Raw genomic sequence first — 72089 nt, 5'->3', positions numbered from 1 at the left:
CTGTGTAGTCTACTGGATCTTCTTCTTCTTCTTCTTTTTTTTTTTTTTCAAAGATTTTATTTATTTATTTGACAGAAATCACAAGTAGACGGAGAGGCAGGCAGAGAGAGAGAGAGGGAACAGGCTCCCTGCTGAGCAGAGAGCCCAATGTGGGACTCGATCCCAGGACCCTGAGATCCCAGGACCCTGAGATCATAACCTGAGCCGAAGGCAGCGGCTTAACCCACTGAGCCACCCAGGCGCCCCATGCATCTTCTTCTTGAAATACTTCTTAGACTTCACTATTTTGGCTTTCTTTTCACCTTCCTTCTTTTTTCTCTTATCACACAAAATTGAGATGTATGTTGGGGTGCCTGGGTGGCTTAGTGGGTTAAAGCCTCTGCCTTGGGCTCAGGTCATGATCCCAGGGTCCTGGGATCAACCCACCATCACATTGGGCTCCTCTGCTCAGCAGGTTGCCTGCTTCCCCCCTTTCTCTCTGTCTGCCTCTCTGCCTACTTGTGATCTCTGTCAAATAAACAAACAAATGAAGAAACCAACAAACAAAAATCTTTAAAAAAATTGGGATGTATGTTTTGCCCTAAGCTTGCTTGCTTTTTTTTTTTTTTTTTAAGATTTTATTTATTATTTGGGAGACAGAGAGTACGAGTGGGGGTTGGGGGAAGCAGGCTTCCCGCTGAGCAGGGAGCTCAATGCCGAGCTCAATCCCAGGATCCTGGGATCATGACCTGAGCTGAAAGCAGCCATGTAACCTCCTGAGCCACCCAGGTGCCCTGCCCCAAACTTTCTAATTTAGTAAATTTATTTATTTCTATAGCTTTAATTACTGTTTTATGAATGCAAGATAGCATCATATAATGTAGTGGTTTAAATTTTGTTTAAAGCAACTCTACTATTCATTTTCAAAATTAAATCTTAGATGGTATTTCAGGTTTTGCAGCAGAAAATTTGAGCAGTTGGAGGATTGGGAAGGGACCCACAACTCAGTCAGCGAGGCCAGCTTCTTTTTGCCCCTGTGAAGCACTTCTAAATAATAGTGTTGGGATTTGAAGTCAGGAGATCTGCCTTGGTTTTCTTTTCTTTTCTTTTTTTTAAAAAAGATTTTATTTATTTACTTGACAGAGAGAGACACAGCAAGAGAGGAAAACAAGCACACAAGCAGGGGGGTGGGGTGGGAGAGGGAGAAGCAGGCTTCCCATCAAGCAGGGAGTCCGATGAGGGCTGATCCCAGGACCCTGAGATCATGACCTGAGCTGAAGGCAGACACTTAACGACTGAGCCACCCAGGTGCCCCTCTGCCTTGGTTTTCTCAGATATAAAGGTGTCAGGATTTTTGTGAGATTTTAAATAAAGTAATATATGCGGAAGCACTTTATAAATGTCATTGTGCAAATAATATAACTTTTAAATCTATGGTGTTTCTCCCTCTGGAATTCAAGATCAGCATATATATTTGCCTGTTAGATATTTCTAAATGATTACTCTACTAGCCACTGAAAATCAATATGTCTGGTAAAGGATTAACATCCAGAATATGTATATATATACACACATTTATACATATGTATGTATATACACACACACACACGCGTATATATGTATATATCTATACACACACACAATATACATATATATATTTTAAGACTTTATTTATTTGAGAGAGAAAATGAGAGACAGCATGAGACGGGGGAAGGTCAGAGGGAGAAGGAGACTCCATGCGGAGCAGGGAGTCCAGTGCGGGACTTGTCACCACATTGAGTCACCCAAGCATCCCAAATGTTCAGAATATATTAAGAACTCCTACAACTCAACGACAAAAACAATGGGCAAAGGAGTTGAATAAATATTTCTCCAAAGAAAGTAAGCAAATGATCCATAAGCACATGCAAAGATACTTAACATCACTAGTCATTAGGGAAATGCAAATGAGAACCATAAGGGACATCCCTTCATATCCATTAGGATAGCATATATAAAGAAAACCAAAACACAGAAAATAACAAGTGTTAGTGAGCATATAGAGAAATGGAAATCTTGTGCATCACTATTAGGAGTATAAAGGAGTGCAGCTGCTGTGGAAAGTGGTATGACTGTTTCTCAAAAAATTAAACATAAAATTATCATGTGATCCAACATTCCACTTCTGGGTATATACTAAAAGAACTGAATGCAAGAACTTGAATAGATGTTTGTACATTCATTTTTTTAAAAAAAGATTTTATTTATTTATTTGACAGAGAGAGATCACAAGTAGGCAGAGAGGCAGGCAGAGAGAGAGGAAGGGATGCAGGCCCCCTGCTGAGCAGAGAGCCGGATGCGGGACTCGATCCCAGGACCCTGAGATCACGACCTGAGCTGAAGGCAGCGGCTTAACCCACTGAGCCACCCAGGCGCTCCTGTACACTCATGTTTAACAGAAGCATTAGTCTCAGTAGCCAAAGGTGGAAGCAACCCAAGTGTCCATCAACAGATTAATGAATAAACAAAATGTGGTATAGACATAGCATGAATATTATGTAGCCTTAAAAAAGAAGAATCCTGATAGATACATCATGGGTGAACCTTGAAGACATTATGCTGCTTTTCAGATGTATAAACTTGGATGACAAGTTACTTAACCTCTTTGTGCTTCAGTTTCTTCATCTATAAAATGGAGATGCAATACTATCTCAGAAAATTTAGATCACAGTTAAATGTGCTAGTGTATTCAAAGTCAGCTTGGAATTTCTTACACATTTTAGGGGTATTGTGAATCTTAGTTTTCTATCTTTTCTCCTTTCCTGCTTCCTAATAGTCTATACCTCTATTTTTTGTTTTAAAGATTTTATTTGATAGAACAGAGAGACAGAGCATGAGCGGGGGTGAGGGAGAGAGGGGGAGGGAGAAACAGACTCTGTACCTCTGTTCTAAAAAGTGCCATTTCCGTATCTACTTAGTTGAAATTAAACATTCCTTCCACTTTAGTCCTATGCATTGATCAGCAATTGTTTGAGTTCCTGTTATATTCTAGGCTCTGGTGTAGCCATTGGAGACATGGCAGTGAATAAAACAAAGTTCCTGCTTTCATGGAGCATACATGTTAGTGAGGCGACAGACAACACTTTCCATTTTCAGTTTGTGTTTTAATTGTTACAAGGTGTTATCTTTCCTTCCAGTCTGCAGGTGTTTCCAGGTAAAGGACTGTATCCTGCAATATATTTAGCATCTAGCACCACGCCTAGTAGGTTTCAAAATGACCTTTTAAGAGGTCTTTGTGGAAATGAATTGCAAACATTATCTTGTTCATTTCTATGACTTCCTTTTTTTTCCCCTCAAGATTTTATCTATTCTTTTACTGAGAGAACGTGCATTTACATGCATTAGTCAGGGGAGGGGTAGAGGAAGAAGGAAAGGGAGAATCTCAAGCAGACTCCATACTGAGTGCAGAGCCCATTGTGGGGCTCAGTTGCACAACCCTGAGATCATGACCTGAATCAAATCAGGTTTGTTTCATTTCATTTCTTTTCTTTTCTTTCTTTCTTTCTTTCTTTTTTATTTATTTGACAGAGAGAGAGAACACAAGCAGGAGTAGTGGGAGAGAGAGAAGCAGGCTTCCTGCTAGCAGGGAGCCTGAGGTGGGCCTCGATCCTAGGACCCTGGGATCATGACCTGAGCTGAAGGCAAACACTTAATGACTGAACCATTCAGGAGCCCCAAGAGTGGGTCGCTTAACTGACTGAGCCACCCAGGCACCCCCTATGGCTTTCATAATAGTGATTTCCAGCACTGGCTGCTTTACACTTTATTCAAGTCACTTGAGGAGCTTTGGTAAAACACAGATTTTGTGCTTCCACCCTTGGAAATTCTAGTTAAGTAAGATTGGAATGGGATCCAGGAATTTCTATTTTTGATAAGCTGTCCAGGTTTAAATGTTTGGGAACCATTGCTCCATAGCATTTAGTACAGTGATTTACATAGAATGTGCTTAGTAGTGTTGTTTGAATTGATATATTGATTGACTTATACAGTAGCTTGTTTCAAATTATGTTTGAAATTTGTGGGTCAAATCAATTTAAACAGACTGGATTCAGGAAAGAGTTACATGAAAAGTCATTAAGCTCAGTAATACTACAATTTGCTGTTAGGAAAATCACCAGTATCTATCCTTTTGTTGTTTTATTTTTTTAAATTATTTTTTATTTTTTTAAAAGCTTTATTCATTTATTTGAGAGTGGGCACAGGGCAAAGGGAGAGGGAGAGAGAAAATCTCAAGCAGCCTCCCCAACTGAGTATGGAGCTCAGTACAGGGCTGGATCCCATGACTCTGAGATCTTGATCTAAGTCAAAATTAAGAGGACACTTAAGGGATTGAGCCACCTAGGCACCCCCTTTGTTGTTTTTAAATGCTAGTTCTCAACGTATTTACCCAAAATAATTCTCTACATTTTAATAGATATGTAAGTTTCTGAAAAGCATTAACAAATATAAAAGGATTTGAACAGTTGTCTTTCTCCGATTAACTTATTTCGTTAAGTATAAGTCAATTGGAGAAAGACAACTATCATATGATCTCCCTGATATGAGGAAGTGGAGATGCAACACAGGGGGTTAAGGGGGTAGGAGAAGAATAAATGAAACAATATGGGATTGGGAGGGAGACAAACCATAATTGACTCTTAATCTCACAAAACAAACTGAGGGTTGCTGGGGGGGAGGGGGGTGGGAAGAAGGGGGGTGGGGTTATGGACATTGGGGAGGGTATGTACTATGGTGAGTGCTGTGAAGTGTGTAAACCTGGCGATTCACAGACTTATACCCCTGGGGATAAAAATACATTATGTTTATAAAAAATTAAAAGAAAAAAAAGGATTTGAACAGAACTGTTAAGTTATCTCTGTGAAGAGGAAGGGGAATGAGTGGTGACCAAGAGGAAACTTAGTTAATCTATATTGCTTGAATCATTTTATGATGACAACCTATTTGTATATTTCTTATATAATATAATTAAAATAAGTAATAGATAATATGATTTTTTCAGTTGCTTTTTTTTTGTTAACCATTTTTAGACTTTTAAGTTTAATGATTTAGAGAAATGTTATCTTACTTTTATAAACGTCATTTAGGTCAGGGGGTTCTTAACTGGGCATCTATAAATAGCTTTCAGAGATCCATAAATTTTTAAAATTCTTTTTAGATTTTACAAATGGTTATGAAAAATCCCCCTGCTTTTTAAAGTTTATTTATTTGGGACACCTGGGTGACTCAGTCAATTAAGTGTCTGTCTGCCTTCGGCTCAAGTCATATTCCCAGGGTCCTGGGATTGAGTCCCACATTGGGATCCTTGCTCAGAGGGGAGCCTGCTTCTTCCTTTGCCTGTTGCTCCTCCTGCTTGTGCCCCCTGCACCCTTGTCTCTCTGATAAATAAAATCTTAAAAAAAAAAAAAAAAGGTTGGGGCACTTGGGTGGCTCAGTTGGTTGGACGACTGCCTTCAGCTCAGGTCATGATCCTGGAGTCCCAGGATTGAGTCCCACATCGGGCTTCCAGCTCCATGGGGAGTCTGCTTCTCCCTCTGACTTTCTCCTCGCTCATGTTCTCTCTCACTGTCTCTCTCTCAAATAAATAAAATCTTAAAAAAAAAAGTTTATTTATTTTTTTAGAGAGAGTATGGGGATGGAAGGGCAGATGGAGAGGGAGAGAGAGAGACTATCAAGCAGACTCCCCATTGAGCATGGAGCCCAAATCAAGGCTGGCTCCCATGACCCTGAGATCACAACCTGAGCCAAAATCAAGTCAGATGCTTAACCGACTGAGCCACCCAGGTGCCCCTAGATATGAACATTTTTCGAAGAAGACAGTTCGTAACTTTCATTGTTCATAATATCCCTCAAGGGGATCCATGACTCAAGTAAGTTCAAGTGGTTCCAAAGTAAGGAACCACTAATTGTTTATGTAGAAGAATCTTCTTTATTTGATAAAAATTCTGTGATTAATTCTTCAGTTGCCTTTGAGTCCCAATGTATATAATATGGGTGAATGTGAGTTAATAACTTTTTTTTATTCTACCCATTTTCAGATTATGAATAGAATAGTTTATTTTCTTAAAAGATTAACATGGCTCTGCTGTTGCTACTTCTACTAGTTAAATATTTCAGTTTCCATATCTCTGACATTTCATCTTTTTCTACTCCTTTCTAATGCTGCTGTATTAAGTTACTTTTTTGTTTGTTCGTTTGTTTCAATAGGATGATGACTTGGCATTATTATACCACAGACAGCTGAAGTTTAATGATTTGCGCTTGCTGAAATGAAGTAATATCCTATGAGGTTACTGAACAGAGAGGCTATAGCTACTTTATGGAATTGGTTTTTTTAGATTATATTTCCTGGGAAGCAGACTCTGAGATGGAGATTGGCTTGCAGGAGGTTTACTGAGGAGCAACACTTGTAATGGAGTAAGGGATGCAAGATTTGGAGGGCAGAGAGACTGAGCTAATGGAATTGCCTCAGAGACTTTAGTCAATCCTTTGGGGAACTCTGGAGCTAGTATGATATTTAAGAGTTATTTGGAATTAGATGTGGGCTGACCTGAGGGGAGAGGGCATAACCTTCGGTGGGGCAGTTTCTGTGGTAAAGATGAGATGAAACTACAGTTTCCTTTCCAGCTTCGGGAAGTGCTTTCAGCAGATGGTTTCCAACTGTCACCTGGTTCAGATCTGCCTACAGCTACGGAGAGCTGCTTTACCTAAGATCACAGTTTTCTAGGGGCAGCTTGCAAATGCCAAACAAGGTTGGATAAAAAGGTCCAGTTAATTTAGTCTAAAATGAAGGGGTGCCTGGGTGGCTCAGTGGGTTAAAGCCTCTGCCTTCGGCTCAGGTCATGGTCTCGGGGTCCTGGGATCGAGCCCTGTGTCGGGGCTCTCTGTTCAGCAGGGAGCCTGCTTCCCTTCCTCTCTCTCTGCCTGCCTCTCTGCCTACTTGTGATCTCTGTCTGTCAAATGAATAAATAAAATCTTTAAAAATAAATAAATAAAATGGAGCTCCCTGAGAAGCAGTACTTGCTGTAAGAGCTGTACCTGATTGTCAGGCCTGCATTGTAGTTTGACTTCTTCTTAGTCCTGCTTCTGCTGCCTTTCCTTCATAGGTAATTGATTTCTGTTAAGTGTCTTGCATCGTAAACTCCATCTCAGTGCCTGCTTTCAGAGAACTTAATCCCTGATGTTTTGGTTGAGGGCAGTTTATTGAGCAGGATTTAGTTGTGAGCTGCTAGGATCCTGGAGTTGGAGGAACACTCCAGGCAGTTAGAGGAATGAATGTCTTGGTCTTGAAGGGAGTGTCTGGTCACTGCACTCCTTGTACCTCTTGTATTCGTTTCATATAGCAAATTCACACCATGTGGAAACAGCTTCTTGGCATTCTGTTTGGCTTCTTTTTCTGAGAACTCACAATAGTAAGGTTAGTGGCTTAATGAATTACAACTGCTGCCACTACAGCTTGTCCCTAGATCACACTGATACTTACTGTCTCCCTCTAATCTCCATTCTGGATTCTTGGCCAATATCTCCACTTGTCTAGACGGCATACCAGATGGGTGACTATCATAATTGAAGAGTCTGAGCCTCGTTACCATGCCTCTTTAAGGCCTTGACCACTGTACTTGTTCATTTACTGTCACAGTTGGACAGGGAAATACCAAGAGATACCCCGGTGACAATCCAGGTGCTAAATGTCATCTGTTCCTTTATGCTACTTTTCTTTGTGTTGGTGACTCTATTTTATTTCACAAGTACCATATGTTGCTAAGGTAGCATATTATGTGATTAAAATCAGGTCTGTTATTTTGGTTTTACAGATCAAATATTACGTTGAATTTACTTTATTAATGTTTCTTTGATATATTATCAGGGTGCTAATTGCAGAGGTTTATAGATTGTCACCTCTTGTGTTGTCCCTTGCACATATTACTAATATATTGTCAGAATAATGAGCAACAAAAGAACTCACACAACCAAAATCTTAAATTTTTATTTCTAGTATTTTAGCATAGTTTCATTTAGAACTTTATTTAGTAGTGAGTGGTTTTCTAGCACCTACTCCCCATTACGACTTAGAAGTTAGAATTGAAAAACTATGGAGGAGTTGGAGTATAATTTACTGCAGTTTTATAGCCTTATGATAAACATGACATTTTTAGTGAACCATCAATACAAGATCATGTTGCTAACTTGTGATAGGGAAGGCAACTAGTAAGTAACAAGTAGCATTGCTAACCTTTTTTAGGAAGCTTTAAGCCCCATGGGTGCCTGATGAGGGCTTGAAGACAAGAGTGTCAGCAGTGTCCTTGAGAAGATTCAGTATGTTGGAACTGGGGGCTCTCACAGCAGGCTTTCTGTCTTTTTTTTCCTTCACACTTTTAATAAGATACAATTCACATAACCACATGACTAACCATTTATTTTATTTTAAAGCTTTAAAAAATTATTTATTTATTTATTTTTAAAGATTTTATTTATTTGACAGACAGAGATCACAAGTAGGCAGAGAGGCAGGTAGAGAGAGAGGAAGGGAAGCCGGCTCCCCACTGAGCAGAGAGCCAGATGCGGGGCTCGATCCCAGAACCCTGGGATCATGACCTGAGCTGAAGGCAGAGGCTTTAACCACCCAGGTGCCCCAAGAGATTTTATTTATTTATTTGGCGGAGAAATAGAGACCACAAGCAGGCAGAGGGAAACGGAGAAGCAGACTCTCTGCTGAGCAGGGAGCCTGATGCAGGGCTTGATCCCAGGACACTGGGATCATGACCTGAACCAAAGGCAGATGCTTAATTGACTGAGCCACCCATATGCCCCAAGACTCACCTATTTTAAGTGTAAAATTAAATTAAATGGTTTTTAGTATATTTTGCGATGTGGGCTGCCATCGCCAATTTTAGAATATTTTTATCATCTCAGAAAAAACCCTGTACCCTTCAATATCACTTTCCAATCCCCACCCCATCTGCAGCCCTAAGCAAATACTACTTTCTATCCCTATGCCTGTTGTGGAGATATCATATAAATAGAATTATATAATGTATAGTTTTTTATGACTGGCTTCTTTAACTCAGCATAAGGTTTTCAAGGTTCATGGATCAGTATTTCATTTCTTTTTATGGCCAAATAATACTCCATCATATGGATATAGGTTATCTATTCACTAGTTGTTATACTTTTTAAAAAAAAAGATTTAATTTTTAAGTAATCTCCACATCCAGGTCAGGGCTCAAACTTACAACCCCGAGATCAAGAGTCACATGCTGCCCTGAGTCAGCCAAGTGCTCCAGTTGTTATATTTTTGAGTTTCCCTTTTTGTTATGAATAATGGTGCCATGTACATTCACGTATAAACTTTTGTGTGGACATGTTTTAATTTTTCTTGGGAATAGTATTGTTGGGTCATATGATAACTGTATGTTTAACTTTTTGAGGGACTGCCAAAGTGTTTTCCTAAGTGGACTACCATTTTACAATTCCACCAGCATTGTATGAGGGTTTTAGCTTCTCTTCATCTTTGCAACACTTGTTATTATCATATCTTTTTTTATTATCGCTATTCAAGTGGAGGTGGAGCAGTATTCCATTGTGGCTGGTTTAGATTTGCTTTTCATTTCCCTGATGACAAACGATACTCAGTATCCTTTCATGTGCTTAATGATCATTTGTATATCTTCTATGGGAAATGACTATTCAGATTCTTTGCCTATTTTTATTTTATTTTATTTTTTAAAGATTTTATTTATTTGAGAGTGAGAGAAAGAGAGAGAACATGAGTAGGGGGAGGAGAAGAGGAGGAGGGATAAGCAGCCTCCCTGCTGAGCAGGGAGCCTGACACTGGGGCTTGATCCCAGGATTCTGAGATCATAACCTGGGCCAAAGTCAGATGCTTAACCAACTGAGCCACTCTGGCACCTTGCCCAGTTTTACATTGGATTATTTGTCTTTTTATTGTTGAGTTGTAAGAGTTTATTACTTATTTTATAGATACTAGTCCCTTTTCAGATACGCAAACGTACTTTCCTGGTTTTTTTTTCCCTTTTTTTTTTTTTAAGATTTATGCCTGAGAGAGGGAGAGAGAGAGAGAGGATGGGGGGAAAGAAGAGGGAGGGAGATCTTCAAGGAGACTCCTTGCTGAGTGCAGAGCCCCACGCCCATCTCAGTCTCACGACCCTGAGATCACGACCTGAGCTGAAACCAAGAGTCTGATGCTTAACCAACTGTACCACCCAAGTGCCCCTCCCTATTTTTTGAGTTATCTTTTCAGTTTATACTTTTTGAACCACAAAAATTTTTAATTTTGATGATATATAGTTTACCTTTTTTTTTTTCTTTTGTTGCTTATTTTTTGATAACATGTCTAAGAAACTGTTGCTTAACACAACGGTTTACTCCTATGTTTTCCTTGAAGAGTTTTACAGTTTTAGCTCCACTTTGAGTTGATTTTTATATATGGTGTTGGAAAGGTTTTGAACTTCATTCTTTTTGTGTGTGGCTATCCAGTTGTCCCAGCTTCATTTGTATAAAAGACTGTTCTTTCTCTACTGAATAGCTTTAGCTCTCCTGTTGAAAATTAGTTGACTGTAGGATGGGTTTATTTCTGGACTCTTAGTTCTATTCCATTAATCTGTGTGCCTGTTTTTATGCCAGTACTACACTGTCTTGATTACTGTTGTTCCATAGTAAGTTTTCAAATTGAGAAGTTTGAGTTTCCTACTTTGTTCTTTTTCTTTTTGCAGTTTTACTGAGATAATTGACATACACTACAATGCAAATTTAAGGTGTACAATGTGCTGATTTGTTACACATGTATATTGCAAAGCATTTACCACAGTAGAGTTAGTTAACACATACTTCACCTCATCCAATTAACATTTTGTTATTGTGATGGTGAGAACATTAAGGCTGTACTATCATAACAACTTTCAAATATACTGTACAATATTGTTTAACTATGATCATCATGATGTACATTAGATTCCTGGAACTTATTCATCTTATAACTGAAGGTTTGTAGCCTTTGAGTGATTTCCCCATGTCCCCACCTGAGCCCTTGGGAAGTACCATTCTGTTCTCTATTTCTACGGTTTGATATTTTTATTTTTTATTTATCTTACTTAAAGATTTATTTTTAAGTAATCTCTACACCCAATGTGGGGCTCAAACACACAACTCTGAGACCAAAAGCTGCATGCATGCTCTACTGACTGAGCCAGTAAGACACCCCTCTATGAGTTTGCTGTTTTTAGATTCCATATAAAAGTGAGATCACACAGGTGTGCCTGGATGGCTCAGTCAGAAGAGTATGTGACTCTTGATCTCAGGGTCATAAGTTTGAGCCCCACATTGGGTGTAGAGGTTACTTTAAAAAAAGAAATAAACTATGGTGAGTGCTGTGAAGTGTGTAAACCTGGTGATTCACAGACCTGTACCCCTGGGATAAAAATATATGTTTATAAAAAATAAAAAATTAAAAAAAAAGAATTTTGGTAAAAGTAATCTAAAATTTGATTATGTTTCAATAAAATAAAAATATCCTTAAAAAAAGAAATAAACTTAAAAAAAATAGTGAGATCATACAGTATTTGTCTTTTTCTGTCTGACTTATTTTACCTAAAATAATGCCCTCATGGCCCATGTTGTCACACATGGTAGGATTTCCTTTATTTATGACTGAACGATACTCTTTTGTATATATGTATACAGACCACATTTTCTTTATCCATTCATACCTTGATGGACACTTAGGTTGTTTCCACATCTTGGCTACTGTAAAATGCTGCAGTGAACATGGGAGGGCAGACATTTCTTTCAGATAGTGATTTCATTCCTTTGAGTTCCAGAAGTAGGATTGCTGGGTCAGATGGTAGGTAGTTCAGTTTCTAATTTTTTGGTAAATCTTCATACTGTTCTCCTAGAAGCTGTACCAATTTACATTCTTACCAGTGGTGCACCAGAGTTTCCTTTTTCCATATCCTTGATAACATTTGTTATCTCTCTCTTTCTCTCTTTTAAGTAATAGCCATTCTTTTATTTATTTATTTACTTATTTATAAAGATTTTATTTATTTGACAGAGAGAGAACACATGTAGGCAGAGAAGTAGGCAGAGGGAGAGGGAGAAGCAGTCTCTCCACAGAGCTGGGAAGCCTGATGAGGGGCTTGGTCCCCAAATCCTGAGACGATGACCTGAGCTGAAGGCAGCCACTTAACTGACTGAGCCACCCAGACACTCCTTGATAATAGCGATTCTAACAGATGTGAGATGATATCTCATGGTGATTTTGATTTACATTTCCCTGATGAAGTTGAGCTCCTTTTCATGTACTTGCTGGTCATTTGTATGTCTTCATTGGAAAAATGTCTGTTCATTTCCTCTCTCCATTTTTTAAAAACTGGATTGTTTGTTTTTCTGCTATTCAGTTGTATGAGTTCCTTATATATTTTGGATATTAATAGCTTATCTGATATATAGTTTGCAAATATTTTGTGCTATTCTATAGGTTGTCTTTTCATTTTGTTGATTTTATTTTGCTGTGCAAAGCATTTTAGTTTACTTATTTTTGCTTTTGTGTTTGTATTTTTGGTATCCAAAAGATCATGCCAAGAACTATGTCAAAGAGCTTTTTCCATAAATAAATAAATATAATTTTTCTTTTTTAAAGTAGGCTCTATGCCCAGTGTGGAGCCCATTGTGGGGCTTGAACTCACGACCCAAGCTGAGATCAAGAGTCAGATGCTTAACTGACTGAACCACCCAGGTGACCCTCCCTGTATTTTCCTCTAGGAGTTTTATGGTTTTGGGTCTAATGTGTAATTTCTTTAATTCATTTTGAGTTCTTTAATTCATTTTTGTAAGTGGTATAAGTTAGGCGTCCAGATTTTCTTTTGCATGTGTATATCCAGTTTTCCTAACACCATTATTAAAGAGACTGTCCTTTCCCCATTGAATATGTTTGGCTCCCTTGTCAAATATTAGTTGACCATATATGCGTGGGTTTATTTCTGGCTTATCGATTCAGTTCCATTGGTCTATTTTTATGTAATACCGTACTGTTTTGGTTACTGTTGTTCTTGTTTTTCAAGATTGTTTCGATGTTCTGGTTCCCTTAAGTTTTCTTATGAATATTAGGATTAACTTGCCAATTTTTGCAAAAAAAAAAAAAAACCAGTCAGCTGGGATTTTGCTAGGGATTGCGTTGAATCTGTAGATATATTTGTGTAAGTGTTATTGTCATTTGTATTAGTTGTTTGTTGCTGCTTAACAAATACCACAAACTTAGTGGCTTAAGGCAACACAGTTTTAATATTTTATAGTTCTGGAGGTTAGAAATATGAAATTTGTCTTGTTGGGCAAAAATCAAGTGTCCATTGATAGATAAATGGATAAAAAATGTAGTAAATATATACAATAGAATATTATTCATCCATAAAAAATGCAATCTTTCCTTTTGCAACATGGACGGACTGAGAGGATGTTATGTTACATGAAATAAGTCAAAGAAAAATACCAAATGGGGGTGCCTGGGTGGCTCAATGGGTTAAAGCCTCCGCCTTCAGCTCAGGTCATGATCCCAGGGTCCTGGGATCGAGCCCCATGTAGGGCTGTCTGCTCAGCAGGAGGCCTGCTTCTTCCTCTCTCTCTGCCTGCCTCTCTGCCTACTTGTGATCTCTGTCTGTCAAATAAATAAATACATAAATCTTAAAAAAAAAGAAAAATACTAAATGATTTCACTTATATTTGGAATCTAAAAAACAAAGCAAACGACATACCAAACAGATTCTTAAATACAGAGAACAAATTGGTAGTTGCCAGAGGGGAGGTTTATTGGGGGGGGTGGGTAGGCAAAATAGATAAAGGGATTAAGAGTTACAAACTTCCAGTTATAAAATAAATAAATCATGGAGATGAAAATTATAGCATAGGGAACATAGTAATACTGTAATAATATTATACGGTGACAGACGGTGACTATACTTAATGTAGTGAACTTTGAGTAATGTATAGAATTGTTGAATCAATATGTTGTGTACCTGAAACTAATATAACATTGTATGTTAATTATACTTCAATTAGAAGAAAAAAGATGTTAGCAGAGTTGTGTCCCAACTGGAGGCTCTAGGGGGAAATCACTTTCCATGGCTTTTTCCAGCTTCTAAAAGCCACCTACATTCCTTGGCTCATGGCTCTTTCCTCCATTTTCATAGCATATCACTGCAACCTCTGCTTCCATTGTCACACTTGGCCTCTGACTTTAAGCCTCTTGCCTCCCTATTATAAGGACTCTGTGATTACATTGGGCCCACTCAGATAATCTGCACATAAAAAAAAAAAAACCCAAAGGGAGGGAGGGGGGAAGAGAGAGAGAGAGAGAGAGAGAGAGAGAGAGAGCAAGTGTCTGCACACACAAGAGCAAGGAGAGGGAGAGAAGCAGGCTCTCCGCTGAGCAAGGAGCCTGATGCAGGGCTTGATCCCGGGACACTGGGATCATGATCTTAGCTGAAGGCCGACACTTAACCAACTGAGCCACCCAGACACCTGGATAATCTGCACATTTTAAGAACCTTAGTTTAATCATATCTGCATAGTCCCTTTTACCAGATTCTGGGGATTAGGACGTGGACATGGATATATTTGAGTGGAGGGCATTATTCTGTCTACCATACTATTTTAACAGTGTCTGGTCTCTGATTCATGAACATTGGATCTTTTCCCATTTACTTGGGTCCTCTAACTTCTTTCAAAAATGTTTTATACTCAGAACAATACAAGTCCCATACTTTCTTGGTTGAATTTATTCCTCAGTGTTTTATTCTTTTTAATGCTATTATAAATGGAATTATTTTTTAAAAATATTTTTTATTTATTTGAGAAAGAGAGCACATGGGCTGGGGTAGGGGGAGGCAGAGGGAGAAGGACAAGCGGGCTCCCCACTGGGCAGGGAAGTCCCATGCGGGGCTCAATCCCAGGATCCCAGGATCATGACTTGAGCCAAAGGCAGACGCTTAACTGACTGAACTACCTAGGTGCCCCAGTGGAATTGTTTTCTTGATTTCATTTCTAGGTTATTCATTGCTAGTGTGTTTAAATGTAATTGATTTTTATATAAATAGATCTTGTACCAATCTTGTTGAACTCATTTATTAGTTCTGTCAGTAGAGATCATTTTTTTTTCTTTCCAATCTGGAACGTGTGGTCCTTATTTTTGCAGGTCACAAAACTCAGTGTTGTTAGTTCCATAGAATGCATTGGACTAAGGGAGATTTCTTGCTTTTCAGTGAACTTGGAAATGCTTCTTTTTTAAAAAAATTAACATATAATGTGTTATTTGCCCCAGGGGTACAGGTCTGTGAATCATTAGGCTTCCACATTTCACAGCACTCACCATAGCATAATCCCTCCCCAATGTCCATCACCCAGCCACCCTATCCCTACCCCTCACGCCCCAGCAACCCTCAGTCTGTTTCATTAGATTAGGAGTCTCTTATGGTTTGTCTCCCTCCCAAGCTCATCTTGTTTCATTTTTTCCCTCCCTACCCCCCAGAGCCCCCACCCTGCCTCTCAAGTTCCTCATATCAGAGAGATCGTATGATAATTGTCTTTCTCTGATTGACTTATTTTGTTGAGCATAACACCCTCTAGTTCTATCCACATTGTTGCAAATGGCAAGATTTCATTTCTTTTGATGGCTGCATAGTATTCTATTGTATATATATACCACATCTTCTTTATCCATTCATCTGTTGATAGGCATCTAAGTTTTTTGGCTAGTTTGGCTAGTGTGGACATTACTGCTATAAACTTTCGGGCGTACGGCCCCCTTTGGATCACTACATTTTTATCTTTAGGGTAAATATCCAGTAGTGCGATTGCTAGGTTGTAGGGTAGCTGTATTTTCAATATTTTGAGGAACATCCATACTGTTTTCCAGAGTGGCTGCACTAGCTTGCATTCCCACCAACAGTGTAGGAGGGTTCCCCTTTCTCCACGTCCTCGCCAGCATCTGTCATTCCCTGACTTGTTAATTTTAGCCAATCTGACTGGGTGAGGTGGTATCTCATTGTGGTTTTGATTTGTATTTCCCTGAGGCCGAGTGATGTGGAGCACTTTTTCATGTGCCTGTTGGTCATCTGAATGTCTTCTTTGCAGAAATGTCTGTTTATGTCTTCTGCCCATTTCTGGATTGGAGTATTTGTTCTTTGGGTGTTGAGTGTGGTAAGTTCTTTATAGATTTTGGATACTAGCCCTTTCTCTGATGTGTCATTTGCAAATATCTTCTCCCATTCTGTCAGTTGCCTTTTGGTTTTGTTGACTGTTTCCTTTGCTGTGCAGAAGCTTTTGATCTTGATGAAGTCCCAGTAGTTCCTTTTTGCCCTTGCTTTCCTTGCCTTTGGTGATGTTCCTAGGAAAAAGTTGCTGCAGCTGAGATTGAAGAGGTTGCTGCCTGTGTTATCCTCAAAGAGTTTGATGGATTCCTGTCTCACATTGAGGTCCTTTATCCCTTTCGAATCTAATTTTCATGTGTGGTGTAAGGAAATGGTCCAGTTTCATTTTTCTGCATGTGGCTGTCTAATTTTCCCAGTGCCATTTGTTGAAGAGACTTGTCTTTTTTCCATTGGACATTCTTTCCTGCTTTGTCGAAGATTAGTTGGCCATAGAGTTGAGGGTCTATTTCTGGGCTTTCTATTCTGTTCCATTGATGTATGTGTCTGTTTTTGTGCTAGTACCATACTGTCTTGATGATGACAGCTTTGTAATAGAGCTTGAAGTCTGGAATGGTCTTAATTGTTCTTACCCCTCATATACATGTATACAAATGGTAATTATATGATGTGATGAATATATTAATTAACTTGATAATGGCAAGCATTTCACAATGTATATATATATAAAATCATATTGTACATCTTAAAAAATCACATTTTATGCAGCTTAAATATATAGAATTTTTATTTGTCAATTATATTTTAATAAAGCTGGGAAAAAAGTGTTCCTCCCTTCAAAGAATTATTTGAAATGTACTTGCAACTTTTATGCAAGTGTGATATTGTTTCAAAATAAAAAGAAATATGATAATTAATCTTGTATGAATTTTATTTAATAGTAAGTGCTTCCCCATTATCTATTTACTTTGAGCTGCTCAAGAGAATATTTTTTGTAGTCATGGAGATAAAAAATACAGCATGAGGAACATAGTCAGAGGTATTGCAGTAATGTTGTATGGGGACAGATGGCAGATATGCTTGTGCTAAGCATAGCATGATATAGACTTAATCAAATTACTGTGTTATACACCTGAAATGAATGTAACATTGTGTGTCAACTATAGTTGATTCAATTTTTAAAAAAAGAATATATTTTTTGTTTCTTAGCTTATAATTCAAATTTCCAAAGTTATTTGAAGAAGAATTACTCTTTAATGTTTTAGTTTCATTTCATGTTCATTTTATTTTTATTTTTATTTATTTATTTATTACATAAATTATTACATAATTTATTATAGGCTAGCAATGTTTCAAATGGTGGCGCTTCTACTGGTTTTTAAACTCCTTCAGTCTTCTGATGGCAGACTTTACTGTGACAGCAGAAGTGGTGTTAAAGGTCCAGGCGCCACCAGTGATGGTTTTCATGCAGGAGCCACAATGCCATATCCCCACAGTTCGTCTTTTCATCTTGGTTTTGCCACAGAAGGAGCAAGCGTACTTGACATGCTGGCTTATCTCAATCTTCTTCACCATCTTCCTGAGGGAGGCACCATAATGGGTCCCATATTTGCCCACGATTCCGACCTTCTTGGTGCGTTTAGCCGTGTCGCTGCAAACTAGGTCTGAGAGATGTTCATTTAAAGGTTAAATTATCAACAGTATGAACTTATCATTCATTTTAAGTAATAGTTGGTTATTTCTTATTCAAATTATAAGCTAAATTTTTAAAAGATTTTGTTTATTTGGCAGAGAGAGAGCATACACGCATAAGCAGGGGGAATGGCAGAGGGAGAGGGAGAAGCAGGCTCCCCACTGAGTAGAGAGCATGATGTGGGGCTTGATCTCAGGACTCTGGGATCATGATCTGAGCCAAAGGCAGGCACTTAACTGACTGAGCCACCCAGGCGTCCCTAAATTTTAAGTTTTTGTGTCTTTCCTGAATGTATGAATTTATAGTCTTCTAACTTACATATGTATCTATTTTCCCCTCCCTCTCTAGAGAGAGAGCACAAGAGTGTGTGAGCCTGAAGGAGGGGCTGAGGGAGGGGGATAGAGAGAATCCTAAGCAGGCTCCACACCCAGCATGGAGCCCAACACGGGGCTCAATCTCATGACCCTGAGATTATGACCTGAGACAAAATAAAGAGTCAGGCAGATGACTGAGCCACCCAGGCACCCCAGTCTTCTAATTTTTTAGTTTTGTGAATATTGGCATTTAATGTAATCTCACTTTTTTGCATAACAGTGGCAATAACAAGAATATTAATAGCTAATACACAGTAAACATTTACTGTGTACTAGCACTGTGCTAGGTCTTTAAGATGTTTTGCGTTAACTTTTTTTTTTTGAGAGAGAGAATGCATGCAGGGACCACATGGGGGGTTGGGGGACAGAGAGAGAATCTTAAGTAGGCTCCAGGACCAGTGTGTAGAGCCCATGTGGTGCTTGATCATGACTTGAGCCAAAATCAAGAGTCAGATGCTTGACCAACTGTGCCAGCCAGGTGCCCCTTAATTTAACTCTTAAAACAATCTTCTGAGGTATGTACTGGTATGATCCCAATTTTACAGATGAGGATATAATGCCAGCATAAGCAGCTTATGAAAGTTCCCATAACTGGTTAAGTGGTGGAACTGAGGTTAGAATTCAGGCATTCTGATGCCTGGGTTTAAGATCTTAATCATTATGTTATATTCAATTATATATATAGTGAAAAGTAAAACAACCAGTTTAAATCCAAAGAGTGATTGCAAAGGGGGAAAAAGTCAGTCAAATGAAGACAGTATATATTGAACTTGTTTTCTTTGCTGTCCATAAAGAAGAAAATTCAGGCATAGATTTTATATAGTGCATTGCAAATCTTTATTACCTTTAATAACACACAATCTTGCCTTTTGTATTATATCACATATTTAATGTGCAGACCTTTTCAAAAAACTAGGTGGTGTTGTACTAGAACCGTAACTCTACTGTTGAGCCCAATATATTAAATTCGTATAATCACAGACCTATTATGTATTCATTTAAATTGGATGTTTATAATTTTAATACAAGGAAATGATTCACTTTGTAGTATAGATAGAACAATCAAACAGGTAACTTCATAAATGGAGAATATGTTATTGATTTTATTCACTTTATCTTTATTTGGCTTTATGATTTACCCATAGCAATTTAAATATTCTCAGTCTTTCTTGTGTTACAGAATTTGTTAGAAAGCAGTAGGTTTTTACAGAGAACAAGAAGAGGCAGAACATTTGGAAGTTTTACTGAAGAGTGTTTTATAAAACTAACTTAAAAAAAAAAGATTTTATTTATTTGACACAGAGAGAGAGACAGACAGACAGTGAGAGAGGGAACACAAGCAGGGTGAGTGGGAGAGGGAGAAGCAGGCTTCCTGTAGAACAGGGAGCCTGATGGGGGGGCTTGATCCCAGGATCATGACCTGAGCCGAAGGCAGGTGCTTAACCAACTGAGTCAAACAGGTGCCCCTATAAAACTAACTTTAAGAATGATTTGGATGGCGGCTGTAATCTAAAAATGTGGCTCATTTGCTAATGGCTCCAAACCCTGTGATTCTAGGAAGATTATAAGGTCACATTGTGGGAGAAAAAATGTAAACCAGTTTTTGTAGCTCCTTTTGTGGGAGGATAGTTTCCCCCAGAGTTCAGCTGTAGGAGATAATGTACCTGAAGGTGGTTGTTAAAATATACAGTTCTGTACTGATATAAATAGTGAATTTTCTAAGATCATATGTGGTGAATTTGCTGCAGAACTGTACATTAGCATTTTTTTCCAGTTTTCTGAATAGTAAAATATTTCATTTTTTAATAATATATTTTGGTTTTAGCTCACTGCTCTAAGAGTGTATTTGGAGTACTAATTTGGCACTCACTTCTTCAGATATATTCTGTTCCCTTTAGTCAACATATATGCTATTTATTTTCAACTGGATTTTATCTTCTTTTTTTGAACAGATTAATTTTGGGGGAGGGAAAATACAACTATTAATATCTGTCAACAAATATGGTCAAAACAAAATATATGAGCACAACCTGAACAGGATCCTGTTGGTCCAGCGTCACAACCATTTGAGCTACATTTTGGTTCAGTCATTGAATGGATCATCTTTTCTTTCTTTCTTTCTTTTTTTTTTTTTTTTGATCATCATATCTAAGTCCACACCTATGAGCATTCTTACAATATGATTTGGTTTCCTTCTGAATTTTGGATATTATGGATTGGGAGGATTTTAGAAGAATCTTTAGGCTGAAAAACTGGTATAGTAAAATTTTTGATTCTTTAAAGCAGCATGTGAGTGGAAAAGGTGAACTGTTACTTGAATACCTTCATTTATTTACTTTTTTAAATAGCTCCATTTAAATCTCTAATATCTTTTGCCTTTATAAAAAGGTTATAGATACCATTGGATTTCCAAATAATTGTGTAAGATTTTGCTAAAATAATTGCTAGACAGTAGGTTAAATAACTTTTGAAGTGTATTTGTTGAATTACTCTTAATAACTGAAAAGTGGTTACAGGGATGTAATGCTCCATGCAGTATTCCCTCAGCTTTTTCTAGATAGAGTATTGGTTTATGTTCATTCTCACAAAGCCCCTTAGATCATGCTTTATATCTTTTTAATTATACGTTTGTGCGTTTGTGATTCTTTTGGGGTTATGGAATATAATAATATGAAATACCCTTTCATCATATGAGAACAGACTGAACTATTTCCGTAAGAAGTGTAGCAGTCAGCAGAGCTGCAGCCAGAGAGGCTTTCACACTTCTGATAGGCTGTGAAACTGCTCAGTGGATTTTGGTTTGAGAGACAATATCCGTTTTAAGTTAATCTTTGTGAGATACATGTTATTGTAGACAATTCAAATTCAATTGACTTTCTACCCTTAGAACAAAGAAATACCACACATTAATTTTTTCAACATAAAATTAAATGTTTTTTTAAAGGGATTTTTATAAGCCAGGAGGAGAGGCAGAGGGAGAGCAGACTCCTCACTAAGCAGGGATCCTGATGCGGGGCATGATCCCAGGACCCAGGGATCATGACCTGAGCTGAAGGCAGATGCTTAACCGACTGAGCCACCCAGGCGCCCAAACATAAAATTAATTTTTGAGTCTTAGCTGCTGTGGTATAATCCTGAAGCTTGTTGAAAAAGCAACAGAGGAGGGTATTTGGTATTTTATTAAAAAAAATTTTTTTTAACAAAGCTTGATTATAGGGAATTGAAAATGTATATGCAGGAACATGGGACATTCTAGAAGCCAACATGAAGTAGTTGTGTTCCATTGGCAGAATTTTTCAGTAAATGATATAACGGTTAATTGAATAAATCCTTGTGTTGTAATTTCTTAGTTCTACACTACACTGTTAAGTGATTTTCCCCCCCAAAATTACATTTAGAGTAGATATGACAAATGAGTGATTTCTAAATAAAACCCAGATTGCTATGTTGTAAGTTAAATTAAATACTTTTTAATAATCATGTGAAATAGGGGCGCCTGGGTGGCTCAGTGGGTTAAGCCGCTGCCTTCGGCTCAGGTCATGATCTCAGGGTCCTGGGATTGAGTCCCGCATCGGGCTCTCTGCTCAGCAGGGAGCCTGCTTCCCTCTCTCTCTCTGCCTGCCTCTCCGTCTACTTGTGATTTCTCTCTGTCAAATAAATAAATAAAATCTTTAAAAAAAAATCATGTGAAATAATGTAAATTTGATACTATGCTAAATATTGGTAGTTCTCCAATCATTTTTTAATAATTTTTTATTTTTTATAAACATATAATATATTTTTATCCCCCGGGGTACAGGTCTGTGAATCACCAGGTTTACACACTTCACAGCACTCACCATAGCACATACCCTCACCAATGTCCATAACCCCCCCTTCCCCCAAACCCCCTCCCCCCAGCAACCCTCAGTTTGTTTTGTGAGATTAAGAGTCACTTATGGTTTGTCTCCCTCCCAATCCCATCTTGTTTTATTTATTCTTCTCCTACCCCCTTAACCCCCCCTGTTGCAACTCCACTTCCTCATATCAGGGAGATCATGCTTAGCGAAATAAGTCAAGTGGAGAAAGACAACTATCCAATCACTTTTTTAAAAAAAATATTTATTTATTTGACAGAGATCACAAGTAGGCAGAGAGGCAGGCAGAGAGAGAGGGGGAGGCAGGCTCCTTGCTGAGCAGAGAGCCCAATGCAGGGCTCCATCCCAGGACCCTGAGATCATGACCTGAGCCAAAGGCAGAGGCTTAACCCACTGAGCCCCCCAGGCACCCCTCTCCAATCATTTTTAATTTAATAAGTTATTTCATGTCCTTTGTTTGAGTGTATAAGATGCATTTCTTTCTTTCTTTCTTTTTTTAAGATTTTATTTATTTATTTGACAGGCAGAGATTACAAGTAGGCAGAGAAGCAGGCAGAGAAAGAGAGGAGGAAGCAGGCTCCCTGCTGAGCAGAGATCCCTCGATCCCAGGACCCTGGGATCATGACCCGAGCCGAAGGCAGAGGCTTTAACCCACCGAGCCACCCAGGCGCCCCAATAAGATGCATTTCTAAAATTAAAACTGTCTTCTAATTTATGTATCTGCCTATTCTTACTTAGGACTTCAATATTTACTTCCCAAATGTGATTCACTGTGTTTCTGAATGAGGTGGGAGGGATTATGATTAATTCCATTACTGCTGAGGATGCAAAAAGAGTTATTTTTCAAAGTAGTTTAAACAGCTTGGTTTTATTTTAAAAACTACATACTAATTAATTACAACAATATATCAAAGTTCAGAGGAAAAGGTAAAAATCATTTGAACATTTATCCAGACAGCCTTATCAGTAAACAGGCGCAGAAATATATGCATATAATTTTATCTAAATAGGCTCATAATAGTATGTACAACCTTTGTGTTGTTTTAGATCATTTGTTTAAAATGAAATAAATAGTTTACATACACATACACATAGATATTGCTGAGTTTTAGTTTTTCATCATTTTAGAGGAATAATGTTATCTTTAGGAAGATTTAAAAATTTCTAGTGCTTATATGTATTACAGGTTTTAAGTTTTTTTTATTCACTACGTACCGTGCATTAAGATTTGTGTTGTGGGGGCACCTGGGTGGCTCAGTGGGTGAAGCCTCTGCCTTTGGCTCAGATCATGATCCTAGGGTCCTGAGATCCAGCCCCACGTCAGGCTCTCTGCTCAGCAGGAAGCCTGCTTCCTCCTCTCTCACTGCCTGCCTTTCTGCCTACTTGTGATCTCTGTCAAATAAATAAATAAAATCTTAAAAAAAAAAAGATTTGTGTTGTGGGAAATGCTTAAAGTATTCAGTTCCTATCATTTAATATGGATTATCAGTACAGTAGAACTTTTCTCATTCATTTATTCATTCAGTAATAGGAGTTGAATTAGTTGAAACTATATATTAAGCTTGTAATGTGGGCTGAACTGTGATAGGCAATAGGGATATAAAAAGAGAATGTCTTGGATTTGTTGATGGTAGGGAACAATTGGAGGTACCTGATGAGAAAAGTTACACAAAATATATGAGGAAAGAATCCGGCAGTTCTGTGTCATTAGAGTCAAATAAAAGAAGACAATGTAGCCTGGTGATAAGATTAGGGCTCACATGCCAACTGTTTGTGTCACTTACTAGTTCCTTGGTTTTGACTAACTAACTCCTTTAGGTGACAACATTCTTTTCTCTAGTATGAGGCTATAATATCAACTTTTTCCAGTTGTTAGGACATTGAAAGTTACTATATGCTAGGCTCTGTGCTAACTGCTCTCATTTATATGTTTTCCTACTTACTTGTATGGTTGGATTTGAAGGAGATGTAGAGAAATTCTTCAGATGCTGGTGGGGTGGGGAAGTGAATGTAAGAAGAACATTCCAACCAAAAGGAACTAGATGTTCAGCTTGCAAGTGTAAAAGGATGTGTAAAAGAACATCATGTTTGAGAAATGATGAGCATGTGTGTGAAGGCAAAGCATAGAGAGATGAGAGTTGAAAGTGGAAATTTAACTTGTGATGATCGAGGGTCTGTCTTTCTAAGCAGTTTGGGCCTTCTCCTGTAAGGCAGTTTGTGCAAATTCAGTTGTTCATGGGGAACCAAGCAGCTAAGGTAAATGAGTCAATTGGACTGGGTAAGGACTCCAGTAAACTCTGGGAAATCTCAGATCATATATGCGCTGTCCTACCTAGGTGTCCTCTCTCCTGCTCCAGCTGAGTTTTGCTATGTGCAGATTTGGGCCCAGTGTTGCTAAATTTTCTAATTTTTTGAAGTGAAACCAGATATCTATGTTTTTAGCGTGAAATCTTCCTGTGTTCAAAACACCTGTGTATGGGGGAAAACCCTACAATTTATGGGTTCTGCTATAGAAAGCTGGGAAGCCATACTAGCTTTTTAAAATAAGAAGGGTAATTGGGGGGCACCTGGGTGGCTTAGTCTTTAAGCATCTACCTTTGGCTTAGGTCATGATTTCAGGGTCCTGGGATCGAGCCCCGCATTAGGCTCCCTGCTCAGCGGGAAGCCTTACTTCTCCCTCTCCTAGTGTTCCCTCTCTCACTGTGTCTCCCTCTATCAAAGAAATAAATAAAAATCTTTTAAAAAGGGGAGGGGGGGGACGCCTGGGTGGCGCAGTTGGTTGGACGACTGCCTTCAGCTCAGGTCATGATCCTGGAGTCCCAGGATCGAGTCCCGCATCGGACTCCCAGCTCCATGGGGAGTCTGCTTCTCTCTCTGACCTTCTCCTCGTTCATGCTCTCTCTCACTGTCTCCCTCTCAAGTAAATAAATAAATAAAAAAAAAGGGGGGGGGGTAATTGACATGGCCAGATTTGATTTTGAAATAGATTATTCTCATCTCAGTGTGGAGGGAGATTGGGTTATAATGAATGAACACAGAATGGCACAGAATGTAACAGAAAATGTGAGAGAAAAGGAGGGGCTAACCTAAGGCAGTGGCATTAGGGCTAGAAGAAGAGATGAATCAAAGTCAGAATTTCAGTGCAGTGCTTCCCTGTATTTTCCCTTTCATGGACTATTGTGGATTTACCATTTGGAAAGGCTTATGTCTTACAAGCAAACTGTATTTATTAGCAATCATATTACCATAAAATTTAATTGTCACTTACAGGTTCCTATAGGCACAAGATGACTAGTGCATACAACATTGAGTTGTGCAATTCTAGTTCATAGTAAAAAAACAAAATGAAACAAAAACAAAACAAAACCCCGAAATGTAAAAAATCCAAACCCTGAAATTGTAATTAGCTTTTGTAGCCTTACTGTAAGTATGAGCACAATAGGGAAAAGTGAATGTGTACAATTCCTAATTACTACTCAAATTAAATCTAGCTAAAAAGGAAATATAAATGAGTTTGACAGGCCGTGTTACACTCTGAATGAGAATACACATTTTCTAAACAATTCATTGTATCAGTCTCAAACATTTTAGTCTCATGAGCCCTTTACACTGTTAAAAATTACTGAGGACTCCCACAGAACATTTGCTCATGTGGGTCATTACTATCAATATTTGCCATATTAGAAATGAAAATTTAAATAAGGGGTCTGCTTTGGAGTTAGATCTCTCCAAGAAAGTGTCATTTATTTATTTATTTATTTGAGAATTTACTTATTTACTTGACGGACAGAACACAAGTAGGGAGAGAGGCAGACAGAGGGAGAGGGAGAAACAGGCTCACCGCTGAGCAGAGAGCCCGATGTGGGGCTTGATCCCAGGACCCTGGGATCATGACCTGAGCTGAAGACAGCCGCTTAACTGACTAAGCCACTCAGGTGCCCCAGAAGGTGTCATTTAAGCTGAGATCTGAACTTGATTAGCATACTTTAGCAACAACAGTAATAACTAATATTTACTGATGACTTACTATATTTAAAACTGGCAATGATAGCAGTGATATAAGCTACATAATATGATTATTATTTTACAAATGAAGGAAGTGATATTTGAAAAGTTAACTAACTTGACTATTAAATTATGGGAACAGAACTTGGATCCACAACCTGAAATTTTATAACAATAAATAAAATAGGAATGACAAACAATAAAGCAAATTCTGCACTATATAATAAGTCTTATTTTTAGTAAATAGGTAAATAAGTAAATAGTAAATAAGTAAATAATAATAATAAATAATAAATGCACTAACTTATTTATACTAAGTTATTAGTATAACTCAGAGTATTATTGACATGTTGAAATTATTCCTAAAAATGCTTTTGTGTTAAACCTTTTTTTTTTTTTTTAAGATTTTATTCATTTGAGAGATGGGGGAAAGAGAATACACGCACAGTGGGAGAGGGCAGAGAGGAGCAGAGGGAGGTGGGAAATAGAGAGAGGGAGATAATTTCCGGCGTACTCCATGCTGAGCACGAGCCCAATGTGTGGCTTGATCCCACAACCTGAGATCGTGACCTGAGCCCAAACCAAGAGTCCAATGTTTAACGGACTAAGTCACCCAGGTGCCCCTGGGTTAAATCTGTTTTTATGTGAATTTTTATAAGAGATGAAATACTACTAACTGGCATAGATAGGAGTCAGTACAATTGTATTTGCAATGCCATGTCATTTAAATATTCCATGTAGTATAGCAGATACTGTTAGCACAACACAATTTGGATTTTTCACCTTTTTCTTTACAGTTTCACTTCCAGATGAATTTCATTTGATTCGACTACTTTTAGATTAAGTTTTATTTTGAATATGTTACTGAACTCAAATAAAAGAAAAATACATTATTCTTTTCGCAGGAGCCCTTATTCTCTATGTCTTCCACTATTACCATGATTTTTACTGTTGTGAAAATTCAAATTTTAACAGTTTTGCAGTGTAAAAATTGCCACTCAGCTTTTTTTTTTAAAATATTTTATCTATTTATTTGACAGAGAGAAATCACAAGTAGGCAGAGAGAGAGAGAGAGAGAGAGAGAGAGAGGAAAGCAGGCTCCCTGCTGAGCAGAGAGCCCCATGCGGGACTCGATCCCAGGACCCTGGGATCACGACCTGAGCCGAAGGCAGCGGCTTAACCCACTGAGCCACCCAGGCGCCCCATCCACTCAGCTCTTTAAGGCAGCAACTGCCATATTATCATAGAACTTAAATCAGAAAAGGATTTTAATTTTTTTGAAGGATTTATTTATTTATTTGACAGAGAGACACAGCACGAGAGGGAACACAAGCAGGGGGAATAGGAGAGGGAGAAGCAGTCTCCTTGCTGAGTAGAGAGCCCGATGCAGGGCTGGATCCCAGGACCCTGGAATCATGACCTAAGCCAAAGGCAGATGCTTAAGGACTGAGCCACCCAGGCACCCTGAAAACCTTTTATATGCCAGATACAACATTAAAGCCCATTGTCTAAATCACCATAACAACCCTGTAAAGGTATTTTATAGATGGGAAAAAATGCCCCCCTAACTTAAATACCTCATTCACATTCCAACAACTAGTTTTAGATAGAGCCAGGATTTAAACCCAAGCGTATTTGATTTCAAAGTTCTGTCACATTAGTTAAAAACTGTAAGCAGTTTGGTCAATAAATACTTGTCACTTGGGAGATAACATTTGCCAAATATGTTTGACAAAAGATTGGTTTTAAGATATATAAAGAACTTTTGCAGCTCTATAATAACAAGACCCAACATGATACGGGCAAAAGGTGTAAATAAACACATCCTGAAAGTTTATATACAAATGGCTAATGAACCAGGTTACCTGGGTGGCACAGTGAGTTAAGTGTCCGACTCTTGGTTTCAGCTCAGGCTGTGATCTCAGCCTTGTGAGATCATGTTGGCTCCATGTTCAGTGCCTAGTTTGCTTGAGATTCTCTCCCTTTCCCTCTGCCCCTGCCCCTGCTCGTGCTCCTCTCTTTTTCTCACTCTTTCTTGCAAATAAAATAAATAAAATCTTTTTAAAAAACCCAAATGACTAATGAAGACATTAAAAAACACTCAACATCATTAATCATCAATGAAATGTAAGCTAAAACCACAGTGAGACGTTACCGAATTCTTGTCAGCATGGCTAAAATTAAAAAGCCAAATATTGGCAAGGATGTGGAACAATCCCAAGTCTTATACATTGTTTTTCAGAATATAAAATGTTATACCTGTTTTGGGAAAAGGTCTACACATTCATCTATGCGATCATCCAGAAATTCTACTCACGTATTTACTTAAGATAAATGAAAGCACATTTCAACAGTATCAACAAAAAACCTTGTACAAGGATGTTTATAGCAACTTCAGTTGTAATAACCCCCAAATGGAAACAGCCTAGTTGTACATGAACAGAAGAATGGCTAAATAAACTTGATATTTATATATGGACTACTACTCAGCGGTACAAAGGAGCAAACACCTGGGACATTTGCGTGGCTCAGTTGGTTAAACGTCCTGGGATTCTGTTTTGCATCTATCTCTTGATCGGTAGGGAGGCTGCTTCTCCCTCTGCCTGCCCTGTACTTCCTGATTGTGCTCTCTCTCTCATTCTCCCCCTCTCTCTGTGACTAATAAATAAAATCTTAGAAAACAAAACAAAATACATGATACATGCAGAAGCATGAATACACCTTAAAAATATTAAGCTGAGTAAAAAAAGCCTCACTTAAAAGAGTATATGTTTGTTTGATTTTATTATAGGAAGTTCTATAACAGGCAAAACTAATCAGTAGTTTAATAAAATCAGGACACTGGTTGCCTATGGAGGGGATTGGCTGGTAGGAAGCATGAGAACATTTTCTAGGGTAATGGTAAGGTTCTGTGTCTTGATTTTTTTTTAATTAGTTTTTGGATTACTCATTGCAAATGCATGTAAGTACAATTAATTTTGGGATGTTGATCTTATAACCTTATTTTTTTTAAAGATTATTTATTTATTTGTTTGACAGAGAGAAATCACAATTAATCGGAGAGGCAGGCAGAGAGAGAGAGAGGGAAGCAGGCTCCCTGCTGAGCAGAGAGCCCAATGCGGGACTCGATCCCAGGACCCTGAGATCATGACCTGAGCCGAAGGCAGCGGCTTAACCCACTGAGCCACCCAGGTGCCCTGATCTTATAACCTTATTGACCTTGGTTATTACCTCTCAGTAGTTTCTGTGTAGATTCCATAGGGTTTTCCCTGCATAAGCTCATGCCACCTATGAATAGTGTTAGTAGTTTTATTTCTTCTCTTCCAATTTGGATGCTTTTTATTTTTCTTTGCCCTTTCTCAGTCACCTTTGCAGTCTGTTCCTATTCTATCCAGCCTTGGAATAAGTGTCTCCTGGGTATCTCCTTTTACATATCTCTTTAGATCTTCAAAGTCACTATGTCCAAGACTGAGCTCCGAATCTAAGACTGAACTTTTCTACAAAAGTCCTATTCCTCCAGAGCAGGTAATGACATCACTTGGTAATGACATTACAACTAATTGTTTGGGTGGAAATCATTCGTGACTCTTCCGTTTTCCTTACCTATCATGTCTAATCCACCTGTCAATCCTGATGGTTCTGTTTGCTAAATATTTCTTGAATCATTCTAAATCTTATCTTCTCTGTTACCACTACTTTTAGCCAAATTACCATCATCTCTTGCCAGGATTATTGTACTTGCCTAACTGGTTCCCTCAGAAGCTTGATTTTCCATGATCTGTTCTTCACCTTTCTATCAGTGTGATCTTCTGAAAAGACAAATGTGATCACATCACTGCCTACTAATAACTTTCTAATGGCTTCTTCCTGTTCAGGTCCAGAAAGGCTTAAGTCCCTGCCTGCTTCCTTCCCATTGTTCTTTGTATAAAGATTAAAAATATAGTCTGCAAGGCCCTGGAAGATATGGCCTTTGCATACCTCCTGGACATTATCACATTGGCTTTCTTTTACTTCTTTGAACTAGACACCCATTGAACTTTGAGTACCAAAAGGACAGGGATCATGTATAGTTAGGGCCTGACATGGTAGACACTAATTAAGTATTAGTTGAGTAAATATAGATTATGTGCCAAGATAGAGATGCATGTGTTCCTTATCTTGGTGGTGATGATGGTTGCATATGTGTATGTCAAATCTTATGTCAAACTTAATATATGCCAAACCATAACCAGTTGTACACTTTAAATGAGTCCAGTTTATTGCATGCCAGTTTTTTCTCAATAAATGTGCTAAACAAACAATTGTATGTTCCTTTTTAGGTCTTGGCACATTCTTTTTGTCTCAGATCTTCTTTTGCTCTTCTTTGCTCACCTAACTCCTACCTATTCTTCAGTCTTGACTTAAATAGAATTCCTCAGAATCTAACTTGGAATCCCTCTTCCCATTTCTCTAGGTGAGGGCTCCCTATTATATACCCTGTACTTCAGAGCATTTCTCATAATTATGTAAAAGTATGTAAAACTTGTTTAATGTCATCTTTTCCCCTAGACTGTAGGCTTCATGAGCATAGGGACCGTGCCTTTCTTGTTCACAAATATATGCTAGGGATATATTATAGGCACATATCATATTAACAAAAAAAATATGTACCCATCTTGGACAGCCACATGCAGAAAAATGAAACTGGACCATTTCCTTACACCACACATGAAAATTAGATTCGAAAGGGATAAAGGACCTCAATGTGAGACAGGAATCCATCAAACTCTTTGAGGATAACACAGGCAGCAACCTCTTCAATCTCAGCTGCAGCAACTTTTTCCTAGGAACATCACCAAAGGCAAGGGAAGCAAGGGCAAAAAGGAACTACTGGGACTTCATCAAGATCAAAAGCTTCTGCACAGCAAAGGAAACAGTCAACAAAACCAAAAGGCAACTGACAGAATGGGAGAAGATATTTGCAAATGACATATCAGATAAAGGGCTAGTATCCAAAAGCTATAAAGAACTCAACACCCAAAGAACAAATACTCCAATCCAGAAATGGGCAGAAGACACGAACAGACATTTCTGCAAAGAAGACATCCAGATGGCCAAAAGACATGAAAAAGAGCTCAACATCACTTAAGCTCAGGGAAATACAAATCAAAACCACAACGAGATACCAGCTCATACCAGTCAGAATGGCTAAAAATAACAAGACAGGAAATGACAGATGCTGGCGAGGATGCGGAGAAAGGGGATCCTTTCAACACTGTTGGTGGGAATGCAAGCTAGTGCAGCCACTCTGGAAGACAGCATGGAGGTTCCTCAAAAGGTTGAAAATACAGCTACCCTATGACCCAGCAATCACACAACTGGGTATTTACCCTAAAGATACCAATGTAGTGATCTGAAGGGACACATGCACCCAAATGTTTATAGCAGCAATGTCCATAATAGCCAAACTATGGAAAGAGCCTAGATGTCCATCAACAGATGAATGGATAAAGAAGATGTGGTGTGTGTGTGTGTGTGTGTGTGTGTGTGTGTGTGTGTGAGATAGAATACTATGCAACCATCAAAAGAAATGAAAACTGGCCATTTGCAACGAATGCAAATCTTCTAGTTTGTGGATGGAACTAGAGGGTATTATACTGAGCGAAGTAAGTCAATCAGAGAAAGACAATCATCATATGATCTCTCAGATATGAGGAATTTGAGAGACAGGGCAGGGAGTTTGTGGGGGATAGGGAAGGAAAAAATGAAACAAGATGGGATTGGGAGGGAGAGAAACCATAAGGGACTCTTAATCTCATGAAACAGACTGAGGGTTGCTGGGGGTTGGGGGTAGGGATAGGGTGGCTGGGTGATGGACATTGGGGAGGGATTGTGCTATGGTGAGTGCTGTGAAATGTGTAAGCCTGATGATTCACAGACCTGTACCCCTGGGACAAATAATACATTATATGTTAATAGAAATAATTAAAAAATATGTACCATTTATTCTGTAGATATCCATTGAGCTTTGCCATGAACCAGGTACTCTTTTTAGTTATGGAGTTACAGTAGTGAACAAAACAGGAATAAAAAAATCTCTGCACTCGTGGAATTTATATTTAAGAGCTGAGACACAGACAATTAAATAGTCAGGTGGTGGTAAATGCAATGGAGAAAAATGAAGTGGGGGAAAGGAAGATGAATAAGTAGTGCTGAGGCATATAGTGAATTTGTCTCTTTGCCCATAGAGATATAACAGGGATTTAGAGTCTGGGCATTGAGGGATAGCCTAGGAGCTCTAGACTCCTTGGACAGGTGGGGCATAAAGGATATTACGAGATTAGTCCTGAAAGTTTCAAGGCAATTAGTGAAGCTATAGGAGTGTTGAGCAAGGGAAGGATGGGGAATCTTGCTAGGATCACACAGCATCCTGGGTTCCTTCTGTTTCTCTTGCAGATGGTGGTATGGAAGTTTTTTTTTTTTCCTGCTGTTGTTGTTGTTGAAGATTATATTTACTTATTTGATAGACAGCCAGAAAGGGAACACAAACAGGGGGAGTGGGAGAGGGAGAAGCAGGCTTCCCGCTTAGCAGGGAGCCCTTTTTGGGGCTCAATCCCCATGACCTGAGCCAAAGGCAGACACTTAAGGACTGAACCACTTTGGCAACTGGGTGGTATGAAAGTTAAACTGATTTTTAGATAGAGCACATAGAGCTCTGGGTGTTTTCCTTGATTGCTGCTGATAGATTTAAAGTACGAACCGTCAGCAAAATCCTATGGGACAGTCTGCTTAGCTTTAATCTCTCTCTGCTCTTGAGAAACTCACAATCTGGTTGACAAGACATATATGGGAAAAATAATTGTGATATAAAACAATGTAATAAAAGTGATAGAAATGTAAATTGCTACAGGATGGAAGAAAGTGAGAATAATTGCAAGAAGGTGTGGGGGCAGAAAGGAAGCTGGAAGGTGAAACAGGGTAGAGGAAGGTAAGATTTCAACTAGCAAAAGTGGTAGAAAGTGCATTTTTTTTAAAGATTTTATTTATTTATTTGACAGGCAGAGATTACAAGCAGGCTGAGAGGCAGGCAGAAAGAGAGGAGGAAGTAGGCTCCCCACTGAGCAGAGAGCCCAATGCCTGGCTTGATCCCAGGACCCTGGGATCATGACCTGAGCGGAAGGCAGAGGCTTTAACCCACTGAGCCACTCAGGCGCCCCTAGAAAGTGCATTTTTTTAAAAAAAGATTTTATTTATTTATTTGACAGAGATCACAAGCAGGCAGAGGCAGGCAGAGAGGAGGAAGCAGGCTCCCCGCTGAGCAGAGAGCCAGATGTGGGGCTCGATCCCAGGACCCTGAGATCATGACCTGAGCTGAAGGCAGAGGCTTAACCCACTGAGCCACACAGGCGCCCCTAGAAAGTGCATTTTTAAGCAAATGAACATTTCTATTTGAATGCTTTTCTTCTACCTCAAACTTAGCATGTGTAAAGCAGATGTTTTCCACAAACTCAGATCTCCCCCCCATTTCCTTACTTGTAATTATTCTCTCCAGAGAATAATTTAAACTGTGAGCCTTGTGACAGCTCTCTCCTTCTAAAATAATAAAAGACTACCATTTATTTATTCATTGCAATATCCAGACTTTGTACTAAATGGTTTACATTATGCAATTTGTATGGTCTGCTTTACAAAACTCTAAGTGAAAATGCAGTTCATCTCTTGTTTCCCTAATTTAAATTATGACCAGCCCAAGTCCCTATATACTGTACTTAATAGAAAGATCAATAGCATCCTTTCCCATAATGTCTGAAATACAGACACTTCCCTTTCCTCTGTATTGTCTGAGAGCATCAAAGTGTTTTTTCACTCCAAACAGAAGGTATAACTGATTTCCACTTCTAAATAGGGATGAATCTTTGTGACTCTCATTTGGCTATTACAGATGGTACAGATGTCAGGTACCTCCATAGTCTGGTGCTGCCTATCCCCACACAGCAAAATTTCTTTGGGACAGCTTTTGGTGAAGTCCTTTCAAATGAGGATGATTTCATGGACAAGTTTACTCTCTTAGTTTTCCAGTTGACTCAGGGTGTTCCTTTCTTTACACTTTTAATTCCTAGTCTATTCGGGCATAAAACACAAACTCTTCTTTTATAAGGCCCTGTTGTAACAGAGAGGTTGTACTCAGGTAAGTTCAGGTATCCTCTCACTGTAGAGCCCGCAACCAATGTCTCTTGATGAGAATCCCCGAAGAACAAAGCAGTTTTTTTTCTACTACCAAAATGCAAAATGCGTCATATTGTGTCGCTCCCAGAGTCTTTGTTTGTTTGACAATTAATCCTCCCTGGTAACCAGGAATGGAGGGATCTAGAGTGTCGTATCTATTCTTTTCTTTTTTCTTTTTTTGTAAGAGAGAGTGTGAGCACGCATGTGCAGTTGGGGAGGGGGTAGAGAGAGAGAGAATCTTTTTTTTTTTTTTTTTAAGAGATTTTATTCATTCATTTGAGAGAGAGCACAAGCAGTGGGAGCTGCAGGCAGAGTGAAAGGGAGAAGCAGGCTCCCCACTGAGCAGGGAGCCTGGGATCATGACCTGAGCTAAAGGCAGACACTTAACTTCTTAAATGCCTGAGCCACCCATGCGCCCCCAGGGAGAGAGAGAGAATCCTAACCAGGTTCCATTTCCAGTGTGGAGACTGTTGCATCAGGCTCCATCTCATTACCCTGAGATCATGACCAGAGCTAAAATCAAGATTAGGCACTTAACTGACTGAGCTGCCCAGGCAGCTCAAGACTGTGGGATCTATTCTTTCTTTCTTTCTTTCTTTTTTTTTAAAGATTATTTACTTATTTATTTGAGAGCGAGCAGAGCAAGCAAGAGAGAACACAAGTGTGGGGGGTGGTGCAGAGGGAATGGGAGGAGCAGGGAGTCTGATGCTGGGCTCTATCCCAGGACCCTGGGATCATGACCTAAGCCAAAAGCAGACAATTAACCGATTGAGCCACCCAGCATTCCATATGGTATCTATTATTGACACATAATGTTGTGAGCCCAAATAAAATTGGTGAACCTAAACTTTTAGTAGTACCAGTCAGCCTGATTATGTGATATTTAACAGTGTCTTGTCTGGTCTGTATAGCAAGATGGATGAATCTCAAAAACACTATGCTTAGTAAAAGAAATTTTAACCAGAAGAATATACACAGTATGGTTCCATTCAAATGAAGTTCTAGAATGGGCAAGGCTAACCTATGGCAAATAAATAAATAATAAATAAAATTAGTATAGTTATTGTCACTGAAGCAGTTAGGGTGGTAGAGATTGACTAGGAAGTGGCCTGAGGGAACTTTCTGAGATGTGTTTACGTTACCCCTTTGAAATACTGTTAGGGTCATTTGTTCCTGTTTGCATTCAATTTTATAGAATCTACCCCCCCATCTTTGTTGATTCAATTTTATTTTATTTTATTTTTTAAAAGATTTTTTAAATTTATTTGACAGAGAGAGAGAGAAAAATCACAGGTAGGCAGAGAGGCAGGCAGAGAGAGGAGGAAGCAGGCTCCCTGCTGAGCAGAGAACCTGATGCGAGGCTCAATCCCATGACCCTGGGATCCTGACCTGAGCCGAAGGCAGAGGCTTTAACCTCCTGAGCCACCCAGGCGCCCCAATTCAATTTTATTTTTTGAGGTTGTAGAACATTATGAACATGTTTGTGTAGTCAAAACTATGTAAACATGCTCAAGGGTTGTTACTTTCCATCATATCTCTCTACCATTGTAGTTAATTTCACTGTTCTTTTTTTTTTAAGATTTTATTTTTTATTTTTTTATTTGACAGACAGAGATCACAAATAGGCAGAAAGACAGGCAGAGAGAGAGAGGGGGAAGCAGGCTCCCTGCTGAGCAGAGAGCCTGATGGGGGCTTGATCCCAGGACCCTGGGATCATGACCTGAGCCGAAGGCAGAGGCTTTAACCCACTGAGCCACCCAGGCGCCCCTAATTTCACTGGTTTCTGGTTTGGTCTTCCTCTATTTCTTTTATCAAAAATAAGCAGCTACATTTATGTAGTTTTATTTCCCAATTCTTTATCACATTTTTATGTGATTTTTATTTTATTTTTCTGAGTAGCATGCTTTATTTTCATTAAAAAATTTTTGCTATAGAAATATGGTGGACATACAGTGTTAGTTTTGGGTGTATGGCATATCGTTTGGACAATTCTGTACATTATTTAGTGCTCACCATAAGGGTAGTCACCATTTGTCAACATGCAATGTAATTATAATAATATTGACTATAATCCTTATGTTGTATTTTCATCTCTGTGACTTACTTATTTTATAACTGGAAGTTTGTACCTCTTAATCCCCTTCACCTATTTTGCTCACCTTCCTCACACTCCTGTTTGGCAGCTATCATTGTTCTGTGTTTATGACTCTGTTTTGATTTGTTTATTTATTTTGTTTTTTAGATTCCACATGTAAGTGAAATCCTATGGTATTTGTCTTTCTTTACCTGACTTATTTCACTTAGCGTATACCTTCTGGGTCCATTCATGTTGCCACAAGTAAAAAAATAACATAGTTTATGTACTCTTTGGAAATTTGCTTGCCCCCCCCCCCTTAATATATGCTGGAAATCATGCCCTATCAGTTAATAGAGATTTTTTAAAAAAATAACTGCACAGTTTCTTAAGGAATGTACACATTATAGTGCTGTGGTTTATTCAGTCAACCTCCTATGTTTGGGTATTTTTTGCTGCAGTGTGTAACCTTGCACATGATTATGTAGGTATTGTTGTAGAATACATTCTTACTAGTAGAATTGCTGGGTCAAAGGATAAAACTGCATATGTAGCTTTGTAGTTATTGCCAAATTTTCCTTCAAAAGGGTTATACCAGTTTCCATTTATATTGACTAAATACTCAGGACTAAATACTCAGAATAATAGCAGCAGTTAATGAGTGCCTATTTCCACATGGACTCACCAAGAGAATGAGTTGTCTTACTTCTAAATTTTCACTCATCTAATGGGTGAGAAATGGTAGTCAGTATTTTTTTAATTTGTATTTTTTAAATGAGTAGAGTTGAACATCTTTTCATATATTTAAATATCATTTAAAAATTGAACACATTTTTATATCTTTCTTTGTAAATTTTCTGTTCATGTCTTTTCCCATTTTTTTCTCAGTATTTCAAAGGGCTTGTGAGGGACATTTGCTTCAAATTTTAGAAGGGTTTTTGTTTTTTCTCTCAGTTTTAATTTTTTTTAATTTTTTAAAATTTTAAAAAAGATTTTTATTTATTTATTTGACAGAGATCACAAGTAGACAGAGAGGCAGGCAGAGAGAGGAAGAAGCCGACTCCCTGCTGAGCACATTGGTCCTCCCAATGTGGGGCTCGATCCCAGGACCCTGGGATCATGACCTGAGCCAAAGGCAGAGGCTTTAACCCACTGAGCCACCCAGGCGCCCCTCCATATGAATTTTAATACAACTTGTCTAGCTCCAGAAAAAAAAAAAAGTTCATTGGTATTCATTAATTTAGGGCAATTGTGGGATTGGGAATACTAATTTAGGGTATACTAAAATTTTGATGATGTTGAAACATCCTAACCAAGAGGGAGAAGCAGACTTCCCACTGAACAGGGAGCCTGATGTGGGGTTCTATCCCAGGACCCTGGGATCATGACCTAAGCTGAAGGCAGGCTCTTAACCAACTGAGCCACCCAGGCGTCGCTGTTTAATGGGTTCCTTTATATAGACTCGAACATTTCTTAAGTTTATTCTGAGTATTTAGTCCTTTTTGCTGCTGTTGTAAAGGGAGTTTTATATTGTCTTATTTTGTTGACTTTTTTCAGAGAGCCAGAATTTTAATTTATTAATTTCATCAACTAATTTCTGTTCTCTTCCTCATTAATTTCTGCTTTCATCATTATCTGTTTACTTTTTGTTCTTTTTCTAGATTTTTGATATAGAAATTTAATTAATTTTCATTATTTTCTTTTTATTGGTATAGATATTTAATGCTATGAATTTTTTCTTTTGATCACTGCTTTAAGGGGATGCCATAGATTCTGCTATATAGTGTTTTTGTTGTTATTTTTCAGAAATCCCATAATTTCTGTTTGTATTTCTTTCCCATGTCACTCAAGAGTTATTTAATAGAAGACTTTTTCCATTTTTAGGTCAAAGGGTCTTTTTGTTTCTTTAATTTTGTTGCTTTATAATCATAGCATGCTGTTTTAACACTCCTGCTTTCTGGAATTTACTGGTGTTTTCTGATCAGTTTTTGTGAACATTCTATGTGCACTTGAGAAAAAGGTATTATTTCTATTACAAGAGTGTTTTATTTATACTGATATCTGTATCTATCTTTGTGGGCTCTCATTGATAGATCTTTCTATATGCTCCTTCTTTTTTTAAGATTTTCATTTTTTTATTTTTTCATTTGCTAGTGGGAGAGAGCACAAGCACCTAGGAGGGTGTGAGTCAGAGGGAGAAGGAGAAGCAGACTCGCCGCTGAGTAGGGAGCCAGACACGGGGCTCAATCCCAAGACCCTGGGACCATGACCAGAGCTAAAGGCAGATGCTTAACTGACTGAATCACCCAGATGCCCCTCTCTATGCATTCTTTTTTAAAATTAATTAAAAATTTTTTTCTATTAATATATATTATTTGTTTCAGGGGTACAGGTCTGTGATTCATCATTCTTACACAATTCACAGCACTCACCATAGCACATACCCTCCCAGTGTCCATCACCCAGCCACTCCATCCCTCCCAACCCCTTTCCCTCCAGCAACCCTCAGTTTGTTTCCCGAGATTAAGAGTCTCTTATGGTTTGTCTTCCTCTCTGGTTTCTTCTTGTTTCATTTTTCCTTCCCTTCCCCTATAATGCTCTGTCTTGTTTCTCCAATTCCTCATATCAGTGAGATCATATGATAATCATATTTCTCTGATTGACTTATTTTACTTAGCATCATACCCTCTAGTTCCATCTATGTCATTGCAAATGGTAAATTTCATTTTTTTGATGGATTCATCATATTCAATTGTATATATGTACCACATCTTCTATATCCATTCATCTGTTGATGGACATCTAAGTTCTTTGGCTAGTTTGGCTAGTGTGGACATTGCTGCTATAAACATTCGGGTGCATGTGCTTCTTCAGATCACTACATTGGTATCTTTAGGGTAAATACCCAGTCATGTGATTGCTGAGTCATAAGGTAGCTGTATTTTCAACTTTTTGAGGAACCTCCATGCTGTCTTCCAGAGTGGCTGCACCAGCTTGCATTCCCACCAGCAGTGTAGGAGGGTTCCCCTTTCTCTGCATCCTTGCCAGCATCTGTCATTTCCTGTCTTGTTAATTTTAGCCATTCTGACTGGTGTGAGATGTTATCTCATTGTGGTTTTGATTTGTATTTCCCTGAGGCCAAGTGATGTTGAGCACTTTTTCATGTGTCTTTTGGCCATCTGGATGTCTTCTTTGCAGAAATGTCTGTTCATGTCTTCTGCCCATTTCTGGATTGGAGTATTTGTTCTTTGGGTGTTGAGTGTGGTAAGTTCTTTATAGCTTTTGGATACTAGCCCTTTATCTGATATGTCATTTGCAAACATCTTCTCCCATTCTGTCAGTTGTCTTTTGATTTTGTTGACTGTTTCCTTTGCTGTGCAAAAGCTTTTGATCTTGATGAAGTCCCAGTAGTTCCTTTTTGCCCTTGCTTCCCTTGCCTTCGGCGATGTTTCTAGGAAGAAGTTGCTGCGACTGAGGTTGAAGAGGTTGCTGCCTGTGTTCTCAAGGATTTTGATGGATTCCTGTCTCACATTGAGGTCTTTCATCCATTTTGAGTGTATATGTATTCTGTTGTTGGTCGGCTTCACCTTTTATTCTTATTGTTGGTCTCCTTCACCTATCTTTTTTTTTTTTAAAGATTTTATTTATTTATGTGACAGACAGAGATCACAAGTAGGCAGAGAGGCAGGCAGAGAGAGAGAGAGAGAGAGAGAGAAGCAGGCTTCCTGCAGAGCAGGGAGCCCGATGCGGGGCTCGATCCCAGGACCCTGAGATCATGACCCGAGCCGAAGGCAGCAGCCCAAACCACTGAGCCACCCAGGCGCCCCTCCTTCACCTATCTTTTATTAGGAGTGGTATGTTAAAGCATTCTACTGCTAGTGTTTCTATCGATTTCTTATTTTTTTCTTTTGATGTTTTGCTTTATATGGATGGGTTTTGTCTTCATTTGAATTTTGGCTTTTAACATTGTAAAATATCTTCCTTTGTTATATTTAATAATTTTGGCCTAATTCTGCTTTGATAACAGAATTGCTTTCTTATTGTTTCCATTTCCTCATTAGTTCTTTGCTTCTTTTTTTTTTTAAGTATTTCTAAATCTTTTTTTTTTTTTTTAAAGATTTTATTTGTTTATTTGACAGACAGAGACCACAAGTAGACAGAGAGGCAGGCAGAGAGAGAGAGAGAAGCAGGCTTCCTGCGGAGCAGGGAGCCCGATGCGGGGCTCGATCCCAGGACCCTGAGATCATGACCTTCAGTTTGTTTCCTATGCTTAAGAGTCTCTTATGATTTGTCTCTCACTCTGCTTTTGGCTTGTTTTATTTTTTTTCTCTCTTCCCTTATGACACTCTGTTTTCTTTCTTAAATTCCACATATCAGCAAGATCATATGATAATTATCTTTCTCTGACTGGCTTATTTTGTTTAACATAACACCCTCTAGTTCCATCCACCTTGTTGTAAATGGCAAAATTTCAATTTTTAATGGCTACATAATATTTCAGTGTGTGTATAAATACCACATTTTCTGTATCCATTTATCTGTCGATGAACATCTGGGCTCTTTCTATACTTTGGCTATTGTGGATGTTGCTGCTATAATCATTGGGGTGCACATGGTCCTCTGGATCACTACATTTGTATCTTTGGGGTAAATACTCAGCAGTGCAATTGCTGGGTCATAGGGTAGCTCCATTTTCAACCCTTTGAGGACCCTCCATACTGTTTCCAGAGTGCCTTCACTAGCTTGCAGCTTCTCCTTTCTCTGTATCCATACCAATATCAGTCATTTCTGGAGTGGTAATTTTATTTATTCTGAGGTACCACCATGTGAGGTGGTACCTCATTATGGTTTTTTGGGTTTTTTTATTAACATATAATGTATTATTTGTTTCAGGGGTACAGGTTTGTGGTTCATGAGTCTTACATAATTCACAGCACTCACCATAGCACATACCCTCCCCAGTATCCATCACCCAGCCACCCCATCCTTCCTAACCCCCACTCCTCCAGCAACCCTCAGTTTGTTTCCTGAGATTAAGAATCTCTTACGGTTTTTCTCTCTCTCATTGAGGTTTTGGTTTATATTTCCCTGATGCTGAGAGATGAGGAGCACTTTTTCATATGTCTGTTAACCATTTGTTTGTCTTCTTTGGAGAAATGTCTGTTTATGTCTTCTGCCCATCTCTGGTTTATTTGTTCCTTGGGTGTTGAGTTTGGTAAGTTCTTTATAGATTTTGGATACTAGGCCTTTATCTGGTATGCCATTTGCAAATATCTTCTCCCATTCTGTCAGTTATCTTTTGGTTTTTGTTGACTGTTTCTTTTGCTGTGCAAAAGCTTTTGATCTTGATGAAGTCCCAGTAGTTCATTTTTGCCTTTGTTTTGTTTGCCTTTGGAGATGTGTCTAGCAAGAAGTTGCTGTGGCCTGTGTTCTCCTGTAGGATTTTGATGGATTCCCATCTTACATTTAGATCTTTAATCCATTTTGAGTCTATTTTTGTGCCTGCCATAAGAAAATGGTCCAGTTTCATTCTTTTGCATGTGGCTGTCCAATTTACCCAACGCTATTTGTGAAGAGACTTTCTTTTTTCCATTGGCTATTCTTTCCTGTTTTGTCAAAGATTAGTTGACCTAATTGCTGAGGTCCATTTCTCGGTTCTTTATTCTGTTCCATTGATCTATATGTCTGTTTTAGTGATAGTACCATATTGTCTTGGTGATTATAGCTTTAACCCACTGAGCCACCCAGGCACCCCGGTGATTATAGCTTTGTAAGAGAGCCTTGAAGTCTAGGATTGTAATGCCACCAGCTTTGGTTTTCTTTTTCAACATTCCTTTGGGTGTCCGGGGTCTTTTCTTGTTCCATACAAATTTTAGGATTATTTGTTCCAGCTCTGTGAAAAAAGTTGATGGTATTTTCATAGGGATTTCTTTGAATATGTAGATTGCTCTAGGTAGCATAGATATTTTAACAATATTTGTTCTTCCAATCCACGAGCATGGAACATTTTTCCATTTCTCTATGTCTTCCTCAGTTTCTTTTCTGAGTATTCTGTAGTTTTCTAAATACAGATCCTTTGCCTCTTTCCTTAGGTTTATTCCTGCATATCTTATGGTTTTGGGTACAGTTGTAAATGAGATCAACTCCTTAATTTCTCTTTCTTCTGTCTCATTGTTAGTGTATAGAAATGTAGCTGATTTCTGTGTATCAATTTTATATCCTGCCACTTTGCTAAATTCCTGTTTGAGTTCCAGCAATTTGGGGAGTCTTTTGGGTTTTCCACATAGAGTATCCTGTCATCTGCAAAAAGTGAGAGTTTGACTTCTTTGTTGATTCACATGCCTTTTACTTCTTTTTGTTGTGTGATTTCTGAGGCTCAGACTTCAGGTACTGTGTCGAACAACACTGGTGATAGTGGACATCCCTGCCATGTTCCTGACCTTAGGGGAAAAGTTTTCAGTTTTTCCCCACTGAGAATGATATTTGCTGTGGATTTTTCATATGTATTGAGCCCATTTCCACTTATTGATGTTACTGACACATTTGATCTCAAAGCTATTGTATTATTATTTATGTTTTAATTTGCTGTATTATATACTGGGAGCTTTTCTTTTTTCTGTGCCTTTGTTCTGTTAAGATTTCTGGCATGTGAAAATGTCTGTTTTTTAATATTCTAGTGGTTATCGTTATATTTATACTTTTTTTAAAAGATTTTTGTTTATTTAACAGAGAGAGATCACAAGTAAGCAGAGAGAGAGGCAGGGGAAGCAGGCTCCCCGCTGAGCAGAGAGCCCGATGCCGGACTCAATCCCAGGACCCTGAGACCATGACCTGAGCCAAAGGCAGAGGCTTTAACCCACTGAGCCACCCAGGAGCCCCTGTATATTTATACTTTTTATCATGCCTACAATGTTGTTTTAACTTAGTCTTCTACTTTTTGGTTTGTCAGTTTTTTAATTTTTTAAAAGACTTTATTGTTTTTAGTTTATTTTTTAGTTTTTATATTTATTATGTTACGTTAGTAACCATACAGTACATCATTAATTTTTGATATAATGTCCCATGATTCATTGTTTGCATATAACACCTAGTGCTCCATGCAATATGTGCCCTCCTTAATACTGACCACCAGGCCTACCCAACCCCCCATCCCCCTTCCCTGTGAAACCTTTAGTTTGTTTCCCAGAGTTCATAGTCTCTCATGGTTTGTCTTCCCCTCTGATTCCCCCACTCTTCATTTTTCCCTTCCTTCTCCTAATGTACTCTATACTATCCCTATGTTCCACAGAGGAGTAAAACCATATGATAATTATCTTTCTCTGCTTGAGTTAGTTTACTTAGCATAATGTTCTGCAGTTTGATCCATGTTGATGCAAATGTTGGGTATTCATCCTTTCTGATGGCTGAGTAAAATATTCCATTGTATGTATGAACCACATCTTCTTTATCCATTTGTATGTTGAAGGGCATCTCCGCTCGTCCACAGTTTGACTGTTGTGGACATTATTGCTATGAGCATTGGGGTGCATGTGGCCCTTCTTTTCATTACATCTCTATCTTTGGGGTAAACACCCAGTAATGCAATTGCTAGGTCATAAGGTAGCTCTATTTTAATTTTTTGAGGAACCTCCACACTTTTCTCTACAACCTCTCCAACATTTGTTGTTTCTTGCTTGTCAATTTTTGTCATTCTGACTGGTGTAAGGTAGTATCTCAATGTGGTTTTGATTTGAATTTCCCTGATGCTGAACATTTTTTTCATGTGTTTGTTAGCCATTTGTTTGTCTTCTTAAAGACTTTATTTGAAATAATCTCTACAACCAATGTGGGGCTTGAACCCCCCACAACCCTGAGATCTAGAGTCACATGCTCCACCGACTGAGCCAACCAGGCACCCCTGTGGTTTGTCGGTTGTAAATACCCTTTGAATTTCAGTGTTACCTTTACCATAGTTAATGATCTTATTTTACTTTCCACTTTCTCTTTTTCCTCCTAGAGCATAAAGTGTATTACATTTTTATACCATTTTGTCCTAACTTTTAAAAATATAAAAACTTTTACTTATTTTTATTAAGATGAAATTCATACAGCACAATCATTTTATTACTTATTTATTTATTTTTAAAGATTTAATTTATTTATTTGACAGATCACAAGTAGGCAGAAGCAGGCAGAGGAGGGTGGAGGGAAGCAGGCTCCCTGCCGAGTGGAGAGCCCAATGCAGAGCTTGATTCCAGGACTGTGAGATCATGACCTGAGTCGAAGGCAGAGGCTTAACCCACTGAGCCACTCAGGCACCTCAACACAATTGTTTGAAAGTATACAACTTAATGGGAATTTGATACATTCACAGACTTGTGCACCACTGCCTTTCTCATATTATAATACTTCTTTATCACCAAAGGAGAATACCGTGTATTTATTAAATTATCATTCCTATTCTCTGGAACCCTCTAATCTGCTTTGTATCTATGGATTTGCTTATTCTGGGTATTTCATGTAAATGAATCATCCCATATGTGACCTTTTGTGTCTGGCTTCTTTCTCTTAATATTTTCAAGTTTACCCAAGTTGTAGCATCATACCTTTTATTTTATGATTGAATAATATTCCATTGTATGGACATACCACAATTTTATTATCCATTCATCAGCTGCTGAATATTAGGTTATTTCTACCCTTTGGCTGTTATGAATAACGTTTCTATAAATATTTGTATACAAATTTCTGGGTGGTCATATATTTTTATTTTTCTTGGATATATACCTAGGAGTGTAGTTACTGGGTCATATGGTAATTTTGTGTTCAACTTTTAAAGGAGCTGCCAAATTGTTTTCTACACTGGCTGCACCATTTTATATTCTAACCAGCAATGTAAAAATGTTTCTCTTTCTTTACATTGTTGTCAACACTCCTTATTTTCTGTTGTTTTGATTATGGCCATTATAGGGGGTGTGAACACTGTGGTTTTGATTTACATCTTCTTAATTATCAATGATGTTAAATGTCTTTTAATGAGGGGCACCTGGGTGGCATAGTCAGTTAAGTGTCCAACTCTCGGTTTCAGTTTGGGTCGTGGGATCGAGCCCTGCATTGGGGTCTGCACTCAGTGTGGAGTCTGCTTTGGACTCTCTCCCCCATCCCTCTGCTCCCCCATCCCCCCCACTAGCTCGTGTATATGCTCTCTCTCTCTCTGTGGAATAAAGAAATAAATCTTTAAAAAAAATTCCAGTGTTTTAAGATTTTATTTACTTATGTGACAGAGAGATAGAGCCCAAGAGCACAACTGGGGGGAATGACAGAAGGAAAGGGAGAAGCAGGCAGGGAGCCCCAGGCAGGGCTTGATCCCAGGGCCCTGGGATCATGACCTGAGCAAAAAGCAGATGCTTAATGGACTGAGCCACCCAGGTGCCCCAACCCAAACATTTTTTAATGAGTTTCTTTATAGCCGCTTATTTGTTTATGGTAGTCTAAAAATATCATTAATTTGTGTTTTTACATGATTATTTTTTACAGATTTTATTCATTTATTTGACTGAGACACACAGTGAGAAAGGGAACATAAGCAGGGGGAGGGGGAGTGGAAGAAGCAGGCCTCCTCCCAGATGCAGGGCTCGATCCCAGGACCCTGGGATCATGACCTGAGCCTAAGGCAGATGCTTAACAACTGAGCCATCCAGGTGCCCCTTTCACATGATTTTAAGGGGGGAAATGGACAGAATATTGTTTTGTAAAAAATGTAATAAACTTGAAATAGATTTATTACAATAATACATGTGATTTTTGGGGGCACCTGGGTGGCTCAGTTGGTTAGGCGGCTGCTTTTGGCTTGGGTCATAATCCTGGAGTCCTGGGATCGAACCCCACATCAGGCTCCCAGGTTAGCAGTCAGCCTGCTTCTCTCCCCTCTCTGCCTGCCACTCCCCTGCTTGTGTGCTTTCTCTCTCTCAAATAAATAAAACCTTTAAAAAAAAAAACATGCAATTTTTCAAGATAATTTGTGTTCTGTACTCCCATGTGGGTGTCCTGGGTGATGCACCTGTCACTGATAAATGAAAGGAAGATTGAACTCATGTAATATTATTAATGTATGTTCTTTCAGCTTACATCTTTGATTTAAGTTGGTTACCTTAGTGAATTTTGTTGTAAAGGTCTTAAAAGTTTATATGTTCAGTCTTATACTTACGTAGATAATACTATATAATGTGTACCAATATGTAACATTACTTTCACCTATAAATCATAAATTTAATGGTGTGGTATAGGGTTTATATATACTGTATGTTGGCATAGTAACCCCATAAAGATCTATGCTAAATTGTATATTCAGTTGATGGCATTTATCATTAAGTCTGATAAGGTAGTATTATTATCTTTCAGTTAGTACTTCTAGATTACTGCGTTTTTAACGCTTACGTATTTTGAAGAGTTGGTTTGCTTTTGTCACTCTCCTAAGCAGCTGTGATCTTGTGGTATGCTGGTACAAAGTGACAGGAGAAAAAGCTAATATAAATATTATAGAACAAGTATTGTAAGTATTAAAAGTGTCTATTTGGTGTATCATAAAAGGTTTCAGTGTCTACCTTTGAGAAAGGAGGAGCCACTGAACATTAGCTGTCCAAGGGAGGCTATCACTGTATATAGCTTTGTCTGCTCCTTTTAGAGAAACTTCATATGCTCTAGAATATGCAGTTACCAAAGCTTTGGATCTCACAAAAGGCTGAATACATCTTTGATTGGTTATATATTAAAGGAAATAGCCCACAGCATGGTGCCAGACAAGTGTAGAGCCCAACCAATTTGATCCTTAAGCAGGGAGAAGAATTCTATTCATCATTAAGAGGTTGGATTGTAAAATGTTGTAATTATTTCAGCCAAATTGGTTTAAAGCTGTTTTTTTTTTTTCAATAAAACTTCTCTTCAAATTGCAAGGCAAGAAGACAGTTTTCATTTTGACGACCTTTCCTGCATTGTGTTTTTCTTCAAGTCTTCCCACCCTACCCTGTGGCCTACTCTGTTTACTGTTCAAAGCTGAATCATAATGTGCATCTGGAGGGATCCTGAATCATGTGACTGACTGAAGTGTCTCTTGTCATTTATTAACATTCTTTGAATATCTAATTTTGACATACTATTTGGTCATATCATGAAGAAACTTGCTCCTGCTCTTGACTGTTTCAGAGGTGGGTGCATATGTAAAATTATTTTTTCTCTTTTTTATTTATATACCATTTTTTTTGGTTTTTGTTTTTAAATTATAAAATGGAACAAAGAGTGACATCACATTAGGCCTTGACAGAGATCTTTTTACTTGAAGGACTACTCCTATAATGAATGATTTTTTATTCAAGTGAATATTCATATATTTCTCTGACTCTAATTTGTATGAAATGACAGCCTGCAGACCATTTTGTTTGATTACAGTCCCTTCACCTTCATTATCTTTTATGTCTATTTAAACTCTGGACTTGCCATATCCATCTTGACCCTCCCCCACATCTCTCTGTTTGTATTTTCTTTCATTGCAATTTTCCTCTTTTCTCTTCTGTGGGCATTCACAGATTGTTTTTGGAGTTCATTAAAAAGGGAGTGTGTTGTCTGGGTAGAAAATTACATTTGCATGCCTGAGAGAGGCCTAAGGGTTTTTGTGGGGTTTGGCAAGGGTCCTGGTCCCCCCCCCCTTTAGGGAGGGAGGAATGAGAAAAGGGTAATAATAAGAAGGGATTTTTGGAAAGGAGAAAAGTAAGAGTTGTTAAGGTGATTTTTTTCTGTCCCCATTTTTTTCTTTCCGTATTATATACATCTAACTGATTTTCCTTTCTCTTTTTCTGCATGTATAAACCACTTGACTAACAATGGAACAGATTAGAGGCCTTTCTTGGAACTATTTTGAATGCACATAGAGTTCTGCAAAGCAGAGACCTTTCCTATGATGGTAATTGTACATTTAGTAGTGAAGCTGGCAAGTTGCTATATATATATATATATATATATATATATATATTTTTTTTTTTTTTTTTTTTTATCCTCTTTTCTTTGTAGTAATTGGAGTGGGCTTTATATAGGAAAATTATTTCTTCAATATGACATTTCATCTAAACTGGCCGGTATCTACATAAAAAGTTTAGCCATTTTTTTAATTTTTATTTTTTAAAAGATTTTATTTATTTATTTGACAGACAGAGGTCTCAAGTAGGCAGAGAGGCAGGCAGAGAGAGAGGAAGGGAAGCAGGCTCCCTGCTGAGCAGAAAGCCTGATGGAGGACTTGATCCCAGACCCTGAGATCATGACCTGAGCCCAAGGCAGAGGCTTTAACCCAATGAGACATCCAGGCGCCCCTGGCCACGTTTTAAATTAGGATTTCTCACAGAATTTAGGGTTTTGGGTATATTTAACTCTTTCTGAAGTTGGTAATGTTCATCTTTTTAAATTAAAGGTAATAAAACCTTTATTAATTAAAAAAAGACATCATCTTATCCAAAACTTTTCATTTATGCCCAAGGACTCTATATTACAGCAGTGGAAACTCAGAACAAACAATTCAGCAAGGTTGATCGTTAATACCAGAAATTGGGTGGTGTAGGACCAAAGATGATCATATTGTGGGTCAGGAGTGGGCAGAGAAATCAGGGAATTAATTTGGGCTATATCAGATATTCAAGGGAAAGTAAGTTGATTTATAATAGGGCTGGCCAGTAGAGCTAATTCCCTTTTTTTTTTTTTTTTTTAAGTCTGACTGACTGACTACATACTTTATCCATTTAGCAAATATTTTTAATTGAATTCTGACTGTTCCATATACTCCCCTAGCTACAAGGACTATGGAGATAAGTAAGACATAATAGCTGTCCTTAGGGAGCTTATAGTCAGTATGAGTATGTAAGTATGAGTATGTAAGAGTATGTAATGCCCATGAAGTCTGGAAATAGATATTTTTATGTATATTTAAAATCGAAGAAGTCCTTGGGGCGCTTGGGTGGCTCAGTGGGTTAAAGCTTCTGCCTTCAGCTCAGGTCATGATCTCAAGGTCCTGGGATCGATTCCCACATTGAGCACTCTGTTCAGCAGGAAGCCTGCCCCCGCCCCCCGCCTCTCTGCCTACTTGTGATTTCTCTCTCTCTGTCAAATAAATCAATAAAATCTTAAAAAAAAAAAATTGAAGAAGTCCTTGATGACAGGTATATTTGCCTGTGTTTCCAGACTTTTTGGTTACCATATGGTATGTGGGTGTGTGTACAAAATTAATAGTGTAAGTGCTTATTAGAAAAGCTGTATGCCAATGGACTACCATGCAGCCATCAAGAGAAATGAAATATTGCCATTTTCAGTGACTTGGATGGAACTAGAGGGTATTATGCTGAGCGAAATAAGTCAATCAGAGAAAGACAATTATCATGGTTTCTCTGATAGGAGGAATTTGAGAGGCAGGGTGGGAGGGTTGTGGGGGATAGGGAAGGAAAAAATGAAACAAGATGGGATTGGGAGGGAGACAAACCATAAGAGACTCCTTATCTCCTGAAACAGACTGAGGGCTGCTGGGGGTTGAAGGGTAGAGATAGGGTGGCTAGGTTATGGACATTGGGGAGGGATTGTGCTATGGTGAGTGCTGTGAAATGTGTAAGCCTGATGATTCACAAACCTGTACCCCTGGGGCGAATAATACATTATATGTTAACTAAAATAAGAAAAGCGGTATGCAGAATAATTTGGACTGCATCATCGACTTCATTCTTTGTTGGATGTTCACATTATCGGATAAACATATTTTTATTTCTTGCCTCTTAAAAATATCTTTTTTAAACCCTGTTAACTTCTGTCAGCTATTGTTCTATTTCTTTATTATCTATAGCAAAGCTTTAAGAGCTTTCTCTACTTGTTAATTCCTAGTTTCTCTCCTCCTATTTTCTCTTAAACCCATTTCCGCCAGTGTTAACTATACTATTCCTGATCTGTCCTCATTGAAGTCACCAATGACCTCCACATTGCTAATTGGCATTTCTTAGTCCTTGTCTAATTGCACTGTCAGTAGTACTGATAACTGCTATCAGTAGTAGTATTTGATCACTCCCTCATCCTTGATTTATTTGCTTCACAAGGTTTCCAGGATATGATGTTCTTTTACTTTTTTTCTTACCTCACTGGCACCTACTTCTTAGTCTCTTTCACTTACTTTACTCTTCTCTTTTTCCTCTTAACTTTTACTGACTTTAGTTTACTCTTCTCTTTTTCCCCTTAACTTAAAACTTTTTTAAGAAAATATCACAGTAAAAAAGGTGGCTGTTTTTCTTTTGATGCACAGTTCTGTGAATTTTAACATGTAAATAGATTTGTGTAACTGGTACCATAATCAAGATATAGAACAATTCCATCACCTCCAAAGCATCCTTCATGTTATCCCTTGTATAATCACAACTTAGAAGTCACCTGGAACTACTGTTCTCCATCATTATAATTTTGTCTTTTTGAGAACATTATGCGGTGTATAACCTTTCTAGAATGGCTTCTTTTATTCAACATAATGTATTTTCTCTGAAATGTTACATGTATCTATTGTTTGTTTCTTCTTATTGCTAACTAGTATCGTTTGTGTGGATGTACCACAATTTGTTTATCCATTTGCCTGTTAAAGGACATTTAGGTTGTTTCCAGTTTGCGTTGTTTTTGGCAATTATGAGCAGAACTGTTATATACGTTGATAACCAGGTTTTCATTTCCCTAGGGAGAAATCCCAGGAGGAGGACTGCTCAGTAATTAAGTATATATTTAGCTTTGTAAGAAACTGCAAAATACTTTTCCAGAGTGCCTGTACCATTTGGCATTCCCACCATCAACACATGAAACTCCCACTTGTTATGTATCCTCACCAGTACTTAGTATTGTTAATATTTTTAAATTTTATCCATTCTCATTAGTATGTGGTAATATCTCATCATAGTTTTAATTTATATTTCTCTAAGGGCTAATAAAGTCAGCATCTTTACTTGTGGTTACTTGCTATTTGCATATTTTCTTAGAGAGGTATCCAAATCTTTTGCCTATTTTTGAATTGAGTTGTTTTTTCATTGTGGTTTTGAGAGTTCATTATGTATTCTGCATGTAGGTCCTTTGTTGGATATGTGTTTTGCAAATATTTTCTCCCTCCCTGTGTCTTGTTTTTGCATCTTTTTAGTGACATCTTTGGTAGACCAAAAAAAAAATTTTTTTTAAGATTTTTATTTATTTGACAGACAGAGTCACAATTAGGCAGAGAGGCAGGCAGAGAGAGAGGAAGGGAAGCAGGCTCCCTGCTGAGCAGAGAACCTGATGCAGGGCTCGATCCCAGGACCCTGGGATCCTGACCTGAGCCGAAGGCAGAGGCTTTAACCCATTGAGCCACCCAGGCCCCAACAACAGAGATTTTTTTTTTAACATTAATGAAATCCAACTTATTGGTTTCTTTTTATGTATTGTACTTTTGGTGACATATCTAAAAACTCTCTGTGTAACTCGAGGTCACAAAGATTTTTAATGTTTCATTCTAAAAATTTTATACTTCCACATTTTACATTTAGTCTATAATCCATTTTGAATTATTTTTGTACAAAAAGTGAAGTTTAGGTCAATATTCTTTTTTTTTCTTTCATATAGATGTTCAGTATCTAACCCTGTATGTTGAAAATACTATTCTTTTTTTTTTAAAGATTTTATTTATTTATTTGACAGACAGAGATCACAAGTAGGCTGAGAGGCAGGCAGAGAGAGAGAGGGAAGCAGGGTCCCTGCTGAGCAGAGAGCCCAATGTGGGGCTCGATTCCAGGACCCTGGGATCATGACCTGAGTTGAAGGCAGAGGCTTTGACCCACTGAGCCACCCAGATGCCCCGAAAATACTATTCTTATTTCATTGAATTCCTTTCGCATATTTGTCAAAAATCAATTGACTGTATTTGCGTGGATCTATTTCCAGATTCTCTGTTCTGTTTCATTGATTTATAGGTTTATCCCATTACCTTGCTGTCTTGATTACTGTATTTATAGGAAGTCTTTTTTTTTTTTTTTAAGGTTTTATCTATTAGAGAGGGGGAGAGAGAGAGCATGCGCACGCATGAGCAGAGGGGAGGGGCAAAGGGAGAGGGAGAAGCAGATTCCCCACTGAGCAAGGAACCTGATGTGGAACTCAGTCCCAAGACTCTGGGATAAGGACCTGAGCTGAAGCAGACACTTAACTGACTGAGCCACCCAGGCACTCTATTTATAGTAAGTCTTCAAATCAGTTAGTTTGATTTTTCTAACTTTATTATCTTTCAGAATTATTTTGGCTTTTCTAGTTCCTTTTAGAATTGGATTGTCTAAATTAAAAAAAAATTCTGCTGAATTTGACTGGTATTATATTAAACCTATATATCAATTTTGGGAAAATTGAAGTCTTTTCTATGTTGAGTCTTCTGTCTATGAATAGAATAGGTATGTCTATTTAGGTCTTTTTGAATTTCTTTCATCACTCTTTTGTAATTTCCAGCATATAGATCCTGTATATGTTTTGTTAGACTCATATTTACATATTTTACCTTTTTTGAAGTTTTTATAATTGGTTATTTTTAAAAATTTCAGTTTCCATTTATACATTGCTAGTATAAGGAAATATTTAATTATGTATGTTCACCTGTAACCAACTCCTTGCTATATGCAGTTATTAGTTCTAGGAGATTTTATTTTTATATTCCTTGGGACTTTCTATATAGACAGTCATGTAATCTTTGAGAAGTGATAATTGTATTTCCTCCTTTTCAATATGTAGGCCTTATATTACTTTTTCTTGCCATGTGGCACCAGCTAAGATTTCCAGGATGATACTGAGTAGCAGTGGTGAAAGTATATACTTGCTTTATTCTGGGTCTTAGGGAAGGCATTGAATCCTTGATCAGCTAGGATGATATTGGCTGGAGAGTTTCTGTAGATAATACCTTTTATCAGGTTGAGGAAATTTCCTTCTATTCCTAGTTTGCTAAGAGTATTTTTTGTAACTTTTCTTTCCCATTTTTAAAAAAGATTTTATTTATTTATTTGTCAGAGAGCACAAGCAGGGGCAGTGGCAGGCAGAGAGAGAAGCAGGCTACTCACTGAGCAAGGAGTCTGAGTGGGATTCAATTTCAGGACCTGGGGATCATGACCTGAGCTGAAGGCAGACTTCTTCTTATTTTCTTTTCTTTTTTTTTTTTAAATTTTTATTTATCTATTTGACAGAGAGAGAGAGAGAGACAGCAAGAGAGGGAATACAAGCAGAGGGAGTGGGAAAGGGAGAAGCAGGGTTCCTGCCAAACATGGAGCCCGATGACATGCGGTGCTCCATCCCAGGACCCTGGGATCATGACCCTAGCTGAAGGCAGATGCTTAACAACTGAGCCACCCAGGCGCTCCTAAAGGCAGACTCTTAACCAGCTGAGCCACTCAAACTCTTGAGTCCTAAGAGTTTCTTTTTAACTTATTTTTTAAAATCACAAATGGATGTTAATGTTTTGTCAAGATGTTTTTTCTGTATCTGTTCATAGGATCATATTTTAAAATATAGATCATTAATATGGTAGATTACATAGATTGATTTTCAAATATTGAGCCAGCTTCACATTTGTAGGACAAAGCCAACTTTGTCGTCGTGTGTTATTCTGGATTCAGTATGCAGACACTTTGATGAGAATTCTTGTGTTTGTGATCATGAGGAATATTAGCCTCTTGTTTTCTTCTCTCCTTCTTTTCCTTCTCTTTCCTTATTTTGTTTATCTGTTTTTGTCTGGTTTTAGTACCAGGGGAGTGCTGGCCTCATAACAAGTGTTGGAATTGTTTCTTCTACTTCTCTTTTCTGGAAGAAATTCTATAAAACTGGCATTATTTTTTTCTTTAAATGTTTGGAAGATTTTGCCTGTGAAACCATCTGTTCTTGGGAGATTCATTTTTCAGAAGAATTTTATTTATTTATTTTTTGGGTGGGGGTGAGGAATAGGGGGCAGAGGGAGAGAGAGGGAGAATCTTAGGCAGTCTCCATGCTCAGCACAGGGCCTGTGTTGGGGCTTGTTCTCAGAATTGTGAGATCATTACCTGAGCTGAAATCTAGGCAGCTGCTTAACTGACTGATCCACCCAGGTGCCCCCAGAAGAATTTTTAACTGCACATTTAATTTCTTTAATAAATATGGAACTATTTAGATTACCTATTTTAATGTCTGGTGAGTTTTGGTAGTTTGAGTTTTTGAGAGATTCATTTAATCCAGTTTATTGGATTTGTGTGTGTAGTTTTATCTCTATTCTTCATAATCCTTTTAATGTCTACATGGTCTGTAGTGGTATTACCCCTTTCATTCCTAAAATTGGTAATTTGTGTCTTCTCTTTTTTTCTGCCAGTCTTGGTAGAGATTTATCTTTTTTATTAATTTTCTAGAGAGCCAGCTTTTGGCTTGAATGATTTTTCTCTATTCTGTTTTCAAATTCTTAAAAAGTTTGGAGATTTTCCCATTATGTGTTTTTTTTTCATATTTAGTTGAAGTATAGTTGCCATATAATAGTATATTATTAGTTTCAGGTATACAACATAGTGATTTGACAATTACAGTTGATCTTTCAACAACCTGAGAATTAGGGGTACCACCAACCTCTGCACAAATATCCACTTAAAGCTTTTGACTTTTCTAAAACTTGACTACTAATAGCCTACTGTTGACTGCAGGCCTTACTGATAATATAAATAGCTGATTAACATATATTTTATATATGTATTATATCTTATATTAGGACTGAGCCACCCAGGTGCCCCATTGTTACATTTTTTAAAAAACCAGTTACCAGGGTCGCCTGAGTGACTCAGTGGGTTAAGCTTCTGCCTTCCACTCAGGTCATGGTCTCAGGGTCCTGGGATCGAGCTCCGCATTGGACTTCCTGCTCAGCAGGGAGCCTGCTTCCCCCCTCTCTCTGCCTGCTGCTCTGCCTACTTGTGATCTTTCTGTCAAATAAATAAATAGAATCTTAAAAAAAAAAACAAAACAGTTACCTGTGATGATAGGTGATACAGTTTCCCCAATTTGGAGGGGGTGGAGGGAGATGTTTTATACTGTATGTTAATCTTGAAAGTAGTTTTAAAACAGTAAGAAAACCAACACATTATTAATTTTTTATTAAATATCACTCACCTTATGCTTGTGTAAGTATAGACTATTTCCATACAAGTCTTACCCATGACAATTGTTCCGTGTAATGACTACTTAGGCATTGCTGCTAACACAAAACCATCTCATACAGTTCCTTCTTTTTTTTTTTTTTTTTTAAGAGTTTATTTATTCATTTGACAGAGAGAGACACAGTGAGAGAAGGAACACAAGCAGGGGAAGTGAGAGAGGGAGAAACAGGCTTCCCGAGGCACAGGGAGCCTGACGCAGGGCTCGATCCCAGGACCCTGGGATCCTGACCTGAGTGAAGGCAGATGCCTAACGACTGAGGCACCCAGGTGCTCCTCATACGGTTCTTTCTGTACAGTTATTAGATGTTCACGCAAAGAAACACACATACACAACAAATAAGTTTATCAATTGTACGGCATGATGATTATTTACTATTCATTAACTGGAATAGTGGATCATCATAAAGGCCTTTATTTTCATCTTCATGTTGAGTAGGCTGAGGAGAAAGAGGAGGAAGTGTTGGTCTTGCTGTCTCAGGGGTGGCAGAAGAGGTGGAGGAGGTGGAGGAGGTCGGGGAGGGGGCAGGAGAGGTATGACACTTGGTATAACTTTATAGAAATACATCGTAATTTCTGTCTGACTTTTTGCTTTTTCATTTTTCTAAAAATGTTTCTATATAGTACCACTCCTTTTTCCACCATTTGCTTTATTTCAGTGCTTGTATCCTACAAGGGTCCGTGACATAAATGAAATCAAAGCTGGCCCTTCAGCCAAATTGTCTAACTTTAGTTTGTTTTCTGGAACTGCTTCTTCTACATCTTCTTCCTCATTGTCTGGCACCGGTTCAGTAGCACTCATCTCCATTAAGTTACCTTTTGTTAATTCCTCTTGTGTGGTGTCACATAGCTCTTGAATTTCTCCAAGAAACATATTTTGAAACTCTTCACATGCCACCCCCCCAACCTTTTCTTTTTTGCCATATCCATGATTTCGTTGATTGGCCCTGTCGTAAATTCTGTGAAGTCATGCACAAGATCTAGACATAGTTTTCTCCAGAAGAATTTATTGTTTTGGGCTTGATGCCTTTCATGGCTTTTTCTGTAACAACAATGGCATTTTCAGTGGTGTAATCCTTCCACACTTTCATGCTGTTCTTTCTATTGGGGTTCTCTTCCCTCGTGTTGACAATCTTTTCCATAGGATACTATGCATAACAAGTCTTAAAGGTCCTTATGACCCCTAATCCAGAGGCTGTATTAGAGATGTTGTATTTGGGGACAAGTAGACTACTTGGATGCCTTTGGTGTTGAACTCATAGGGTTTTTGTTGACCATGGGCATTGTCCAATATCAGAAGAACTTTAAAAGGCAGTCCCTTACTAGTAAGGGACTTCTTGACTTAAGGGATAAAATATTGATGCAGCCAGTCCAGAAAAAGGGTTTTCCTGTCCAGCCTTCTTGTTGAATAACCAAAAGACTGGCAGCTGGTGTTTATCTTTTCCAACTTCAAGGCCCAGGAGTTAGCGATTTTATAGGTAAGGACAGTTCTGATCATAAACCCAACTGCATTTGTGCAAAATTGTGGAGTTAGCCTATCTCTTCCTGCCTTAAATCCTGGTGCTTGCTTCTCTTTCTAACTTATAAATGTCCTTTGTGGCATTTTTTTCCCCCAGAAAAGGCATGTTGTCTGCATTAAAAACCTTTTCAGGCAGATATCTTTTCTCCTTTGTGATTATTTTAGTGGTGTCTGGGAACTTGTTGCTGCTTCTGTTATCTTGACATTTTTTAGGTAAAACCTCTTTCTAAAATCAAACCATCCTTTGCTGACAATAAATTCTCCAGGTTTAGATCCTTCACTTTCCTTTTGCTTTAGGTTGTCCTATAACGACTTCACTTTTCTGGAATCATGTTAGAGACAGTAGGTATGCCTTTCTTATAGCAGTCCTGCACTCACATAAAAGCTGCATTTTCAGTAGGAGATAAAAAGGTATTTTGCAAGAAGTGCAATGTTTTCGTCCCTGCTGGTATAGCTGCAGCTACAGCTTTATGAATTTCCTTTTCTTTTTTCTACCATGGTCCTTACACTGGATTCATTTACCTTGAAGTGAAAGATAATTGCAGCTGCTGGCCTCAGTCTATGTACATATTAAGCAATTCAACTTTTTCTTAAAACGTCATGACTTTTCTCTGCTTCTTGGTAGCACTTCCAGCATCACTAGTGTTAACTCAAGTTTTATGATACTGCACTAAACACAATGAAAAATATGTTGAGAACCACAAGAAATCACTTTTTACTGCAATACATGCAATTTACTAGAGAAACTGTCACATGTTGTTTTAAGTAGGTGCTTGCAACACCTGAGCTCACCACAAAAGCAACAGGAGGTGGCTATGAAATTATTACAGTAGCACATATGCACTATAGTTAATTTTATGCAGTTATGATGTAATACCATATCTTTACATTTGCTTACATTTCTCTAGACTGCAAATGGCACCATGTATAGTCTGTAAGTGTGTGCTTAAGGTTTGATAAGTTTTAACTTTCTTTCCTTTTAAAAGGTTTTTATTTATTTATTTGGGAGAGAGAGAGTGTACAAGTTTGGAGGGAGGGGCGGAGGGAGAAGGAGGAACAGACTTCCCACTGAGCAGGGAGCCCAACCCAGGGCTCCATCCCAGGACCCCAGGATCTGTAAGCAGATCTGAGCTGAAAGCAGACACTTATTACTTGACTGAGCCACCAAGGTGACCCAGCTTTGATGATTCTTACCACCACTGCTTATTACCACTTACTGCTGTTGTTCCCTTCAGTACTGCCACTGTAGGATTGCCTTGGGGTCTGGGTATGAGAGAATGGAGGAAAGAAAGAAAACATGGGGGATTTTCACACTTCTTGAGTATTAGGAGTTACTGTTCCTGCTCTGAGCCAGAAAAGGGGCTTCTCTTCGAGCTGTCTCTAGGTGTACCCCATTTTTCACATCGGGATTTTTTTGATGTATTAAATTCAGGCTTTAGGATCCTCGAGGGAGGGAAAACCCAGATATGATGGAATTCGGGTCTTCCCCTGTCCACCTGCTAACAAGGACTTTTCAGAGTCCTCAAATACTACTCCTAGCATTCTGTCCAAGGTTTTGTAGTTGCATTCAATAGGAGTGATAGAATGAACTATGCTTACAGCTCCAGAATCCCTATCATTTTGTTTTAACCTATTTCTGTCTATATTTTTTGTGGATTTCTTAAAGGCAGCATATGGTTGGGTCTTACTTTTTTTTTTTTAATTTTTTATTTTTTATAAACATATATTTTTATCCCCAGGGGTACAGGTCTGTGAATCACCAGATTTACACACTTCACAGCACTCACCAAAGCAATACCCTCCCCAATGTCCATAACCCCACCCCCCTTCTCCCAATCCCCCTCCCCCCAGCAACCCTCAGTTTGTTTTGTGAGATTAAGAGTCACTTATGGTTTGTCTCCCTCCCAATTCCATCTTGTTTCATTGATTCTTTCTCTACCCACTTAAGCCCCCATGTTGCATCACCACTTCTTCATATCAGGGAGATCATATGATAGTTGTATTTCTCTGCTTGACTTATTTCGCTAAGCATGATACACTCTAGTTCCATCCATGTTGTCACAAATGGCAAGATTTCATTTCTTTTGACGGCTGCATAGTATTCCATTGTGTATATATACCACATCTTCTTGATCCATTCATCTGTTGATGGACATCTAGGTTCTTTCCATAGTTTGGCTATTGTGGACCTTGCTGCTATAAACATTCGGGTGCACGTGCCCCTTTGGATCACTACGTTTGTAGCTTTAAGATAAATACCCAGTAGTGCAATTGCTGGGTCATAGGGCAGTGGGTCTTACTTTCTTATCCAACCTGATAATCTTTGCCTATTTAGTAGGATATTTAGACCACTTATTCAAGATTATTGATATAGTTGTGATCAAATCTACCAAGTACTATTTGTCCCATCTATTATTTATTCTCTTTTTCTTATTTTCCTGCCTTCTTTTTGGATTAAATATCTTTTATGTTTCCATTTTATCTCCTTTTTTGGTTTATGAGCTATAATTTCTTGTGTGCCTGTCTGAGGGTTTATAGTATACATGAGAGACCAGCAAACTTTTTCCATAAGACCCATATAGTAAATATTTTAGATTTTTTGCACTATACTATCTTTCTCATGACTATTTGACTCTGCCATTGTCATACAAAAGCAGCTAGACACAATATGTAAATGAATGACTCTGGCTTTGTTCCAATAAAACTTTACTTTATTTTAAAGATTTTATTTATTTATTTGACAGAGATCACAAGTAGACAGAGGGGCAGGCAGAGAGAGAGAGAGGGAAGCAGGCTTCCTGCTGAGAGAAAGCCTGATGCGAGCTCGATCCCAGGACCCTGAGATGATGACCTGAGCTGAAGGAAGGGGCTTAACCCACTGAGCCACCCAAGCACCCCATAACTTTATTTATTTATTTTTTAAGATTGTATTTATTTGTTTGTCAGAGAGAGAGAGAGAGCACAAGCAGGGGGAGCGGCAGGCAGAGCAGGCAAATGAGAAGCAGGCAGTCTGAGCAAGAAGCCCAATAGGGACTTGATCCCAGGACCCTGGGATCATGACCTGAGCTGAAGGCAGACAACTTAACCAACTGAGCTACCCAGGTGTCCCTCCAATAAAACTTTATTTTTGAAAATGAGGAGTTGGCCAGATTTGGCCTGCAAATTATAGTTTGCCAACATCTGGTCATATCTTTAATTTTAACACAATCTACTTTCAAGTGATATTATGCTACTTTGCTTGTATAACCTTTCCACAATACACTTCCATTTCTGGGGCGCCTGGGTGTTTTGGTCTATTAAGTTTATGCCTTTGGCTCAGGTCAATCTCTGGGTGCTGGAATCAAAACCCATGTCCTTAGGCTCTCTGCTTAGCAGGGAATCTGCTTCTTCCTCTCCCTCTATCCCGCCCCGCCCCTCCCCGCCATGCTTGCTCTCTCTCTCAAATAAATAAATTAAATCTTTAAAAGAAATACACTTCCATTTCTTCCCTACCAGCCTTTGCAGTATTGTTTTCTTGCTTTTTATATGTGATATAAATTTTATAGAATATGTATAAGTAATATTGCTATTGTTTTTACTTTGAGTAGTCAGTTATATTTTCTGGGATCATGGGATCCCTGGGATCATGACCTGAGCCAAAGGCAGATGCTTAACTGACTGAACCACCCAGGTGCCCCTATTTTCAGGAGATTAAAATAAAAAATGAAGGAAGAGATTATGCTGAGTGAAATAAGTCAAGCGGAGAAAGTCAATCATCATATGGTTTTACTTACTTGTGGAGCTTAAGAAATAACATGGGGGGCATTAGGAGAAGAAAATAATAGTGAGATTGGGGGAAATAGGAGGGGGAGACGAACCATGAGAGACTGTGGACTCTGAGAAACAAACTGAGGGTTTTGGAAGGGAAGGGGCTGGGGGGATAGGTGAGCCTGGTAGTGGGTATTAAGAAGGGCACATATTGCATGGAGCACCAGGTAAAAAAAAAAAAAAAAAAGTAAACTATCTTATCACCCTAAAAATAAATAAATAAATTTATCTACATTGTTACAGTTTCCAGTGCACTTCTGTTTTCGTGTGTGTGTAAATGCAGATTTCCATCTGCTATAATTTTCCTTCTGCCTGAAGGAGTTCATTTAAAACTTTTGCTGCTGCTGAATTCTTTCAGTATTTTTAAGGGTGTGTGAAAGTATTTCACTTTTATTTATTTATTTTTAAAGATTTCATTTAGTCTTTAGAGAGAGAATGCATGAGTGGGGAGAAGGAGAGGGAGAAAGAGAGAATCCCAAGCAGGCTCCATGCTCAGTGTGGAGCCTGATGCAGAACTTAATTTCATAATCTGAGATCATGACTTGAGCCAAAATTAAGAATTGGATGCTCAACCAACTGAGCCACCAGGCGCTCCTCACTCTTATTTGTGAAAGATATATTTTTTTTGGGTGTGAAATCCAAGTTGACAGGCCCACCCAATTTCAGTACTCTAAAGATGTTTCTCCATTCTTTTCTGGCATGCATAGTTTCTGTCAAGAAAGCTGCTGTCATTTTTCTCTTTATTTTTCTGTATATAATATTTCTTTATTTCTCTGACTCATGTTAAGATTCTCTCAGTTAAAGTAACAGCTTTTTTGAGATATAATTGAAATACCATAAAATTCACCTTTTTACTTTTATTTTTTAAAAAATTTTGTTTATTTATTTGACAGACAGAGATCACAAGTAGGCAGAGAGGCAGACAGAGAGAGAGAGGGGGAGGCAGGCTCCCTGCTGACCAGAGAGCCCAATGTGGGGCTTGATCCCAGGACCTTGGGATCATGACCTGAGCTGAAGGCAGAGCCTGTAACCTACTGAGCCACCCAGGTGCCCCAAATTCACCTTTTTAAAATGTATACTGCCTGCCTCTCTGCCTACTTATGATCTCTGTCTGTCAAATAAATAAATAAAATCTTTTAAAAAATAAATAAAATGTATAATTTATTGGGTTTAAGTGTATTCACAAAGGTATACAACCGTCATCACTAATTTTAGAATTTCGTCTCTCAAAAATGAAACCCAGTGCCTATTAGCAGTTACTCTCAGTATTCCCCCACTGGCAACCACTAATCTAATTTCTGTCTCTGTGCATTTTCTTTTCTAGACATGTGATGTTTACGGAGTGATACAGTCTGTGTAGTCTTCTGTGATGGACTTTTTCTTGGCACAGTGTTTTTAAGGCTCATTCATATTATAGCAGTACTTTATTCCTTTTTTGTGTCAAATAATATTCCATTGTATGAATAGATCACATTTGTTTATTCATTCATCAGTTGATGGACATTTAGCTTGTAGCCATTTCTTGGCTTTTATGAATGATTATGCTGTGAACACTTGTATGTAAGTTTTCTTGTGGACATGTGTTTTCATTTCTCTTGGGTGGATACCTAGGAGTAGAATTGCTGGGTGAATATGGTAATTCTGTGCTTAACATTTTCAGAAGTTGCCTATATTTAGAAGCAACTACAGCATTTTAGATTTCCATCAGCATTGTATTAAGTTCCAGTTTCTCCCCATCCTTGTCGATACTCATTATTGTCTGTCTTTTAGTATTTGTCATCCTAGAAAAAAATTAGTCATCCTACTGGGTGTGAAGTGACTGTGATTTTGATTTCTAATGACTAATGATGTTCAGCATCTTCCCATGTACTTATTTCTCCAAAGATAACACAAATATCTGATGTCTATTCAAATCTTATGCTCATTTTTAACATTGACTTGTCTTTTTTTTTTTTTTTTTAAGATTTTACTTATTTTAGAGAGAGAGAGAGAGAGAGCACAAGCAGGGGGAGGGCCAAGGAAGAGGAGAGATAGAATCTCAAGCAGTCTACACCCAGCATGGAGCCCAAGCAGGGTCTGAGATCATGACCTGAGACAAAAATCAAGAGTAGGACATTAACCAACTGAGTTGCCCAGCTCTTGCCTTTTTACTGTTGAGCTGTAAAAGTTCTTTACATATTCTTGGTACATTTTCCTATCAGATATATGATTTACAAAAAATTCTTCCATTCTGAGCCTTGTCTTTTCACTTTCTCAGTGGTATCCTTTGAAGCCAAACGGGTTTTGATTTTGATGAAGTCCATTTACTTATTTTTTTTTTCATTGTTTTTGCTCTTGGTGTTATATCTAAAATATTATTGCCTAACCCAAGGTCACAGAGACTCTTTTGTTTTCCTTTAAGAGTGGTATAGTTTTAGTTCTTGCATTTAAGTCTATGGTCCATTTTGAGTTAATTTTTGTGTATGGCATGAGGATGTAGTTTATAACTTTTTTTTCTTTTGCATGTGACTATCCCATATTCCCAGTATCATTTGTAGAAAAAGATGCTTTTTTCCCCACATTGAATGGTCTTGGCATCCTTGTTGAAGATCAGCTTAGCATAAATATAGAGAGTTGATTTCTATGTTCTCAATTCTGTGCCATTTATATATATGCCTTTATATATTTATATATTCTGTCTTCATGTCAGTATTATACTGTCTTGATTACTATAGCTATATAGTAAATTTTGAAATTGAGAAGTGTGAGTTTTCTAATTTTGTTAGTTTTCAAGATTGTTTTGGCTATTGGGGTGCTTTGCATTTCTGTATGAATTTTAGGATCAGCTTGTTAGTTTCTCCAAAAATGATAGCCAGGATTTTGACAAGTATTACAATGAATATATAGATCAATTTAGGTAGTATTGCCATCTTAACAATACAGGATATAAGCAAAAATCTATTTATACTGCCTTTTGTATTTACCTATATAGTTACCTTTATCACTGCTCTTTTTCTTTGGTTCATTTGAATTAATATCTAGTGTTCTTTCATTTTAGTTCGAAGGACTCCCTCTGCTAGTCTTAACAGATTTGCTAGCAGTGAGTTCTGTTTTTTTGTTTGTTTGTTTGTTTGTTTTTTATCCATGACTGTCTTAATTTCTCCTTCCTTTTTTTATTTAAAAAATTTTTGTTGTGGTAAAATACACATAACATGAAATTTACCAAGGAATTATTTTTAAGTATACAGTTCATTGGTATTAAATACATCCATAATGTTGTATAACTGCCACTACCATACATGTCCATAAATTTTTTCAACTTGTAAAACTGAAACCCTATAATATAATTATGTATTATATATTTATAATATAAACAAAGTTTATATATTATATAATTATAATATAAACAAAGTCCACCATTTCCACCCATCTTTCTAGCTCCTAGCCACTAGTTTTCTTTTCTTTTTTTATTTTTATTTTTAAGATTTTATTTATTTATTTAATAGATAGAGAGAGAGCACAAGTAGGCAGAGTGGCAGGTAGAGGGAGCCCAACGTGGGTCTTAATTCCAGGACTCTGGGATCATGGCCCAAGCTGAAGGCAGCTGCTTAATTGACTGAGCCACCCTTTTTTCTTTCTTTAAAGATTTTATTTATTTATTTATTTGAGAGACAGAGAGAGAGAGAGAATGGGGAGGAGCAGAGGGAAAGGGGGGAAGGGGACTCTGCTGAGTTGGGAGCCCAATTTGCATCTTAATCCTGGGACTCTGAGAACACAATCTCAGCTGAAGGCAGAACTTAACTGACTGAGCCACCTAGGAAACTCCCCACAGTTTTATTTTCTGTCTCTGATTTTGAGTACTTTTAGTATTCCTATTAGTGAAATCATACAGTATTTGTCTTTTTGTCACTGGTTTACTTTGTTTAGCACAATGTCTTCAATCTTCATCTATTTTGTAGCATATCGCAGACTTTAATTCCTTCTTAAGACTGGTTAATATCCCATTGTATGTATATCTACGTTTTGCTTGGTGATTTTTTGCTTGATGGACTCGTGGATCATTTCCATGTTTTAGTTATCATGAATAATACTGCTATGAACATGAGTATACAGATACCCTTTGAGAAGTGCTGGATCATGTGTTTTGTGTTTTTTTTTTTTTTCTCTCTATAAAAGACTCTCTATTTGAGACAGAACTGTTATATAATATGCTAGTTTTGTTTTTAATTTCTTAATTTTTATTTTTTATGTTCCAGGTTTTTATTTAAATTCTAGTTAGGTTAAATACAGTGCAATGTTTTTCAGTAGTAGACCTGAGTTGATTCATCACTTACATATAACACCCAGTGTTCATTACAAGTGCCCTCCTTAATACCCATTACCCATCCCCCATCCACCACTCCTCCAGCAACCCTCAGTTTATTCTCCATAGTTAAGAGTCTTGGGAGAAAGACTCTTTCCTTTCCATCCATTGGCAGCCATCAGCTCAAAGGTAAGCCAAGATGGACACTTAGAAGTACATCCAGGAGCAGTGGAGGAAGAGGACATCTGATGTAATTGCTTTCCTCTCAGGGTGTGCTGCTGATAGTACCCCAGCTTTCTGTCCTCCACAGGGCCCCCTGCCCAACCAAGCCTGATAGAACACGCAGACTGGGTTACAAGGCCAAGCAAGGTTATGTCATACGTCTGATTCATGTGCGACATGATGACCACAAATGCTGAGTTTTAAGGGTGCTACCTATGGCAATCCTGTCCATAATGCTGTTAACCAGCTGAAGTTTGCCCCAAGCCTTCAGTCTGTTGTAGAGGAGTGAGCTGGACACCACTGTGGGACTATGAGAGTCTTGAATTTTTACTGCATTGGTGTAGATTGCATGTACAAATTCTTTGAGGTTATCCTTATTGCTCCATTCCATAAAGCTATCAGAAAAATCCTGACACCCAGTGGATCACCAGACCAGTCCACAAGCACAGGGAGATATGAGGGCTGACATCTGTAGGCTGCAAGAGCCATGGCCTTGGAAAGGGTCACAAGTTCCACCACACTACTGGTGGTTTTCACTGTGAGATATAAGAGAAGACACAATACTTTCCAGCTCTACCGTTACCACTAATATAAGTAATGTTTGTAAAATCCTTACCTAATAAACAATTTAGGATAGTTATGGCTGCTTAAAACTGTTCTTTAATTTGTCTCTTAAAATTTGTCTCTTAAAAGTTATTTGCAGGGGGCGCCTGGGTGCCTCAGTGGGTTAAGCCTCTGCCTTCAGCTCAGGTCATGATCTCAGAGTCCTGGGACCAAGCCCCACATCAGGTTCTCTGCTCAGCTTGGAGCCTGCTTCCCTCTCTCTCTCTGCCTGCCTCTCTACCTACTTGTGATCTCTGTCTGTCAAATAAATAAATAAAATCTTTATAAAAAATTAGTTATCAGCAGATTGTTCCATGAATGCATTGTCAAATTATTAAAGTTAAAGTAAAATAATGTTTAAAGACTATAATTGAGGGGTACCTGTGTGGCTCAGTGGGTTAAAGCCTCTGCCTTCAGCTTGGGGCATGATCCCAGGGTCCTGGGATTGAGCCCCACATTGGGCTCTCTGCTCAGCAGGGAGCCTGCTTCCCTCACTCTCTCTGCCTACTTGTGATCTCTGTCAAATAAATAAATAAAATCTTTAAAAAAAATACTAAGCGATAGTGTATCTTGTTTCTAATAAGATAAATGCTTTTGTCTTTGCTTTATCTTATTAAGGAGTTTATATGTCAGTGTTTAAAATGCCTTTTGGTACAGGAGATATAAAATAAATTCTGTAAAAGTAGAATGCAGAAACTGACCATGTAGATTTGTTGGTACATATAATAAAAACTATAACTTTTGGGGGGAGTGATGAAATGCCCCGGTTTACTCCCAAATTGCTCTTTTTAGGAGTTTGGTAAGAACAGGCTTTTAAAATTGGATTTTCTTGCACATGTGAAGACCATCCTAATCTTTTATCATTATGGTATGCAGAATAATGTTACCTTGGAACCACATTTTTAGGTTGAATCCAGTATTTTTCAGTATTTTTTAAGCTCAGTTAAATGATTTTCAGAAAACAGTATACTGAAAGCCTCTTGAGACCTAAGTTTCCTTCCACTCAAAAAGATCCTAAACCATATATATTTTGTGTGTATAGGTTGTTCAACTAAAGGAGTAAGTGTTTATTAAATTAAAAAAAAAAAAAGAGTCCTTTATGGTTTGCCTCCCTCCCTTTTTAAATTTTTTCTTAAAGATTTGTTTATTTGGGAGAGAGAGCACACATGTAAGCATGGGGAGGGGCAGAGGGCGAGGGAGAGAGAGAATCTCAAGCAGACTCCCTGCCCATCACAGAACCCAACACAGGGTTCAATTTCAGAACCCTAAGATCATGACCTGAGTCAAAATCAGGAATCAGATGCTTAACCAGCTGAGCCACCAGGGTGCCCCAACCTCTTCTTTCTCTTTTTTTCCCCTTCCCATATTTTTATCTGTTTTGTTTATTTTATTTTAGTCTGTTTCAATTTTTTTAAGATTTTATTTATTTGGGAGAGTGAGAGCACGAGAGGGGGGTGGGTCAGAGGGAGAAGCAGACTCCTTATTGAGCAGGGAGCCCAATGCAGGGCTCGATCCCCCAACTCTGGGATCATGACCTGAGCTGAAGGCAAACACCAACTGACTGAGCCACCTAAGTGCCCCTCAAGTTTTTATTTAAATTCTAGTTAGTTAAAATGCAGTGAAATCTGATTTCAGGAGTAGGACTCAATGATTCATCACTTACAACACCCAGTGCTTATCCCAACAAGTGCCCTCCATAATACCCAACACCCATTTAGGTCATTTCTTTCCCTCCTCCCTTCCATTATCTCTCAGTTTGTTCTCTGTAGTTAAGAGTCCCTTATGGTTTGCCTCCCTCTATTTTCTTTTTTCCCCTATGTTCATCTGTTTTGTTTCTTAAATTCCACATGAGTGAAATCATATGGTATTTATCTTTCTGACTAACTTATTTTACTGAGCATAATACACTCTAGCTCCATCCATGTAGTTGCAAATGAAGTTTCATTCTTTATGATGTCTGAGTAATATTCAATTGTGTATATATACCACAGCTTCTTTATCCATTCATCAGCTGATGGACTTTTGGGCTCTTTCCATAATTTGGCTGTTGTTGATAATGGTGCTATAAGCATTAGGGTGCATATGTGCCTTCAAATCAGTACTTTTGTATCCTCTGGATAAATACCTAGTAGTGTAATTGCTAGGTTATAGGGTAGTGCTGGTTTTAATTTTTTGAGGAACCTCCATACCGTTTTCTAGAGTGGCTGCACCAGTTTGGACTTCCACCAACAGTTCCCATTCTCTGCATTCTCACCAATATCTGTTGTTTCCTGTGTGTGTGTATGTGTGTGTTTTGTTTTGTTTTTTTAAAGATTTTATTTATTTGAGAGAGAATGAACAGTGGGAAGGAGTAGAGGGAGAAAAGCAGACTCCCTGCTGAGCCAGAAGCCTGATTTGGGGCTTAGTCCCTAGACCCCGAGATCATGACCTGAGCCGAAGGCTTAACCTACTGAGCCACACAGGCACCCCTCCTGTGTTGTTGATTTTAGCCATCCTGACAGGTGTGAGGTGGTTTCTTATTGTAGTTTTGATTTGTATTTCCCTAATGATGAGTGATGTTAAGCATCTTTTCATGTGTCTGTTGGCCATTTGTATGCCTTCTTTGGAAAAATGTCTGTTCAGGTCCTCTGTCCATTTCTTAACTGGATTGTTTATTATTTGGGTATTGGGTTTGATAAGTTCTTTATAGATTTTGAATTCTAACCCTTTATCAGATATGTTATTTGTAGATATCTTCTCCCATTATGAAGGCTGCCTTTAGGCTTTTTTTTTTTTTATTGTTTCCTTTGTTGAACAGAAATTTTTAGTTTTATATAGTCCCATTTATTTAGTTTTGCTTTTGTTACCTTTACTTTTGGTGTCATATCTGATAAACCTTTGCTGAAACTGGTATCTACCGACAACTAGGGACTCACCTTCATGTTTTCTTGTAGGATTTTTATGATTTCAAGTCATACATTCAAGTCTTCATTTCATTTGAGTTAGTATTTGTGCATGGGATATGATAGTGGTCCAGTTTCCTTTTTTTCCATGTGGCTGTTCAGTTTTCCCAGCACAGGTTTTCACCTTCCTCTCTGATATGAATGCCTTTTATTACTTTTTCTTGCCTGTTTACTCTGGCTCTGACTACCAGTGCTAGAACAATAGGAGTAGCAAGAGTTGGGTATACTTAGGTTGTTCCTGATCTTAGAGGAAAATCTTTTAGTTTTTCGCTTTTGAGGATGATGTTAGCTGTGGACTTACCATAGATAGCCTTTATTTTCTTGAGATTCAGTCTTTCTAAATCCATTCTGCTGAGAGTTTTTATCAGGGATGGTTGTTGAATTTTGTCAAATGCTTTTGCTGCATCCATTGCAATGAAGTTGGTTAAGCAACTGCCTTCAGCTTAGGCCATGATCCCAGAGTTCCAGGATTGAGTCCCACCCACATCAGGCTCCCTGCTCAGCGGGGAGTCTACTTCTCCCCCTGCCCCCCACCCTGCTCTTGTGCTTTCTCTCCTTTCTCTCTCATCTCAAATAAATAAATAAATAAATAAATCATAAGCGACTCTTAATCTCACAAAACAAACTGAAGGTTGCTGGGGGGAGGGGGGTTGGGAGAAGGGGGTGGGGTTATGGATGTTGGGGAGGGTATGTGCTATAGTGAGTGCTGTGAAGTATGTAAACCTGGCGATTCACAGACCTGTACCCCTGGGGATAAAAATACATTATATGTTTATAAAAAAATAAAAAATAAAAAACTCAATAAAAGTAAATGTTTGGTAGAATTCACTTTTGAAGCCATCTGGACTTTTGTTTGTTGGGAGTTTTTTTTGGTTCAGCTTTGTTTCAGTTTTATTACCAGTAATTTGTTTGTTTAGGTTTTCCATTTCTTCCTGATTTATTCTTGGAAGATACTATGTTTGTTGGAAGTTTTCATTCTTCTATTTTGTCTAATTTGTTGGCATATTGTTTTTTATAGTAGGCTTTTTTTTTTTAAGATTTTATTTATTTATTTGACAGAGAGAGAAATCACAAGTAGGCAGAGAGGCAGGCAGAGAGAGAGGAGGAAGCAGGCTCGCTACTGAGCAGAGCGCCCGATGTGGGATCCCAGGACCCTGGGATCATGACCTGAGCCGAAGGCAGAGGCTTTAACCAACCCTGAGCCACCCAGGTGCCCCTTATAGTAGGCTCTTATAATCCTTTGTATTCTGTGGTATTGGCTCTTTTTGTGGAAGAAAGCTGTGCTAGGAGTGGTGGTAAGAGAAGGCAGAGGTTGAGATCAGTAGTACAGATAAGTTTAGTATGGTACGAGACATCTAAGTGGAAACAATCTAGTAGGCAGTTGAATCTAAGAATTTCAAATTAAAAAAAACAATTTCAACTGTAAAAACTAAGTCCTAAACTATAAATTAAACCACAAATTTGGTATAGTCTGTATACAACCTTCAGTTTAGATTTTGGGTAGTAACCCTTTTTCCAATATGTCATTTACAAATATCCTCTCCCATTCCATCAGCTGCCTTTTAGTTTTGTTGATTGTTTCCTTTTCTGTGCCCAGGCTTTTTATCTTGATGAACCCCAGTAGTTCATTTTTGCTTTTGTTTCCCTTGCCTCAGGAGATGTGTCTAGTAAGAAGTTCCTGTGGCCAACATCAGAGGTTGCTGCCTATTTTCTCCTCCAGGATTTTGATGGTTTCCTATCTTACATTTAGGTCTTTCATCCATTTTCAGTTTATTTTTGTGTATGGTCTAAGAAAGTGGTCCAGTTTCATTCTTCCTGCATGTCCAGTTTTCCCAACACCATTTGTCAAAGAGACTCTTTTATATTTTTTCCTGCTTTGCGGAAGGTTAGTTAGCCATACATTTGTGGGTCCAGTTCTCTATTCTGTTACATTTATCTGTGTGTCTGTTTTTGCTTGCAGCTTCAGTATAAAACACATAATGGAGAGCACAGTTGAATAAGATAATCCAACATAGTTGTGTACTTCATCATAAGAAAACTTCCACTGTTGTGATTCGACCTTGGGTTTACTTGGGCAGAACAAGAATTCTAACTTTTCTTCTCACTGGTAGGGATGAAAAGCTAAGAGAAAGCACTGCTCTTAGTTGTTGTTATAATACTGAGTCCCACTAGAAGCTGTATCTGTTCCACCATCGTTGCTCAGGTTTTGCTTCCTTCCTAGCATCTTTCAACTCCTGCTTTTTTTCCAATCTAAACCAGAAAGAAAGGAAATGATTCTGTTTACATATGCACAATTTTCCTAGGATTATCCTCAACTGCTTTTTTCCAGTCTGGATGGAAATTCTTTCTTGAATTCTTCTCTGCCGCTTCCTGTTCTTTGAGCCTGGAACTATTATAAAAGCTAATTGGCATCAGACACAAAAGATTATTCATTAACTTTTCTCTAAGACCCACAGCTCCTTCCAAGCCTGATTCTAATTTTTTAAAGAACTATCTCTTTCTTTTCTTCTGAGCTGACATATTAGAATACATTTGAACAGACTGTGCACAATTTTCAAACAATTGCTTTATATGCCATATTTAGTTTGAAAGTTATTTTCCCATAGAAACAATAATATAAATGATGGTTTTGTTTCCCCAGCTAACTCCCAACGCCTTTTAAACTCGCGTCAAGTGGTATTTCATTTATAATTGACAACAGCTATACTCTTGTTTCTTGGACACACAGACATATTGCCCGTAAGTTATTCTAGTACAGCATAGAGACAAGAAACAAGGACCGTACTTACAGTGTCCCAGTAATTTAACTTTCTACATTAGTAGCATAAAATCACAGACTCTAGGAGTTAGGAGGGACATTAGAGATAGCATCATCCAAGCTACTTATCTTATGAGGGAGAAGACTGAGAGCCAGGGAACTTAAATGACTTTTCCTTAGTGGCATTTTCTTACCTCACATCACTGAAATTTGTATATATTGATTCACCTGTTTAAATGTCCAGATAAACTCCTTAATATCTATCAAGATTCAGTTCTTCTGTAAAACTTTTTATATTCACCCTTGACTTTGGATATAGTTGGGCACTCCAGGTACAGGTTGTGTGACCTTGTACAAGTCACTGAACATCTCAGTAC

At 38.2% G+C, this 72089-nt stretch overlaps 2 pseudogenes across 2 annotated transcripts; one reads left to right on the top strand and one right to left on the bottom strand.

Annotated features, from left to right (window-relative positions):
• Positions 1-17540: 17540 nt before the first annotated feature.
• Positions 17541-56147, bottom strand: LOC309857361 (large ribosomal subunit protein eL43 pseudogene; annotated as a pseudogene). Its single transcript has 2 exons — positions 55967-56147; positions 17541-17836 (listed from the first exon to the last, which is right to left on the bottom strand). The product of its transcript is annotated as a large ribosomal subunit protein eL43 pseudogene (transcript).
• A 360-nt stretch (positions 56148-56507) lies between these two features.
• LOC309857374 (large ribosomal subunit protein eL15 pseudogene) lies at positions 56508-65958 on the top strand (annotated as a pseudogene). Its single transcript has 2 exons — positions 56508-56531; positions 65457-65958. The product of its transcript is annotated as a large ribosomal subunit protein eL15 pseudogene (transcript).
• Positions 65959-72089: the final 6131 nt, after the last annotated feature.

Source organism: Mustela nivalis, assembly GCF_964662115.1.
Source record: "Mustela nivalis genome assembly, contig: HAP1_SCAFFOLD_670, whole genome shotgun sequence".
Taxonomy (NCBI): Eukaryota; Metazoa; Chordata; class Mammalia; order Carnivora; family Mustelidae; genus Mustela; species Mustela nivalis.
Note: the sequence above shows the minus strand (reverse complement) of the source record. Positions and strands in the feature narration are given on the sequence as shown.